At 47.1% G+C, this 66,038-nt stretch overlaps 7 protein-coding genes across 7 annotated transcripts; 6 read left to right on the top strand and 1 right to left on the bottom strand.

The window, feature by feature from the left end:
- Nucleotides 1-14,559: 14,559 nt before the first annotated feature.
- LOC149861073 (feather keratin 4-like) lies at nt 14,560-14,955 on the top strand. Its single transcript, XM_090053049.1, has one exon. It carries the CDS (start codon nt 14,560-14,562, stop codon nt 14,953-14,955), a length of 396 nt encoding a protein of 131 aa, XP_089909175.1.
- A 6,079-nt stretch (nt 14,956-21,034) lies between these two features.
- Nucleotides 21,035-21,484, top strand: LOC149861072 (feather keratin 4-like). The gene has a single exon (XM_090052968.1). It carries the CDS (start codon nt 21,035-21,037, stop codon nt 21,428-21,430), a length of 396 nt encoding a protein of 131 aa, XP_089909094.1. The 3' UTR covers nt 21,431-21,484.
- A 7,309-nt stretch (nt 21,485-28,793) lies between these two features.
- LOC149861071 (feather keratin 4-like) lies at nt 28,794-29,189 on the top strand. The gene has a single exon (XM_090051423.1). The coding sequence runs from the start codon at nt 28,794-28,796 to the stop codon at nt 29,187-29,189; it is 396 nt and encodes a 131-aa protein (XP_089907549.1).
- A 6,063-nt stretch (nt 29,190-35,252) lies between these two features.
- LOC149861070 (feather keratin 4-like) lies at nt 35,253-35,648 on the top strand. Its single transcript, XM_090053043.1, has one exon. It carries the CDS (start codon nt 35,253-35,255, stop codon nt 35,646-35,648), a length of 396 nt encoding a protein of 131 aa, XP_089909169.1.
- Nucleotides 35,649-43,022: 7,374 nt separating this feature from the next.
- On the top strand, nt 43,023-43,483 carry LOC149861069 (feather keratin 4-like). Its single transcript, XM_090053009.1, has one exon. The coding sequence runs from the start codon at nt 43,023-43,025 to the stop codon at nt 43,416-43,418; it is 396 nt and encodes a 131-aa protein (XP_089909135.1). The 3' UTR covers nt 43,419-43,483.
- Nucleotides 43,484-48,240: 4,757 nt separating this feature from the next.
- Nucleotides 48,241-48,636, top strand: LOC149861068 (feather keratin 4-like). Its single transcript, XM_090051422.1, has one exon. The coding sequence runs from the start codon at nt 48,241-48,243 to the stop codon at nt 48,634-48,636; it is 396 nt and encodes a 131-aa protein (XP_089907548.1).
- Nucleotides 48,637-62,369: 13,733 nt separating this feature from the next.
- Nucleotides 62,370-64,854, bottom strand: LOC149861067 (uncharacterized). The gene is made up of 2 exons (XM_090051417.1): nt 64,829-64,854; nt 62,370-63,477 (listed from the first exon to the last, which is right to left on the bottom strand). Exon 2 carries the CDS (start codon nt 63,454-63,456, stop codon nt 62,821-62,823), a length of 636 nt encoding a protein of 211 aa, XP_089907543.1. The 5' UTR covers nt 63,457-63,477; nt 64,829-64,854; the 3' UTR covers nt 62,370-62,820.
- Nucleotides 64,855-66,038: the final 1,184 nt, after the last annotated feature.

Here is a 66,038-nt window from a genome sequence, read left to right as displayed (position 1 = left end):
GGTTGCAAAGAGGATGGAGGTAGACTGATCTCAGTGGTGGCAGATGACAGAACAAGGAGCAAAGGGCTCAAGCTGTAGCAAGACAGATTAAGTTAGCAAAATTATTATTATTAGCAACATTTTTCTCACTAGGAGGGTGGTGAAGCAGTTGAATAGGTTACTTAGAGGGGTGGTGGAGTCTCCATCCTTACAGGTGTTTAAGACCCAGCTAGACAAAGCCTTGGCTGGCAGTGGCGATGTGTAGCGGGTGCACAGGGGTGCAAGCGCACCCCCTGAGAGGGTCAGTACACCCCCAATGGCCACGTTCACCACTTAGATGATGGGAGTGGGGGCAGGCAGGAATGATGGTGCCCCCCTGCAAGTGCTGGCCGATTGCTGCACTTGCTGCAGTCCACTTCTGGGAGCAACTGCAGTGATCAGACGGTGCTTTGCCCCAGAAGTGGCCACAGCGAGTGCAGCTATCGGCCGCAGCAATTGGCTGTCATGGGATCACCCACGGGGACTCTCCCCTGGGCTTCAGGATTGCCCAGATGGGATGCCCTCGGTAGGTGGGATTTCTCCCCCAGACTGCAGGATTACCCATGGGGAAACCACATCCCTGGATTGCAGGATTGGCCACAGGGGACCACCCGCTCTGGGATTGGTCACAGGGGGTGGCACGTGCCTCCCTGACTAAGGTGACACCAGTCACCCATCTTGGCTGGGAGAATTTTTTTGGGGCTAGTCCTGCTTTGACCAGGGGGTTGGACCAAATGTGACCTCCTGAGGTCCCTTCAACCCTCATGTTCGATGATTCTGTAATGGGGCGTCCAGCAAATCTCTCTATGTTCACTCACCTGCTACCTCCTGCCTCCTCTCCCACCAGGCAAGACCCTGGCAAGTGCATGCGGAAACTGGAGAGGTTAGAAGAGCAGTCGAGGGAAAGACCCCTGTAATCCACCTCTCCACAGGAGGCTGCGGTGTATGAGAAAGGGTCCCTTTGCCTCCTGTGTTCTGTAACAAGCTATTTTGGTAGTAATTTAGCCAATACACTAAGATATTATTTTGTGGGTCACTTCGGTCAATATTCTAGGTCCCCTTTTAAGTTGTTTTGTTCTCTTCTTTCTCATTTGGCTCTTGCCACTCTCCGAAGTTATTCTGTACTTTTACTGTAAACGCCCTGAGTTTCTGTTGGGAAAGCTGGCATCTAAATCACATAAATAAATACGATTAACTTGTGCTATAACCCTTTCATGTCTATGAGTGTTCACAATGGAGTGAGATGACAGGATCAAGTCCACCCTGACACAGTGGCTCTAATGAGATGAATGCAGCAGGTATAGCTTATCAGGTGTGGTCTGTCTCCACCTGTCCTGACTTGTGCATCCAAATTACCCAGGACCTGGCTCATGCATTCTTGATGCTGATCTCATTCTTTCTGCAAAGTTTCATTGCTCTGCCTTTTTTTCTGTCACAAGAAATATTGCTTGAATGGGGCTAAGCCTAAGAACCTGCATGTATGACATCTCAACAAGCGTGAAGTCAAATCAAGTGCCCTCACCCCACAGAGGAGAACAGAAGCACTTAAAAGAGAGCTGAGGGGCTAACACTTTCAAATACTCTTTGAGACAACCACAAGGCTATTGAGACACCATTAAAGCCTAAAGGCATTACTAACCCAAACGTGCTGCATGTGTGCTTCATCCAGGTGTTGTAACGTAATTGCTTTTCCAGCTAATCCATATTAGCATTAAGTTATCATCTTTCTAACACCATGACAAGCTCATTACGCCCTCCAGATTTTCTTTGATCTTAAAAACTTGATGGTCTAAACTGCTTCCTCGAATCATGCTTCATTGGTTTTGAGTGGGTAGGAATCAAGGAGCATTTTCTTACAGTCTTTAACAATTTCAGCATATGAAGGAGGAACAGAGGTCTATGGCCTAGTCTGCATCATGCATAGCATGGCATTTTAATTCTTATATCCAGGCAAATATAACGTTGGGAGGATTGTGGAATTCACCTCAGCAGTTTCCAAGCATTGCATCTTTACTAAGTCTACGTGGATTAGTGAAGTCCAGAGGCAACTTTCCAGAATCCAAGGGTGTTTCTAACAGAGAACCATAGAAAATGAGGGCTGAAAGGACCTCAGGAGGTTGCATCTAGTCCAACCCCCTGCACAAAGCAGGACCAGCCCCAACTACATCATCCCAGCCAAGTCTTTGTCTACCCAGGTCTGAAAAACCCCCAAGGATGGAAACTCTACCACCTCTCTAGGTAACCTGTTCCAGTGCTTCACCACCCTCCAGTGTGATAGTTTTTCCTAATGTCCAACTTCAACTTCCCTTGCTGCAACTTAAGCCCATTGCTCCTTGGTCTGTCATCTGCCCCTTGGAGAACAGCCCAGCCCCATCCTCTTTGCAACCCCATTTCAGGGAGTTAAAAGTTCTATTAAATCTTTTCTTGGTCTTCTCTTCTCCAGACTACGTAAGTCTAGTTCCCTCAGCCTCTCCTCACAAGTCCTGTCTCCCAGCCCCATAACCATTTTCATTGCCCTCCACTGGACTGTCTGCAACTTGTCCACATCCTTTCTATAGTGGGGGCCTTCTCCCATGCTGAATAGAGGGGAATGAGCATTTCCCTTGACCTGCTGGCAACGCTCCTACCAATGCAGCCCAGTATGCTGCAGGTGGAGATGGACCACACCTGATAAGCTATACCTGCTGCATTCATCTCGTTAGAGCCACTGTGTGAGGGTGGACTTGATCCTGTCATCTCACTCCAATGTGAACACTCACAGACATGAAAGGGTTGTAGCTTTCTGTAGCTCCCTAGATCTTCCTTCCTCCCTTTTTTAAAGGATGGACACTATATTTGACCTTTTCCAATTATCTGGGACCTTTCCTGACTGCCAGGACTTTTAAAAAATAATTGCTATTGGCTCTGCAATCACATTGGCCAACCCCCTCAGCACCCTTGGGTGCATCGCATCCAGCCCCATTGACTTGAACATATCCATCCTTTCTAAATAGTCCCTAACCTGTTCCTTTGCTACTGTTGACTGTTTCCCTTCTCCCCAAACGGTGCTGCCCGGTGCAATATTCTGGGAGATGAACCAGCCAGTGAAGACTAAAGTAAAAAAAGGCACTGATTTCTGCAACCTTTCCACATCCTCTGTCACTAGGTTGGTCCCCCATTCAGTAACGGGCCCACATTTTCCCTGATCCTTTTCTTGTTGCTGCTGCACGCAGTCAAGCTTTGGGGGTTACAGTTTACTTCTCACGGCACTGGCAGCTGAAGGCCCATGTTCAATTTTATCCCTTCTTCAGGCTTCTTGCGAGACTTATAGGATTAGACATCAGCAGGGAAACTGGTTTTCCCTGGTTAAAAAAATCCCCAATTTTCAGATTTAAAAAAGTAATGCAAAATCTACATATTTTCCACGATTAAAATGGGACTCCACTAATATATAGATATTTATATATATATTGTGGTGTTTCATTTTAATCATGGAAAAATGTGGATTTTGTTTTTTTTTAATATCTGAAAATTGGGGAATTATTTTTTACCAGAGAAAACGCAGATCCTTGGACAGCAGAATGATGCATGAAATGTGTTGGGCCCAAAAACTTTTAGGAAGGAAGAAGCTGGAGGGTGTGGAATGAAACCGAGAATTGCTTCACATTTGCAAAGAGCAAGTAAAATAATTTCCTGAATTTTAGGAGTGACCCACGCAATAAATTGTGTTTCATAACTAGTCAAGACGTCATGAGAAAATGGTGTCTCAGAGCCTCCAGGCCATCAGACAGATGGTATTAAAGCACTCACAATTCAGTTCTCTTTCTAACCTCTCCTCTTGACTTCTTGGTGAACTGAGTAAGTCTATTTATTCAATTCATGGTCTCTGTGCCTGTTGAAATGCTGTTTTAATGACTCCTTGAATGGAATCTAGTAGAAATACTATGATTCTTAGTGCTGCTGGGGGTTTCTCTCTTGAGTGTGTTTTGCTAGGGATCAGGCCCATAGTTTGTAGCCGTGTTGCTTTAAGGGCATAGGCAGAAAAGTTTCTTTAAGTAAATCATGATGAAGACTGTTTGTGCCCAAAACCTTGCTAAGAAGAATTTGTCCAGCTATTACAGCTGGTCTAATAAAAGATATCAGATTTACCCAAATAACCTTGTCTGCCTTTTGCTAGGGATTACACTGTTTTTGCGACTTGAGCTAGAGAGCTTGCCTAGAAGAGCCAAAGTCATAGCTGGAGCATAGTGTAGACTTCCTAGTAAGGCTGGGATCTTCAGTGCACTGCCAGGGACCATCAGTTTAGCAAAGAATTCTGGCAATGTATTAAACAATCAGAATCTGTTAAAAACTACTAGCTTTTTACTGAAAAGTCACCATTTAGTTGAATTGGAGTGAATCAAGCAAGAGGGCCACAAGGAAAAAGTAGGGAGCAGGGGTAAAATGGAGGATTAAAAAACAAAGTTACAGGTGTCCCCATGAGCCAGACACATTTTTGTATTATCTGCATACTGGCCTCTTGCTCTATTGCATTATATTTAACCGCTTCTGTGTTTCAGGTTCGTGTCCACCGGAAAAAAAAGAAGCATGTCTTTGTATAGGCAGCTGCTCAGCTCCCGCTGCTCTAACCCCTGCGAGGTGACGTGCCCTCAACCGTACGCCGATGCCTGGAACCAGCCCTGTGTCACATCCTGCGGTGACTCCAGGGCCGTGGTCTACCCCCCTCCAGTTGTCATCACCTTCCCAGGACCCATCCTTAGCTCCTGCCCCCAGGAGAGCTATGTGGGCAGCTCCGCACCCATCAGCATTGGCAGCTCCTTTGGTTATGGGGGCTCTTTCACTTATGGAGGCTCCCTGAGCTATGGGGGATCCTTCAGCACTGGAAGCACATATCCTTGCTATTCCCAGCGAGTCAAGAGATACCGCTATAGAAGCTGTGGGCCATGTCAAACCCAGAAGGAGTTTACCTGCACGAGAAACACCCAAGAAACCGAGTGCAAGATACAGGCTCAGGGATTAGCTGATGATTGTGAGAAATGCTAAAAAAAATCATATTACACTATGCTTTAAATTTATGGTGCTTTTTGCTCATGCTTTTGCAACTGCATGCTTACTGCCATGGAGCACATTCTCTAGTACACCTAAGTCCTCTTTGCATTCCCAAGATGATTTAAAGAGAGCTTGGTGTATGGGGGAATGTGACTCTATATGTTTTCATCTTTCAAGAAATATGTACCAGTGACATATGTCTTCTTAAAACACGCTATGCCAAAGCTGAAGTGGAAAACCTGCTTTACTCTTTCATCACACTCTGATTAGCTTATCTCACACTATGTTAACCAAGACAAGCTTTATTTTGGGGAAAAAGGATGGAGAGAAAGAGAGATTTGGATGCCAGATGTTACAGCAGCAGAGATAGAAGGAAGGTCACCTGTGAAATGCCTCATGATGGACAGAGCATTTAGTTCAGTTCTCCTTGAAACCCTAGAAAAAAACTCTGTGTTCATTGTATTGTAATGTCCTGCCATTGCAAACTCCACTTCTCATGCCCATTAAAGTTGGTTCTGCATCATCATTTCAGCCTCCTTGTTTTCCTTTCTTCTCAATTAGGTTGCATGCCAGTCCAAATGAAGCAGGTCTCCTCTGCAGAAGCCAAGTGTCAGGCCTCTGTATTACCTTATTTATTCATATAAATAAGTTCATGAATGACCTAGCTGTGGGGAATAGTAGATACACTGGAGGGTAGGGCTAAGATTTGACCAGCTGCAGGATTAGGCCACAAGAAATCTCATGAGGTTCAACAGGGACACATGCAAAGTCCTGCACTTAAGAGGGAACAATCCCATGCACCAGTACAGGCTAAGGGCTGAATAGCTGGGCAGCAGCTCTGCAAAAAAGAACCTGGGGGTTACAGTGGACAATAAGCTGAATCTGAGCCAGCACTGTGCCCTTGTTGCCAAAAAAGCTAACGGCATCCTGGGCTGCATTGGTACGAGCATTGCTAGCAGATAGAGGGAAACACTTGTTCCCTTCTATTAGCACTGGTGAGGTCACATATGGAGTACTGTGTCTAGTTTTAGGTCCTCCACTATAAAAAAGATGTGGACAAGTTGGAGAAAGTCCAGCAGAGGGCAATGAAAATGGTTCAGGGGCTCCTCACAGGACATGTGAGGAGAAGCTGAGGGAACTGGGCTGATTTAGTCTACAGAAGAGAAAACTGAGGGCAGATTTAATAGCAGCCTTCACCTCCCTGCAGCGTGGTTGCAAAGAGGATAGAGTTGGACTGTTCTCAGTAGTGGCAGATGACAGAACAAGGAGTGATGGGCTCAAGTTGCAACACAGAAAGTTGAGGTTGAATATTAGGAAAAACTTGCTCACTAGGAGGGTGGTGAAGCACTGAAGCAGGCTACCCAGAGAGGTGGTGGAATCTCCATCCTGGGAGGTGATTAAGACCCAGCTCAACAAAGCCTTGGTTGGGATGATGTAGCTGGGGCTGGTCTTGCTTGGAGCAGGGAGTTGGACTAGATGTGACCTCCTGAGGTCCCTTCAACCCTCCTTTTCTATGATTCTATATGCCACACTCATCTCCCCCCTCTAAAATTAGCTATTGAAAACTGGGTGCACATCTTCAGTGAGGAAGGTGATTCTGAACAGTTTGGCTTAAAGAGAAAATCTTCTGTTCTCCATTCTGACTTCCCAAAGCAAGGCATATGTCTTATTTGAGGGAATACACTACACAGGTACATACAATACTGAAGTCCTAGTCAAGCCCGTTAGGGAGCAGCAAGGCTCCTTTCACAACCAATAGCATTAGTTGCCTCTCAGCAGGCAGATGAATATCACATATCTCATGTTTCAGGAGTGATGCTATTGAGGAGTGTGCTGTAGCATGGATAAGCAGAGTAGGACTTGTAAGTAGGTAAATAATACAGGTTTCACAACTGCAGAATCATAGTGCAGCAGGGCACCAGGGTGCCTGCTGCTAGCAGTAGGAATAGGGCTGCTGAAGCTCCCTGAAGCAGCACAGATGTGGGTTGCTGGGGCAACCAGGATGGTCACATGACCAAAAAGGGGCGGGGCCAGGCCCTTATAAACAGCTAGGCCAAAGCCTAGCTAGCAGTTCCTTGCTGGCAGCCACAGGGGGAGGGGGGCTCTGTGGGGGAACTGAGCAGGCTGGGTGGAGGGTTGCTGCCTGACCATGCAGACGGGCTGCAATGATGCGGGGTGGGGGGAACGCTAGAAGAGGCCATGACTAAAGAGCCTAGTGAGTGCAAGCTTTGGGTTATAAGTCAGTAGGCTTCTTGTTCATGTTGCAGCCGCTTGGCTCATGGTTTTTGTTATGGTTATACCGGAGGGGCGTGAGGAGGCCTCACCGGAGCTCCCCAATAATCTGGGGGTTCCTGGTGCCCAGCAGGGCACAGCTAGTGGTGCTGGGCGGGCACACCTGTTTGCACCAGTGGCGCACGTATCGAGGGGTGTGGACCCCACCCTGTGGGGCGAGACTAGAGAGAAGCCCTATCAGGGCAAAGGACCGAGACGGTGGTCCTGGGGGCCAGGCACGGCTGCGGCCACCTGAGCCCCAACCGGGGTAGGACCAGGAGAGAGTCCCGGAGGGCTCCACAGTGCTGGGGACTCTAGTGCCACAGCGCGCACGGCGAGCGAGCGCCGTAGAGGCGCTCGGTGTATAGGGGTTGAGACCCCAGCCCGTGAGGCTGGTATTTTGCCCAGTGGGGCAGGCGACCCAGGAAAGGGTCAGGGGGCCAGGCACGGCTGCGGCTACCTGAGCCCCAAGTACGGGAAACGCGTGGCAGAGGCCCCAGAGGGGGCCAGGTAAGGCTCAGGCCACCTGAGCCTGAGTGGAAGAGTATTGCTAGCGGGCCTGGGAGGGCCAGCAAGTGCAGGGGCGCCAGGTGTGAGACAAGCCCAGGGGTGCCGAAGGACAAGGACCCAAGAACGTCTGGGAACAGCTGCGAGGCTTGGGGCGTGCTGAAGGGGAGGCAGGAGGCACGCATTGACCATAAGGCTGGGGGTGTTGGAGCACCCCACTTGACACAGTGCTGGTATTACCTCCGTTCCAAGGTGGAAGTAGGCAGCCTCCCTTACTGAACTTCATAAGATCAAAGACCTGGCAGGCGAGAAGAGGGTGCTGGATCACCTTAACTGACATGGCAGGGGGCACTAGCAAGCTCACAGGCCCCACCCTGTGACCCATAGAAAATAAGGTTGGAAGGGACCCAAGGAGGTCATATTTAATCCAACCTCCTGCTCAAAGCAGGACCAGCCCTGACTACATCACCCCGCCAAAGGATTGATCACATCCAAGGACTGACAGCTCACAAGCCTTGGGAATTAAAAAGCTGATGTCAGAGCACTTCAGGCTGCCCTACAAACCCAGGGGTATTCCCAGTATCATCATCTATGGCCTTGGACTCAGTTGCTTCCCCCTCTTATGGGCCATTTGTTTGCTCCAGGGAGTTCTCAGGAAGCAAACTGTCCTGGGACATTTCATGGGGCCTTGTTGTGGCAAGGGGTTGTGGCTGAGGTGACGTGCCAGACTGCTGGGTTAGATGGCACTTCAGTTCCATATCTCCTGGTTGCTTCTAATACCACTTCGGGCCTCAATTACATGGAAGGTGTCAAGGTTTGCCGATTGGACAGTATCTTGTAGAGGGACACATAGCTGGGCTTTCTGAGAATACCTCCCTCGCACAAGCATTGGCTCCCTCTTTCCCCTGTGCTCCAGGCAAGGCTGGAGAAATGATGTGGTGAGGGAAGCTGGTGAGATTAAAATATTATGGATATCTGCTGCTCCTGGAAGCAGCAAAGGAGCAGGGAAGAAAAAAGCCCCATAATTTCTCTTTTCCACTGCCCCCTACTGCTTATGGGGAAGGATATTTGTCTTTGTGTTACAAGTTCACATAGCCATGAATGGACCGCAATACATGAAAAAGATCCTCTCATCTGAATGAGCTTATAACATCAAGTACATCCTGACACAATAGCATACACCTTCAAAGGAATCCTGCAACAGGCACTTTGGAAGCAGGTATAAGAGCCCTGAAGTGATGAGTTTTAGAATAAAGAAACTTTAATGTGAGGTTTCTTCCTAACACACCTTAGAGCATAGAAGCATTTAAATAGAAACCCTCCTCCTGCAAGCCAGTGCCAAAATGGGCGTTTCAGCCATATGAATAAGCTAAACATAAAACTGCTCTTAAGCTGCACTTCAGTCACTCCAAATAAAAGCTCATTCCTGTAGTTGCAGGGGAGTATTATGTTCAAATCCCTAACTGGTTTAAATATACATGGCTCTGTGAAGAAACCTCTGTCTGTCCCTGACATTTTGGGCTGGGGGGAGAATGCAACACCCACACACCCTTGGGGCTGTATGTGGTCCGGTGTTTCTGGATATATTTTGTGGTGTATCTTGCTGGTGCTGTATACTTTGCTTCCTATGAGTCTAGGGAGAGAAACCTTCCATCCCCCTTTATTGGGACCCATAGGTAACTGGTAGGGGGTGTTCATGCCCCTCTGACGGAGCCAGTGCCCCCCCGATGGCTGACACTGATGCTGTCAGCAGGGCTTGTGCCCCGCCCGACAGGGGCACCACTGTTGGCGGCTTCTGCGGGTGCCCGCCCCCCAGATTCAGTAGGCACCAGTCACTCATATTGGGACCAGACCCTTTATCTTAAGTTCCCACCAAGGAACCTGGGAAACCAGGGCCAATGTGGTTCCCATCTTCAAAAAAGGGAGGAAGGAGGATCAAGGAAACTATAAGCCATTTAGTCTTACCTCGATCCTGGGGGACTATGGTGTCGACACCTACACAGTCAAATGGGTCGCCAACTGGCTGGAGGGCCGCACCCAGACAGTGGTGGTAGACGGGTCATTTTTGACCTGGAGGGATGTGGGCAGTGGGGTCCCCCAGGGCTCGGTCATCGGGCCCGCGCTGTTCAACATCTTCATCAGTGACTTGGATGAGGGGGTATTAAGCACCCTGTTCAAATTTACTGATGACACTAAGATGTGGGGGGATGTGGGCACACTAGGAATATGCTGCAATTAGACCTAGACAGGTTACAGGGGTGCGCGGATGAAAACAGGATGGGATTCAACACTGCCAAGTGCAAGGTGCTGCACCTGGGGAGGAAGAACCAGCAGCATACCTATAGGCTGGGGAAGTCCTTTCTCGTCAGTGCAGAGGCAGAAAAGGATCTTGGAGTCATCATTGATGCCAAGATGAACATGGGCCGGCAGTGTGGGGATGCAGTCAGGAAGGCCACAGTCAGGAAGGCCAACCGCACCTTGTCGTGCATCCACAGGTGCATCTCGAGCAGGTCCAAGGAGGTGATCCTCCCCCTCTATGCGGCACTGGTCAGGCCGCAGCTGGAGTACTGTGTCCAGCTATGAAACTATGAAGCTCTGGTTATTCCACCAGGGATTTGATGACCACTTTTTAAATGTTTGCATCAGCAGGGTTCAAATAATGCCTGTTTCTGGTTGGAACCAAGTGATGAGATCAGAAAAATGATTTAAGGATCAGGCCACCCGGTCAATGGTGAAACTCCTCCTGGGGCACTCCTTTTTGGAAACACACACAGAAGCACAGGCCTCCAGAGCTCTTTCATTCTGGAGTACTGTAGCTGGAGTCCTGCATCCAGTTCTGGGCACCACACTTTAAGAGGGATGTGGACAACGTGGAGAGGGTCCAGAGAGGCCATTCGCATGATCCGGGGACAGCAGGGCAGGCCCGACGAGGAGAGGCTACGGGACCTGAACCTGTTCAGCCTCCAGAAGAGAAGGCTGAGGGGGGATCTTGTGGCCTGTTATAAACTAGTCAGGGGGACCAGCAGGCACTGGGGAAGTCCCTGTTCCCCCGAGCACTGCCAGGAGCAACTAGGAATAACGGTCACAAGCTGGCAGAGGGTAGATTCAGACTAGACATCAGGAGGCGCTACTTCAGTGTCAGGGCAGCTAGGATCTGGAACCAACTTCCAAGAGAAGTGGTGCTGGCTCCTACCCTGGGGGTCTTTAAGAGGAGGTTAGATGAACACCTTGCTGGGGTCGTTTAACCCCAGTAATCTTTCCTGCCATGGCAGGGGGTCGGACTAGATGATCTACTCAGGTCCCTTCCGACCCTAGAAACTATGAAACTATTCTTTGGATGTATATGTGAGTAGCTTACCTTAAATTTAACCAGTAAATTAGTGTTATGTAAATTTAGCCATGTGTTAAAAGGGCCAGCAAGCCCAATCTGTTTTGTATAAGGCATTTTCTTTTAATATTCCTCCACTCTGTACCCCCTCCTCAGTCTCTTCCTCTCTGATCAATAAATGCTATTTGTTACAGCATGCCTAGTTGTAGATTCTTGGGGGAAGAGGGAAGGGACCAGCCTTTTAGCATCCTTTGCTCAGCTAGCTAAAGTGGGCTTGGCTTTTTACTTTCCTCCAGCACAGGAGACTAATTTGAATGCTTCAGGCTAAAAAAAGGACCCCAAAATCCCACAGTGGGCTGAGTACCCCCAAGATCTTCAGGGTCTGTGTATCCCAGGTTGCACAGAGACCAGAGCCCGAGTGGTGCCAGCAATTACCCCAGGCTTGTGGGTGTGCTCCATAAAGGGAGTCAGCCAGATGGAGGCACCTCAGGGGAAACATCCAAAGTGGGGTTAAGGGTCAGGCACAGTAAAGTGGGTGGCTCAGTGTAGGAGCATCCCCCATTGTCATGCCACTCCAGTGAAGTCAGCCAAAAAGTCTGCCTGTGTTCCCTCTCAATACTTATTTTGAATTTGCAAAGTAAGTGATGTTTGGTGTCAAAGTAATCTCAGGGTCAAAGTCATGTAATGAATTGATATGATTACCATTCCCTTATGCACCTGCTAAAATCATGGAGTAATTATTGTGAACTTCACATCCACCAATCACAACAATTAGGAAGACTTTTTTAGAAACTACCCCAGAAAACGTTTACAAGAATTGCAAACTGTAGTGCAAGATGTTGACTTAAGGCAAATATCAACTTAATGATGGTTTGAAGAGGATATAGAGAATGGCTAAGGTTGAACAGATGTGGTACCCATATCCTCAGGTTCGCTGACAGTACAGAAAACAGACATGAAGTTGACAAAAGAGAAACCTAAGTGTTCTGACTGCACGGTTGCTACGGAGCTGCCAAAACAGGGGAACGTGGTTTCACAAAATTGTCAAAGCAATAAAACACCTGTGCTGGCAAACCACAAAATGGCATCAATGAATGCAAATAAATTTGGGATGAAATTTGAGCAAAGTGTGCAGATCTTCAGGTTCCCATAGAAGTGTACTGCTGGGGGAACAGATGACTTAAGAAGCTTTGCGGGTACTGCAGGACAAATGGCTTAGCTGATCTGCTCCAGGCATCATCTGTAAGGGTGTCTTTAAAAATTGCACATAAGAGGTAACTTGTGAGTATACTCTAGTTATTCTTTCTCTCTTAAATAAAGCAGAGCTGGCCTCAGAGATCTGCGTATCTACTTTAAATAACTCATCCACTCAACCCATTACGAGTACGACAACAGACACAAAGTTATGAAAAAGGACAAGGCACAAGAGGTGATTATAAAGTCCAAAATTGAGAATATTTCAAATGTTCTTTTAGACACCCAGGAGGAGATGAAAAAAGCATTTATGCATGAGTACCTAATGCATCAACAAACACGCTCTGTTGCCCAATCAGTTTTTAAAGTAATTGTTTTTTCTGACTGGTCCTCATCACTATTATATTCTTAGCTTCATAACATGATGACACACGGGTCACACCCTAAGGAGAGGCTGCAGTCTTAAATCTTTATTGACCCCATCCATTGACTTCTTGTCTTTCAATAGGACTGAAGCAAGGTATAATGCTTTAACTACTTCAGGAAATGGGGCAGAGCCAGAGGGTGATGGAGGTAAAGAGTTCTGTCATTTTAAGCAAGCAAAAGAAAACAAAAGAAATCAGACAAACTCCAATTCCCACGTAATGAATTCATGACTTCATTGGCAAGATACCACAACTACATGCAAGTAGTACCTCACTTAAGACTGGGGCACCTTTTTCTGCTTTCTAGTCAAGAGCTCTGTGCAAGACTCACACAGGAACGTCTCTGTGAAGCAAACATTTCCCAAGGGACCTGCACCAAAGTACTTTACATTGTGGGTAAGGTATTTACCCTGGAACCCACTGCAATAAACTATATCATCTATGAATGAAGGAGCAAAAGAGCATAGGGTTTTGCAGTAAATGTGAAGGAAGCACGTCCCCAGAGACCACGTGCCAACTCTTTACTGTAAGTGTAAGATGCCAAGGCAAAGCTGGGCATAAACAGCCTGATAGCTCCGTCATGGCATGAATAGAGTGTAAAGGCTTTAGTTGGATTTACCCATGGGTATGATGATGGCCTTCCATTGTATGGTGATCTTGGGTCCTTAACAATGAACCAGAACTCATTAAGTTTACTGGAAGCTTTCCCGTAAATGTCAGGAGGTCATGTACCAGAGAGATCCTGAATAGCTGGAGTGTCTAAATCCAGCAGATTGAAATCTTAACACCATCCTTGGAGGTGTCAAAAGAAATCTGCAAAATCCCAACTAGATACCAGCATGGTTTTACAGCACAAGAAAGGAAAACTCCACATAAAAGCAGATCCTCATCTGGAGACATGCAATTTTGAGCATGAAAACACATGAAAGTTGCGTTAAATGTTTTGTGTGTCTTCCAGGCAAGTCAAAAAGGAAATGAATTGAGCACAAAATGTCTGAGGAAGAAGCTTTGGGTGTAGAGTGAAACTGCAATTATCAGGCAACACACAGGCCATGAGTAAAAAAAGCATTTGCATGTATTTCAGTGTCATGTGCAAACAGTTTCCTTCTGTTACTAATCAACACCTCTCCCATCAAGGGCATCTCCCATCCTCCAGGGAACTGGCAAATGGTATAAAAGCAGGTCACTACTCAGGGCTCCTCTATCTACATCTCTTCACCTCGCCACTCCAGCAAACAGAGTAAGTTTGACATCTCTCAATATCTCCTTCTGCTTGTAAATATATTGCCTTAGCAACCGCTTTAGATTAATTTTGCCAAAATACTCTGAGGATTAATTCTATTCGGGCCTTATTCTGCTTATTGGGTTGGAGGGGTTGGTGGATTAGGCTCTGTGTACACTTCTCGAGGTGTAGCTGTCTCTGCCCTCACTCACAGCTGGGCTGGTTTTAAATTGCTGCTTCCGGGATTCATGGTCGTACACCTGAGCAGTGCAGCGCTCAGCTCAGGCCAGCTGCCCAAGTGTGTCCCTGGGCTTGCAGGTGCGCTGTACAGCCTGGGCTTCTGCATCTGTCTGCAAGATGGGCTGTTAATGCAAGTAGAAGGGAGGTAGCGCACAAAGGCTTCAGAGGCATCGCTTAGGGGGGAGGGAAGAGGGTTTCTAGACTAAAAGATGAGGAAGACAGCAAGCTGGAAGCAAACAATGAAGTCACCTTTTCCCTGGAGACTGCAGGCTCCTAGAGCAGAGCCCATGACTGCAGGAGCTGTACTCTGATTCCTCACGTGCGTTATGTTCCCCTCTTTCCCTCCTGTGTTTCAGGCCAACCTCCACTGCAGGAACATGTCTTCCTACGGACAGCTGATCAGCTCCCGCTGCTACGACCCCTGTGAGGTGACCTGCCCGCGCCCATATGCCGATGCCTGGAACGAGCCCTGCGTGACATCCTGCGGTGACTCCAGGGCCGTGGTCTACCCACCCCCCGTGGCCATCACCTTCCCCGGACCCATCCTCAGCTCCTGCCCCCAGGAGAGCTACGTGGGCACCTCCGAGCCCCTTTGCATTGGCGGCCTGTACCCTGCTGGCGGCTACCTCGGGTACAGAGGCTCAGTGGGCACCGGGTACTCGTACCCCTCCTATTCCCGTCAGCTCAACAGATACCGCTATGGAGGCTGCGGGCCATGCTAAAGCAGCAGGAATATCGGTGGCAGAAAGGAATAGCCAAGTAATGGGTAATAAGATTCTGATTCAGGAATGAGAGGAGGGACATTGTTTTCAGAGGCACAAAACCCCCACTGCGTGCTTTTGCTGTGGGAGCCGAGGGTGCTCAGCAGCTCTGAAAATCTTTCCAGTGCATGATGTTCCTTTTCTGTAATAGTCCATCTCTTTCTGAATGATGTCGCTGTGCCCTTATTCATGTAGCAGAGCAGGTATGCAATCATCCAATACGCACTTGCCATGACCAGAGTAAATAGAAGGGATTTAGCACCCACCACAATGTGACTGTATGCTAGGGTCTGTCATCAGTTTGTGGCCTTTAGCTTAAAAAAAATGACTGTCAACATGTAAAGTGTAGAATAAGAAAGGCTACTCCGGGTTTTCCTCATAAAGCTCTTTTTCCTGACTCAAAGGATTTATTCTTCGGAAAAGCGGGAGTGTTGATATCTAGCCCTATGAGAAGAGAAGAAGAGCTCCTTGTGCACATGCCGCTTCTTGGAGCGGAGGATTGGTTGTAGACCTGTTTCAATCTCTGGAAATATGTTCTTTCTCATTCTCATTTTTTGACTTTGAAAATGTATATTTCCCTTCTCATTCCCATTAAAAGAAATCAGATTGCATCGTATTATCAGATTTCTGGTTCATTTGCCTCTTTACTTGTTGTTTTATAACCTTTTAATTGAAGTGCACGTCTGTCAGGAGAAGTACGGGTAGCGCTGTGCACTGCCTATTACCCACTGAGCCATTCCAGGGATATAAGAACCAAGTCCTTGAAAAACTGAACGGCATTGCAAGCAACCAGTACAAATAAGTTTCCCCCGTCATAACTGACACCCAAGGGATGCAGCAGGAATGCACTGGTTACTGACTGGACAAGAACTCCAGATGTCGAGCATAGTCCAATGCTGATATTTCATGATCATTGTGTCCCGTAATGCTGAACAGTCCACATCTGGACTATTGCAAATGACTAGAAAAGAGCTATCAGCTCAGACAGTTTACATCCACTATTGGCTGGTATTAATACCTGGATATATGTGTGCAAAACTATTCCTTTTTGGGGGGGAATATATCAACAGTTCAAAATTTTGATGCAGATTTCTTTTTTACATATATGTAAGTTCCCTCCCAAAAGGCAAGCTCTGGGAGAAGACCTGTATCAGAAGATACTGTGTTTAGAAATTTGGCCTATTTGTTTAGAGCAGCTAAAAGTTGTGGACCTAAGATGTGGACCTCCAGCTGTAGCAACTGTTTGCATCAAGGATGCATGGCACATGAATATTTTGTGCGTGGGGGCTCAGACACATCATTCAAGACCTAGGAGAGAATTCCTGCACCAGATATGTTAGAGGACAAATTGTGCGGGCCTTTATTTGTTGAAGGCACAAAGGGGCTATAGGTGCCTTTGTTTTGTTTTTATACACGTAATAAATGTCCATGTCCTTTACCTGCCTACATGCATCTCAGCCTCTCCATGTTGCCAGGAGCATGTTCCAAGGTTGTTATACACTTCTTTCAAATATCTATAGGATGCTGTCAGAGATGCATGGGAGAGTGGTGGGACCCAACACGGCAACTCTAGACTCGTTGTTATAAACTGAATGCTTTCCATCCGGCTCAACTTCTCACATGAGCTCTGTAGCTCCTTCAAAGTAAAGGGGACAGTTACAAGGGGCATTATATGAGGAACTGGCCAAAGGCTAGTTTTTAACTCATTAGCACACAATGCTGATACAATCTTAAGAAACCAGTGCCACACGCTGAAGCTCCACAGAATGGCTCAGCATGCTGAGATTGAAGCTGGAAAAGGAAACTAGGACATTGCCCCACCCTGCTCCATGCTGCAGTTATCCAAGGTCCTCTGAGCACACCTGAAGCATATAACTGACTCCTCTAGGCAATACCCTTAGGTGGGACGGGACAGATGTAAAATGCTATCTACATAAATAGCTGCCGTTCTCTTAGGCGCTTAATTGAAGACATAACGCTCAAAACCGACTAATGATGCCATCAAGCATAGTGAGCCAACTGAAGGAGGGGCATCTGGTAGAAAGTGAACAATATGCTAGGTAAGGCCCTACAATGGGACATAGAGGGTACTGGAGGCAGGAACATTTCCTTAATGTTCCTTAAACCTGCAGAAGTCAGATTTCTGAGAGAACTCGGCTTTCAAAATCCTTGGACATATTCCTAGTGACCGCGTGGCCGTAGCTCCCCATCTGAATCTCGGAAGTCACAATCCTTCCCCCAGGACTTGGGCAGCCTCAGAGGATAAAACCGCCCTTTCAGGGGCACCGACCTCATAGCCCCAGAGCTGCCAGGGAGCACTGCTCTCAAGCCCTGCCTTCCCACCTGGCTAGAAACTTGGCAGTGAACTGCTCGGGGGCCCTTCCTGCCCCCAGTCACAAGCCCACCAGAGACACAGCTGACGGGTGGCCCCAGATGGCTCCGCAAGACAAACGTTGTCATGCTGTCTCCTGCTTGAGCACATGCAATCAAAAGAGGCCAGGAAAACAAAACTATGATCTTGTGTGTGGCTATGAGAGACAGGAATGCCACTAAAGAGTGCCTGGGCTCTTCTCCCTGCCCTTCCCCTGACTCACCATAAGATTTCGGCATAATTCGTTCCTACACCCTAATTCTCACCTCTCCTGCAGCAGATTTAAGAGCTTCCTGCATTGCATGGCTGTGTTACGACAGTCCCGTGGAGGAAGCAGTGAAAAGGGAAGGCAGTGCTGCAGTGCAAGACAGCGCCTTCATGGTGCCTGGAGCTGAAGAAGGCCTTAGAGCTGTCGCAGCAGACGTGTGAACAGGGGAGGTGGACACATAGGGCCTAGGCAGTTCAGAGGTCTGGAGCATCATTGGACAAGTTCCTCTAAGGCCTCCCAGAGGGGACACATTACCCAGGCAGGAAAGGATTGAATAAGGGACATTCCTGGCTGCCTCCTGGGGGAGGGAGGGAGAAGCCTTGGCTGCATTACATTCCTGCATGGGGTGAAATGACCTTTCCAAGGCTTCACCCCAGAGCAAGAGTCGCCTTACGTTGGCAGTCAAGAGCTCACCCCACCAAAGGGGTGGCAGAAAATTTACTCCCACCCCTAGGAGGCATGCCCAGGCCTTGGCTATGGGCTGGGGTTTATTGGACTCTTACCTGCAGGGCTGTCTTGTCCCTTCCTGCCCAGGGAGGGGACACAGTGACGCCTGACTCTGCAGCTCCTCTAGCTGAAGACCAGAATGCTGCATTACACACTTAAGGGTTGGATTTCATGTCCTCACCACGCTTTCCAAACCTGCTTCCTACCTGGGTTATCCGCCTCCCTCTAGTATCCTTCCTCTGATAGCCTCTTTCACACCAGGCACACAGCCTTCACTTGGTGCCTGCGAATGTCTTGGTTGTGGCCCCTGTCACCCCTGCCACCCCTATCAGGAAGGAGCTCTCTTTCTAGCCCGAGTTAACTCTGGAGCAAAATACTTCCTCTCATCTGAAAGGGAACAACATCTTATAGCATCAAGTGAACCCATCTCATATGTCTTCGAAGAGATGCAGCATGAGGCACTTTCAAAGCAGGTGTAAAAGCCCAGAAGTGGTGACAGGTTAGCATAAGGGACCTTTAATGTGAGGTTTCTTCTTATCACACGCTAGAACACAGAAGCACCAAACAGAAACCCTCCTCCTGCAAGCCAGAGCCAATAGGGTGCTTCAGCCGTATGTATAAACTAAATAAAATACTGCTATAGCTACCTCTCCATCACTACAACTAAAAGCCCATTTCTGGAGTTGCAGGAAGTATTATGTTAAGATCCCCAACTGGTTTAAATATACATGGCTCCAGCAAAGCCAGCTAAGGGCCTTGTCTGCGTTCTCTCTACCTGTCTGTTTTAAAGTTGCAAAGTAAGCCATGTTTGCAATTACAAAGCAATTTTAGGCTCAAAGCGACCTAAGGAATTGATGTGTTTGATTACCCATCCTTTCTGTAAGTGCCAACATCATGGACTAATGATTGGAAGTTCACACCCACCAATCACCATAACTGGGAAGACTTCTCTGGAAGCTACCCCACCAGACAGTAACAGGAATCGCAAACTGTGGTGCAAGACGGAAGAGAAGGAAATAACATTTATACATGAGTCTCTGCAAACAAACTGTGTTGCCTTTTCAAGTGTTCCTCATCACTATTATATTCTGAGCTTCCTAACCTGATGACACACTGGTCACACCCTAAAGAGATCCTGGCCTCTTAAAACTTTATCACCCCATCTATGGACTTCCTCTCTTTCAGTAGGACTGAAGCAAGGTATAATGCTTTAACCACTTCAGGAAATGGGGCAAAGCCAGAGGGGGAGGGACATAACGAGATCTTTCATTTTCAAGTGAAGGAAAAGAAAAGAAAAGAAATACACAAACCCCAAGTCCCAGGTACTGAATTCATGACTTCATTACCAAGACCCCACAAGTACATGTAGGATACGTCACTTCAAAAAGGGGCACCTTTTTCATCTTTCTAGTCAAGGGCTTTATGCAAGAGTCACAGGAGAACAGTAAAACTCTGTCATTCACCCTTCACCTCTATGTAGCCTCAGCAAACATGACCTATGTTACCTGCACCAAGGTACTTTACATTGTGGGTAAGGTATTTACTGTGGATCCCACAACAGTAAACTATATTATATAAGAAGAAAGGGAGGAAATGAGCAGAGGTTTCTGCAGTAACTGTGAAGGAAGCACCTCCCTAGAGGCCACTTGCCAACTCTTTGCTGTAAGTGTAAGTTGCCAAGATGGGCATAAACAGCCTGATAGGGCCATCATGGCGGGAATAGGGTTTAAATAATTCAGTTGGATTTACCCGTAGGTATAATGATGGCCTTCCACTGTACAGTGAACTTGGCTCTTTAACAACGAAGCAGAACTCCTTAAGTTCATTGGCAGCTTGCCCATGCATTTGAGTAGGTCATGTACCACACAGATCCTGAATAGCTGGCACATCTCAATCCAACAGATTAACGGCTAAACACCATCCCTTGCAGGTGTGAAAACAAAAAAATCTACAATGTCCCAAGTAAATGCCAGCATGGCTTTGAAGCACAAAAGTGGAAAACTGCACATAAAAGCAGATCCTCATATGGAGACATGAAATTTTGAGGATGAAAACACATGAAAGTTGCATTAAATGTTTTGTGTGTCTTCCAGTCAAGTCAAACAGAAAATGAATTGAGCACAAATTGAGCACAAATGGAGCACAAATTGAGCTTCTTGAGGAAGAAGCTTTGGGTGTAGAGTGAAACTGCAATTATCAGGCAACACACAGGCCATGAGTAAAAAAAGCATTTGCATGTATCTCAGTGTTGTGTGCAAACAGTTTCCTTCTGTTACTAATCAAGACCTCTCCCATCAAGGGCATCTCCCATCCTCCGGGCAAGATGGGAAATGGTATAAAAGCAGTCGCTACTCAGGGCACCTCTATCCACATCTCTTAACCTCTCCACTTCAGCGAACCGAGTAAGTTTGACAGCTCTCAAGATCTCCTTCTGCTTGTGAATATTTTGCCTTAGCAACTGCTTTAGATTAATTCTGCCAAAATACTCTGTGGATTAATCCTCCTGGGGCCTTTTTCTGCTTATTGGGTTGGAGGATTAGCCTATGTGTACACTTCTTGAGGTGTCCCTGTCTCTGTCCTCACTCACAGTTGGGCTGATTTTCAATTGCTGGTCAGGGATTCATGCTCAGAGATTCATGGTCGTACACCTGAGCAGTGCAGCACTCAGCTCAGGCCAGCTGCCCAAGTGTTTCCCTGGCCTTGCAGGTGGGCTGTACAGCGTGGCTTCTGCATCTGTCTGCAAGATGTACTGTTGGATATGGGGAGAAGGGAGGTAGCGCACAAAGGCTTCAGAGGCATCGCTTAGGGGGGAGGGAAGAGGGTTTCTAGACTAAAAGATGAGGAAGACAGCAAGCTGGAAGCAAACAATGAAGTCACCTGCTCCCTGGAGACTGCAGGCTCCTAGAGCAGAGCCCATGACTGCAGGAGCTGTACTCTGATTCCTCACGTGCGTTATGTTCCCCTCTTTCCCTCCTGTGTTTCAGGCCAACCTCCACTGCAGGAACATGTCTTCCTACAGACAGCTGATCAGCTCCCGCTGCTACGACCCCTGTGAGGTGACCTGCCCGCGCCCATATGCCGATGCCTGGAACGAGCCCTGCGTGACATCCTGCGGTGACTCCAGGGCCGTGGTCTACCCACCCCCCGTGGCCATCACCTTCCCCGGACCCATCCTCAGCTCCTGCCCCCAGGAGAGCTACGTGGGCACCTCCGAGCCCCTTTGCATTGGCGGCCTGTACCCTGCTGGCGGCTACCTGGGGTACAGAGGCTCTGTGGGCACCGGGTACTCGTACCCCTCCTATTCCCGTCAGCTCAACAGATACCGCTATGGAGGCTGCGGGCCATGCTAAAGCAGCAGGAATATCGGTGGCAGAAAAAAATAACGAAGAAATGGGGAACAAGGTTCAGATTCAGGAATGAGAGGAGGGACATTGTTTTCAGAGGCAGAAAACCCCCACTGCTTGCATTTGCTGTATGAGCCGAGGGTGCTCAGGGGCTCTGAAAATCTTTCCAGTGCATGACGTTCCTTTTCTGTAATAGTCCATCTCTTTCTGAATGATGTCAATATGTCCTTATCCATGTAGGAGAGCAGGTATGCAATCATCCAATACTCACTTTCCATGACTAAAGCGATATAGAAGGGAATTAACCACCAATCCCAATGTGTGTCAAGGTGTATAAACTGTTTGTGGCCTTTACCTTTTAAGAAAATGCATGTCAACGTGTGAAGCATAGAATAGGAAAAGCTGCTGAAACTGTTTCAATCTCTGGAAATATGTTCTTTGTACTCTTATTTTTTTTTGCTTTGAAAATGTATGTTTCTCTTCTCATTGCCATGAAAAGAAATCAGATTGCATCCTTATATCAGACTTTGGTTTTCTTTGCCTCTTTACTTGTTGTTTTATGAACCCCTCATTGAAATGCACCTCTGTCATGAGAAGTGTTGATAGGTCTTAGCACTGCTTATTAGGGTTGTGCGAAACGGCAGTGTTTCGTTACGACTGGCATTTTGACGTTTTGACGGAACAGCGTTTCATTTCCAATTTTGTTTTGATTCGAAACTGTTCTTCGTTTCATTTTGTCGAAACGCTGTTGCTGTTTCAAAGCTGTTTTGACGTTTCGCCCATAGGTTATAATGCAGAAGCTCAAAACAGCCTCTAACTTTGTAATATCTGGCCTGATTTGGATGAAACGTGCAGGAATGGTAGCCCCTTCTGAGGGCATGAAGCCCTCCAAGTGTCAAGGTAATAGGTGCGGGGGCTTCAGGGAAACTGTAACTCAACATCCTGAAAGCAAGAAACTCCTGTCACATGTATGTGTTAAGCCACAGCGGGATCAGACCTGCAGGCATACTAGACCCTGCTGGGCTATGAAGTCTGCCAGCTGTCAAGGAGATCGGTGCAGGGCAGTTGTGGGGCCCTGAACATCTAGCTGCTGACAGGCAAAACTCATGTCATGGCGGGGTGACACCCTGTGTGTGTTAAGATGCACCCTCACTCAACTGACACCAAGGCAGAAAGCAGGGCAGGTCAAACAATGCTGCCTTTTATGCAGTTTTTTCCACCCGCCCCCAGAGCACTGGATTGGAAGGGACCTCAGGGAAGGATGACAGTCATTGGCCAACTACACAGTCAAAAACGAGAGCCCTCCTTCCCTCCCTCCCCCCCTTCCCCCTCCCTCTCCTTGCTTCAGGTCTGTTTCCCTGCAGGCAAGCCCAGCTTGAGCTTCGAACCTCAAAACTGTTCAACTGCCCTATTTTTGTTTCGAGCCTGTTTTAAAGCTCTCTGTTCCATTTCTATTTTGCTGTTTCAAGCTCGAAATGAGTTGAAACAGCATCGAAATGAAATTGCCGGTGAAATTTCACACCACCCTATTGTGTATAACCCACTGACCCATGGCAGTGACGTAAGAACCAAGTCCTTGAACTGATCAATGCCATTGCAGACAACCAGTACAAATAATCTTCCCCCATCATCACTTACACCCATGGTATGCAGCAGGTATGCACCGGTTACTGATTGGACGAAAACCAGCAGATGTTGACCAGAGGTTCGTGTGCATAGCCCGATGCTGATGTTTCATGATCAGTGTGGGCTGTACTGCTGAACAGCCTACATCTGGGCTACTGCAAACCACTAGAAAGAAGTTATCACTTCATACAGTCTACATCCACGATTCACTGGTATAAATCCCTGGATAAATGGGTGGTCAAATCTTTTCCTGTTTTGGGGGAAAATATCAACATTTCAATTTTTTCCCCCAGATTTTTTAAATGTACTTATATATAAGTTTCCTCATCAAATGCAAGCTCTGGGAAAAGACTTGTATAAGAAGAAATTGTGTTTACTAATTTGGCCTTTCTTTTTTAGAGCACCTAAAAACCATTGACCTAAGTGCTGAAATAGCAAGATAGCTGATCCTTTTGGGAGTAAGAATGTTTCTGGTATGTGCTTCAAGCCAGTTTCACTGAAGTGTCTATCAGACTGAGTGTTGCACTGGAACACCTTCACCTAAGTGCCCATCTCCCTCATTGCAACAGGAGGTAGTGGAAAAAGAATATTTTTTTTTTATCAATCGTGCCAAGTAGCAACTGCCCTAAATGATTTTCATATTACAGTGAGAGATGAGACAATAGGTGGTTATTACCTTAGGTCCATGTTGTGAGCCAACTGCACCCAGAGTTTTGTCCGATCAGAATCCCAGCTTGCTTCGGTGCTCACTGGGGCAATCATGATTTCATTTCACAAATGCTTCCAGAAACTCTGTACCTGAAATAAAAGGCCCTACCAGTTGACTTTCACATCTGATGGCCCAGTTCCAGCATGGATCCATTGCAATCTGAGCTTGCCTCCCCACACCCACCATATTGGCTTTCAATTAACTATTTACTTCCCCTCTGTCTTCCACTCCACATTAGTCTAGGAGAGGTCAGACCATGGGCGACTGGTGCCGCCTTAGTCAGGGGGGACATGTGCTCCCCTCGTGACCAGTCCCACCAAGTGGGGGGCGGGGGGTTCCCCGATCGCAGATTTCGCAGCCCAGGAGGACCCATGCAGTCAGTCCTGTGAGGCCCGATCACTGTGGCTGATCGTTGTAGCCACTTTTGGGACTGACTGTGGATGCTTCTGGGAGCAGCTGCAGTAATCGCCCGGCACTTGCGGGGGGGGGGCACCGGCACTCCCGCCTGCCCCCTTTATCCATCGCCTGTGAGGCTGGTCAGGGGTTACAGCCCACCAGAGACACAGCTGACGGGTGGCCCCAGATGGCTCCGCACGACAAGCTTTGCCATGGTGTGTCCTGCTTGAGCACATGCAGACAAAAGACCCGAGGAAAACAAAACTATGATCTTGTGTGTGGCTATGAGAGACAGAAATGCCAATAAAGAGTGCCTGGCTCTTGTCCCTGCCCTTCCCCTGAGTCACTCCATGATTTTGGCACAGTGAATTAGTTCCTACACCATAATTCTCACCTCTCCTACTGCACAGTTAAGAGCCTCCTGCATTGTATGGCTGTGCTGAGAAGTTTCCATGAAGAACACAATATAAAATAAGCATTGCTGCAGTGCAAGGCAGCACTTTCCTGGTGCCTGGAGCTGAAGAAGGCCTTAGAGCTGTCGCAGCAGACGTGTGAACGGGGGAGGTGGACACATAGGGCCTAGGCAGTTCAGAGGTCTGGAGCATCATTGGACAAGTTCCTCTAAGGCCTCCCAGAGGGGACACATTACCCAGGCAGGAAAGGATTGAATAAGGGACATTCCTGGCTGCCTCCTGGGGGAGGGAGGGAGAAGCCTTGGCTGCATTACATTCCTGCATGGGGTGAAATGACCTTTCCAAGGCTTCACCCCAGAGCACGAGTCTCCTTACGTTGGCAGTCAAGAGCTCACCCCACCAAAGGGGTGGCAGAAAATTTACTCCCACCCCTAGGAGGCATGCCCAGGCCTTGGCTATGGGCTGGGGTTTATTGGACACTCTTGTCCTTTCCTGCCCAGGGAGGGGACACAGTGAAGCCTGACTCTGCAGCTCCTCTAGCTGAAGACCAGAATGCTGCATTACACACTTAAGGGTTGGATTTCATGTCCTCACCACGCTTTCCAAACCTGCTTCCTACCTGCCCATGGGTTATCCACCTCCCTGTAGTATCCTTCCTCTGATAGCCTCTTTCACACCAGGCACACAGCCTTCACTTGGTGCCTGCGAATGTCTTGGTTGTGGCCCCTGTCACCCCTGCCACCCCTATCAGGAAGGAGCTCTCTTTCTAGCCATAGTTAACTCTGGAGCAAAATACTTCCTCTCATCTGAAAGGGAACAACATCTTATAGCATCAAGTGAACCCATCTCATATGTCTTCGAAGAGATCCAGCATGAGGCACTTTCAAAGCAGGTGTAAAAGCCCAGAAGTGGTGACAGGTTAGCATAAGGGACCTTTAATGTGAGGTTTCTTCTTATCACACGCTAGAGCACAGAAGCACCAAATAGAAACCCTCCTCCTGCAAGCCAGAGCCAATAGCGTGCTTCAGCCGTATGTATAAACTAAATAAAAAACTGCTATAGCTACTTCTCCATCACTGCAACTAAAAGCCCATTTCATAGTTTCATAGTTTCTAGGGTTGGAAGGGACCTGAGCAGATCACCTAGTCTGACCCCCTGCCATGGCAGGAAAGAGTCCTGGGGTCAAATGACCCCAGGAAGATGTTCATCTAACCTCCTCTTAAACACCCCCAGGGTAGGAGCCTGCAACACTTCTCTTGGAAGCTGGTTCCAGACCCCAGCTGCCCTGACTGCAAAGTCGCACCTCCTGATGTCTAGTCTGAATCTACTCTCTGCCAGCTTGTGACCGTTATTCCTGGTCACTCCTGGTAGTGCTCGGGGGAACAGTGACTCCCCCAGTGCCTGCTGATCCCCCCTGACTAGTTTGTAACAGGCCACTAGATCCCCCCTCAGCCTTCTCTTTTGGAGGCTGAACAGGTTCAGGTCCTAGCCTCTCCTCACAGGGCCTGCCCTGCTGTCCCCTGATCATGTGAGTGGCCTCCTCTGGACCCTCTCCATGTTGTCCACATCCCTCTTGAAGTGCAGCGCCCAGAACTGGACGCAGTACTCCAGCTGCGACCTGACCAGTGCCGCATAGAGGGGGGGGGATCACCTCCTTGGACCTGCTCGAGACGCATGTGTGGATGTATGACAGGGTGCGGCTGGCCTTCCTCACTGCCTCCCCGCACTGCCGGCCCATGTTCATCTTGGAGTCAATGATGACCCCCAGATCCCTTTCCGCCTCCGTGCTGACAAGAGGGGAGTTCACCAACCTGTAGGTATGGTGCCAGTTGTTCCTCCCGAGGTGCATCACCTTGCCGAATTCATGGCTTCATTACCAAGACCCCACAAGTACATGTAGGATACGTCACTTCAAACAGGGGCACCTTTTTCATCTTTCTAGTCAAGGGCTTTATGCAAGAGTCACAGGAGAACAGTAAAACTCTGTCATTCATCCTTCACCTCTATGTAGCCTCAGCAAACATGACCTATGTTACCTGCACCAAGGTACTTTACAGTGTGGGTAAGGTATTTATGCAACATGTTGCATGTTGTTAATCCATGTGCAACAGTAAATACATGTCGCAAAGTAAGCCATGTTTGCAATGGCGACGCAATGTTAGCCTCAAAGCGACCTAAGGAATTAACGTGTTTGATTACCCATCCCTTCTGTAGGTGCCAACTTCATGGACTAATGACTAGGAAGTTCACACCCAGCAGTCATCATAACTGATACTTTCCATACTTTTCTGGAAGCTACCTCACCAGACATTAACAGGATCACAAACTGTGGTGCAAGATGGAAGAGAAGGAAAAACATTTATGCATGAGCCCCTACAAACAATTGTGTTGCCCATTCAGGTGTTCCTCATCACTATTATATTCTTAGCTTCATAACATGAGGACACACGGGTCACACCCTAAGGAGAGGCTGCAGTCTTAAATCTTTATCACCCCATCCATTGACTTCTTCGTTCTTTCAATAGGACTGAAGCAAGGTATAATGCTTTAACTACTTCAGGAAATGGGGCAGAGCCAGAGGGTGATGGAGGTAAAGAGTTCTGTCATTTTTAAGCGAAGGAAAAGAAAACAAAAGAAATCAGACAAACTCCAATTCCCACGTAATGAATTCATGACTTCATTGGCAAGATACCACAACTACATGCAAGTAACCTCACTTCAGACTGGGGCACCTTTTTCTGCTTTCTAGTCAAGAGCTCTGTGCAAGACTCACACAGGAACGATGAAGCAAACATTTCCCAAGGGACCTGCACCAAAGTACTTTACATTGTGGGTAAGGTATTTACTATGGAACCCACTGCAATAAACTATATCATCTATGAACGGAAGGAGCAAAAGAGCATAGGGTTTTGCAGTAAATGTGAAGGAAGCACGTCCCCAGAGACCACGTGCCAACTCTTTGTCGTAGGTGTAAGATGCCAATGCAAAGCTGGGCATAAACAGCCTGATAGCTCCGTCATGGCATGAATAGAGTGTAAAGGCTTTAGTTGGATTTACCCATGGGTATGAAGATGGCCTTCCATTGTATGGTGATCTTGGGTCCTTAACAATGACCCAGAACTCATTAAGTTTACTGGAAGCTTTCCCGTAAATGTCAGGAGGTCATGTACCAGAGAGATCCTGAATAGCTGGAGTGTCTAAATCCAGCAGATTGATTTCTTAACACCGTCCTTGGAGGTGTCAAAAGAAATCTGCAAAATCCCAACTAGATACCAGCATGGTTTTACAGCACAAGAAAGGAAAACTCCACATAAAAGCAGATCCTCATCTGGAGACATGCAATTTTGAGCATGAAAACACATGAAAGTTGCGTTAAATGTTTTGTGTGTCTTCCAGGCAAGTCAAAAAGGAAATGAATTGAGCACAAAATGTCTGAGGAAGAAGCTTTGGGTGTAGAGTGAAACTGCAATTATCAGGCAACACACAGGCCATGAGTAAAAAAAGCATTTGCATGTATCTCAGCGTTGTGTGCAAACAGTTTCCTTCTGTTACTAATCAACACCTCTCCCATCGAGGGCATCTCCCATCCTCCAGGGAACTGGCAAATGGTATAAAAGTGGTCACTACTCAGGGCTCCTCTATCTACATCTCTTCACCTTGCCACTCCAGCAAACAGAGTAAGTTTGACATCTCTCAATATCTCCTTCTGCTTGTAAATATATTGCCTTAGCAACCGCTTTAGATTAATTTTGCCAAAATACTCTGAGGATGAATTCTATTCGGGCCTTATTCTGCTTATTGGGTTGGAGGGGTTGGTGGATTAGGCTCTGTGTACACTTCTCGAGGTGTAGCTGTCTCTGCCCTCACTCACAGCTGGGCTGGTTTTAAATTGCTCTTCCGGGATTCATGGTCGTACACCTGAGCAGTGCAGCGCTCAGCTCAGGCCAGCTGCCCAAGTGTGTCCCTGGGCTTGCAGGTGCGCTGTACAGCCTGGGCTTCTGCCTCTGTCTGCAAGATGTCCTGTTGGATATGGGGAGAAGGGAGGTAGCGCACAAAGGCTTCAGAGGCATCGCTTAGGGGGGAGGGAAGAGGGTTTCTAGACTAAAAGATGAGGAAGACAGCAAGCTGGAAGCAAACAATGAAGTCACCTGCTCCCTGGAGACTGCAGGCTCCTAGAGCAGAGCCCATGACTGCAGGAGCTGTACTCTGATTCCTCACGTGCGTTATGTTCCCCTCTTTCCCTCCTGTGTTTCAGGCCAACCTCCACTGCAGGAACATGTCTTCCTACGGACAGCTGATCAGCTCCCGCTGCTACGACCCCTGTGAGGTGACCTGCCCGCGCCCATATGCCGATGCCTGGAACGAGCCCTGCGTGACATCCTGCGGTGACTCCAGGGCCGTGGTCTACCCACCCCCCGTGGCCATCACCTTCCCCGGACCCATCCTCAGCTCCTGCCCCCAGGAGAGCTACGTGGGCACCTCCGAGCCCCTTTGTATTGGCGGCCTGTACCCTGCTGGCGGCTACCTCGGGTACAGAGGCTCAGTGGGCACCGGGTACTCGTACCCCTCCTATTCCCGTCAGCTCAACAGATACCGCTATGGAGGCTGCGGGCCATGCTAAAGCAGCAGGAATATCGGTGGCAGAAAGGAATAGCCAAGTAATGGGTAATAAGATTCTGATTCAGGAATGAGAGGAGGGACATTGTTTTCAGAGGCACAAAACCCCCACTGCGTGCTTTTGCTGTGGGAGCCGAGGGTGCTCAGCAGCTCTGAAAATCTTTCCAGTGCATGATGTTCCTTTTCTGTAATAGTCCATCTCTTTCTGAATGATGTCGCTGTGCCCTTATTCATGTAGCAGAGCAGGTATGCAATCATCCAATACGCACTTGCCATGACCAGAGTAAATAGAAGGGATTTAGCACCCACCACAATGTGACTGTATGCTAGGGTCTGTCATCAGTTTGTGGCCTTTAGCTTAAAAAAAATGACTGTCAACATGTAAAGTGTAGAATAAGAAAGGCTACTCCGGGTTTTCCTCATAAAGCTCTTTTTCCTGACTCAAAGGATTTATTCTTCGGAAAAGCGGGAGTGTTGATATCTAGCCCTATGAGAAGAGAAGAAGAGCTCCTTGTGCACATGCCGCTTCTTGGAGCGGAGGATTGGTTGTAGACCTGTTTCAATCTCTGGAAATATGTTCTTTCTCATTCTCATTTTTGACTTTGAAAATGTATATTTCCCTTCTCATTCCCATTAAAAGAAATCAGATTGCATCGTATTATCAGATTTCTGGTTCATTTGCCTCTTTACTTGTTGTTTTATAACCTTTTAATTGAAGTGCACGTCTGTCAGGAGAAGTACGGGTAGCGCTGTGCACTGCCTATTACCCACTGAGCCATTCCAGGGATATAAGAACCAAGTCCTTGAAAAACTGAACGGCATTGCAAGCAACCAGTACAAATAAGTTTCCCCCGTCATAACTGACACCCAAGGGATGCAGCAGGAATGCACTGGTTACTGACTGGACAAGAACTCCAGATGTCGAGCATAGTCCAATGCTGATATTTCATGATCATTGTGTCCCGTAATGCTGAACAGTCCACATCTGGACTATTGCAAATGACTAGAAAAGAGCTATCAGCTCAGACAGTTTACATCCACTATTGGCTGGTATTAATACCTGGATATATGTGTGCAAAACTATTCCTTTTTGGGGGGGAATATATCAACAGTTCAAAATTTTGATGCAGATTTCTTTTTTACATATATGTAAGTTCCCTCCCAAAAGGCAAGCTCTGGGAAAAGACCTGTATCAGAAGATACTGTGTTTAGAAATTTGGCCTATTTGTTTAGAGCAGCTAAAAGTTGTGGACCTAAGATGTGGACCTCCAGCTGTAGCAACTGTTTGCATCAAGGATGCATGGCACATGAATATTTTGTGCGTGGGGGCTCAGACACATCATTCAAGACCTAGGAGAGAATTCCTGCACCAGATATGTTAGAGGACAAATTGTGCGGGCCTTTATTTGTTGAAGGCACAAAGGGGCTATAGGTGCCTTTGTTTTGTTTTTATACACGTAATAAATGTCCATGTCCTTTACCTGCCTACATGCATCTCAGCCCCTCCATGTTGCCAGGAGCATGTTCCAAGGTTGTTATACACTTCTTTCAAATATCTATAGGATGCTGTCAGAGATGCATGGGAGAGTGGTGGGACCCAACACGGCAACTCTAGACTCGTTGTTATAAACTGAATGCTTTCCATCCGGCTCAACTTCTCACATGAGCTCTGTAGCTCCTTCAAAGTAAAGGGGACAGTTACAAGGGGCATTATATGAGGAACTGGCCAAAGGCTAGTTTTTAACTCATTAGCACACAATGCTGATACAATCTTAAGAAACCAGTGCCACACGCTGAAGCTCCACAGAATGGCTCAGCATGCTGAGATTGAAGCTGGAAAAGGAAACTAGGACATTGCCCCACCCTGCTCCATGCTGCAGTTATCCAAGGTCCTCTGAGCACACCTGAAGCATATAACTGACTCCTCTAGGCAATACCCTTAGGTGGGACGGGACAGATGTAAAATGCTATCTACATAAATAGCTGCCGTTCTCTTAGGCGCTTAATTGAAGACATAACGCTCAAAACCGACTAATGATGCCATCAAGCATAGTGAGCCAACTGAAGGAGGGGCATCTGGTAGAAAGTGAACAATATGCTAGGTAAGGCCCTACAATGGGACATAGAGGGTACTGGAGGCAGGAACATTTCCTTAATGTTCCTTAAACCTGCAGAAGTCAGATTTCTGAGAGAACTCGGCTTTCAAAATCCTTGGACATATTCCTAGTGACCGCGTGGCCGTAGCTCCCCATCTGAATCTCGGAAGTCACAATCCTTCCCCCAGGACTTGGGCAGCCTCAGAGGATAAAACCGCCCTTTCAGGGGCACCGACCTCATAGCCCCAGAGCTGCCAGGGAGCACTGCTCTCAAGCCCTGCCTTCCCACCTGGCTAGAAACTTGGCAGTGAACTGCTCGGGGGCCCTTCCTGCCCCCAGTCACAAGCCCACCAGAGACACAGCTGACGGGTGGCCCCAGATGGCTCCGCAAGACAAACGTTGTCATGCTGTCTCCTGCTTGAGCACATGCAATCAAAAGAGGCCAGGAAAACAAAACTATGATCTTGTGTGTGGCTATGAGAGACAGGAATGCCACTAAAGAGTGCCTGGGCTCTTCTCCCTGCCCTTCCCCTGACTCACCATAAGATTTCGGCATAATTCGTTCCTACACCCTAATTCTCACCTCTCCTGCAGCAGATTTAAGAGCTTCCTGCATTGCATGGCTGTGTTACGACAGTCCCGTGGAGGAAGCAGTGAAAAGGGAAGGCAGTGCTGCAGTGCAAGACAGCGCCTTCATGGTGCCTGGAGCTGAAGAAGGCCTTAGAGCTGTCGCAGCAGACGTGTGAACAGGGGAGGTGGACACATAGGGCCTAGGCAGTTCAGAGGTCTGGAGCATCATTGGACAAGTTCCTCTAAGGCCTCCCAGAGGGGACACATTACCCAGGCAGGAAAGGATTGAATAAGGGACATTCCTGGCTGCCTCCTGGGGGAGGGAGGGAGAAGCCTTGGCTGCATTACATTCCTGCATGGGGTGAAATGACCTTTCCAAGGCTTCACCCCAGAGCAAGAGTCGCCTTACGTTGGCAGTCAAGAGCTCACCCCACCAAAGGGGTGGCAGAAAATTTACTCCCACCCCTAGGAGGCATGCCCAGGCCTTGGCTATGGGCTGGGGTTTATTGGACTCTTACCTGCAGGGCTGTCTTGTCCCTTCCTGCCCAGGGAGGGGACACAGTGACGCCTGACTCTGCAGCTCCTCTAGCTGAAGACCAGAATGCTGCATTACACACTTAAGGGTTGGATTTCATGTCCTCACCACGCTTTCCAAACCTGCTTCCTACCTGGGTTATCCGCCTCCCTCTAGTATCCTTCCTCTGATAGCCTCTTTCACACCAGGCACACAGCCTTCACTTGGTGCCTGCGAATGTCTTGGTTGTGGCCCCTGTCACCCCTGCCACCCCTATCAGGAAGGAGCTCTCTTTCTAGCCCGAGTTAACTCTGGAGCAAAATACTTCCTCTCATCTGAAAGGGAACAACATCTTATAGCATCAAGTGAACCCATCTCATATGTCTTCGAAGAGATGCAGCATGAGGCACTTTCAAAGCAGGTGTAAAAGCCCAGAAGTGGTGACAGGTTAGCATAAGGGACCTTTAATGTGAGGTTTCTTCTTATCACACGCTAGAACACAGAAGCACCAAACAGAAACCCTCCTCCTGCAAGCCAGAGCCAATAGGGTGCTTCAGCCGTATGTATAAACTAAATAAAATACTGCTATAGCTACCTCTCCATCACTACAACTAAAAGCCCATTTCTGGAGTTGCAGGAAGTATTATGTTAAGATCCCCAACTGGTTTAAATATACATGGCTCCAGCAAAGCCAGCTAAGGGCCTTGTCTGCGTTCTCTCTACCTGTCTGTTTTAAAGTTGCAAAGTAAGCCATGTTTGCAATTACAAAGCAATTTTAGGCTCAAAGCGACCTAAGGAATTGATGTGTTTGATTACCCATCCTTTCTGTAAGTGCCAACATCATGGACTAATGATTGGGAAGTTCACACCCACCAATCACCATAACTGGGAAGACTTCTCTGGAAGCTACCCCACCAGACAGTAACAGGAATCGCAAACTGTGGTGCAAGACGGAAGAGAAGGAAATAACATTTATACATGAGTCTCTGCAAACAAACTGTGTTGCCTTTTCAAGTGTTCCTCATCACTATTATATTCTTAGCTTCCTAACCTGATGACACACTGGTCACACCCTAAAGAGATCCTGGCCTCTTAAAACTTTATCACCCCATCTATGGACTTCCTCTCTTTCAGTAGGACTGAAGCAAGGTATAATGCTTTAACCACTTCAGGAAATGGGGCAAAGCCAGAGGGGGAGGGACATAACGAGATCTTTCATTTTCAAGTGAAGGAAAAGAAAAGAAAAGAAATACACAAACCCCAAGTCCCAGGTACTGAATTCATGACTTCATTACCAAGACCCCACAAGTACATGTAGGATACATCACTTCAAACAGGGGCACCTTTTTCATCTTTCTAGTCAAGGGCTTTATGCAAGAGTCACAGGAGAACAGTAAAACTCTGTCATTCACCCTTCACCTCTATGTAGCCTCAGCAAACATGACCTATGTTACCTGCACCAAGGTACTTTACATTGTGGGTAAGGTATTTACTGTGGATCCCACAACAGTAAACTATATTATATAAGAAGAAAGGGAGGAAATGAGCAGAGGTTTCTGCAGTAAATGTGAAGGAAGCACCTCCCTAGAGGCCACGTGCCAACTCTTTGCTGTAAGTGTAAGTTGCCAAGATGGGCATAAACAGCCTGATAGGGCCATCATGGCGGGAATAGGGTTTAAATAATTCAGTTGGATTTACCCGTAGGTATAATGATGGCCTTCCACTGTACAGTGAACTTGGCTCCTTAACAACGAAGCAGAACTCATTAAGTTCATTGGCAGCTTGCCCATGCATTTCAGTAGGTCATGTACCACACAGATCCTGAATAGCTGGCACATCTCAATCCAACAGATTAACGGCTAAACACCATCCCTTGCAGGTGTGAAAACAAAAAAATCTACAATGTCCCAAGTAAATGCCAGCATGGCTTTGAAGCACAAAAGTGGAAAACTGCACATAAAAGCAGATCCTCATATGGAGACATGAAATTTTGAGGATGAAAACACATGAAAGTTGCATTAAATGTTTTGTGTGTCTTCCAGTCAAGTCAAACAGAAAATGAATTGAGCACAGCAAATGGAGCACAAATTCTGAGGAAGAAGCTTTGGGTGTAGAGTGAAACTGCAATTATCAGGCAACACACAGGCCATGAGTAAAAAAAGCATTTGCATGTATCTCAGTGTTGTGTGCAAACAGTTTCCTTCTGTTACTAATCAAGACCTCTCCCATCAAGGGCATCTCCCATCCTCCGGGCAAGATGGGAAATGGTATAAAAGCAGTCGCTACTCAGGGCACCTCTATCCACATCTCTTAACCTCTCCACTTCAGTGAACCGAGTAAGTTTGACAGCTCTCAAGATCTCCTTCTGCTTGTGAATATTTTGCCTTAGCAACTGCTTTAGATTAATTCTGCCAAAATACTCTGTGGATTAATCCTCCTGGGGCCTTTTTCTGCTTATTGGGTTGGAGGATTGCCTATGTGTACACTTCTTGAGGTGTCCCTGTCTCTGTCCTCACTCACAGTTGGGCTGATTTTAAATTGCTGTCAGGGATTCATGCTCAGAGATTCATGGTCGTACACCTGAGCAGTGCAGCGCTCAGCTCAGGCCAGCTGCCCAAGTGTTTCCCTGGCCTTGCAGGTGGGCTGTACAGCCTGGGCTTCTGCATCTGTCTGCAAGATGTACTGTTGGATGTGGGGAGAAGGGAGGTAGCGCACAAAGGCTTCAGAGGCATCGCTTAGGGGGGAGGGAAGAGGGTTTCTAGACTAAAAGATGAGGAAGACAGCAAGCTGGAAGCAAACAATGAAGTCACCTGATCCCTGGAGACTGCAGGCTCCTAGAGCAGAGCCCATGACTGCAGGAGCTGTACTCTGATTCCTGACGTGCGTTATGTTCCCCTCTTTCCCTCCTGTGTTTCAGGCCAACCTCCACTGCAGGAACATGTCTTCCTACAGACAGCTGATCAGCTCCCGCTGCTACGACCCCTGTGAGGTGACCTGCCCGCGCCCATATGCCGATGCCTGGAACGAGCCCTGCGTGACATCCTGCGGTGACTCCAGGGCCGTGGTCTACCCACCCCCCGTGGCCATCACCTTCCCCGGACCCATCCTCAGCTCCTGCCCCCAGGAGAGCTACGTGGGCACCTCCGAGCCCCTTTGCATTGGCGGCCTGTACCCTGCTGGCGGCTACCTGGGGTACAGAGGCTCTGTGGGCACCGGGTACTCGTACCCCTCCTATTCCCGTCAGCTCAACAGATACCGCTATGGAGGCTGCGGGCCATGCTAAAGCAGCAGGAATATCGGTGGCAGAAAGGAATAACGAAGAAATGGGGAACAAGGTTCAGATTCAGGAATGAGAGGAGGGACATTGTTTTCAGAGGCAGAAAACCCCCACTGCTTGCATTTGCTGTATGAGCCGAGGGTGCTCAGCAGCTCTGAAAATCTTTCCAGTGCATGACGTTCCTTTTCTGTAATAGTCCATCTCTTTCTGAATGATGTCAATGTGTCCTTATCCATGTAGGAGAGCAGGTATGCAATCATCCAATACTCACTTTCCATGACCAGAGTATGTAAGGGATTTATAGCCACCACAGTGTGAATTACACCACCTTTAGCTTTTGAGAAAATCACATCAAATGTAAAGTGTGAATAGGAAAAGCTACTCTGTGCTTTATAAAATCTGACTCAAAGTTTGAAAAGTGGGCCTGTTGAAATCTTGCACTTAGAGAAAAAGCTCCTTGTGCACATGTCTTTGTGTGGAGGATTGGTTGTTGACCTGTTTGTCTCTGATTATGTTCTTCCTCCTTCTGGTTTTTTGCTTTGAAAATGTAGCTCTTTTCATTCCCATTAAAACAAATCAGGATATCAGACTTGGCTTCTTTACTTGTTGTTTTATAACACACTCATTGTAATACATCTCTCTCAGAAGTATTGGTAGCACTGTGCACTGCCTATAACCCACTGACCCATGCCAAGGATATAAGAACCAAGTCCTTGAAATGATACATGGCATTGCAAACAACCAGTTCAAATAACCTTCCCCTGTCATAACTTACACCCATGGTATGCAGCAAAAATGCACCGATTACAGACTGGACAAGAACCAGCAAATGTTGACCAGAGGTTTGTTTGCAGTGCTGATGTTTGATGATCAGTGTGGGCTGTACTGCTGAACGGTCCACATCTGGGCTATTGCAAACCAGTAGAAAGAAGCTCAGACAGTCTACATCCACTATTCACTGGTATTAATACCTGGATATATAGGTGTGCAAAACTATTCCTTTTTGCGGGGATTATATCAACATTTCAAAGTTTTTACACGGCTTATTTTTTTTTTTACATATATGTATTTTTTTTTTTTACATATATGTAAGTTTCCTCCCAAAATGCAAGCTCTGGGAAAAGACCTGTATCAGAAGAGATTGTGTTTGGAAATTTGGCCTTTCTTTTTTAGAGCAGATAAAAGATGTGTACCTAAGTGTTGAAGGGTCTCTCCAGCTGTGGCAACTGACTTGCATCAAGAATGCATGGCACATTTATATTTTGTGCATGGGTGCTCAGACACACCATTCAAGGCCTTAGAGAGAATTCCTTTACCAGGTATATTTGACGACAATTTGTGCGGGCCTTTATTTGTTGAAGGCACAAAGGGGCTATAGGTGCCTTTGTTTTGTTTTTATACACGTAATAAATGTCCATGTCCTTTACCTGCCTACATGCATCTCAGCCTCTCCATGTTGCCAGGAGCATGTTCCAAGGTTGTTATACACTTCTTTCAAATATCTATAGGATGCTGTCAGAGATACATGGGAGAGTGGTGGGACCCAACACAGCAACCCGTAGGCGTGCTGTTATAAACTGAGTGCTTTCCATGCAGCTCTTCTTCTGACTTAAGCTCTGTAGCTCCTTCAAAGTAAAGGGGACAGTTACAAGGGGCATTATATGAGGAACTGGCCAAAGGCTAGTTTTTAACTCATTAGCACACAATGCTGATACAATCTTAAGAAACCAGTGCCACATGCTGAAGCTCCACAGAATGGCTCAGCATGCTGAGATTGAAGCTGGAAAAGGAAACTAGGACATTGCCCCACCCTGCTCCATGCTGCAGTTATCCAAGGTCCTCTGAGCACACCTGAAGCATATAACAGACTCCTCTAGGCAACACCCATAGGTGGGATGGGACAGATGTAAATGCTATCTACATAAATAGCTGCCATTCTCCTAGGCGCTTAATTGAAGACGTAACACTCAAAACCGACTAAAGATGTCGTCAAGCATAGTGAGCCAACTGAAGGACGGATATCTGGTAGAAAGTGAACAATACGCTAGGTAAGGCCCTACAATGCGAGAAAGAGGGTGCTGGAGGCAGGAACATTTCCTTAATAAACCTGCAGAAGTCAGATTGATGAGAGAGCTCGGCTTCCAAAATCTTTGGGTATATTTCCAGTGACTGCTGGTTCATAGCTCCCCATCTGAATCTAGGAAGTCATAATCCTTCCTGCGGGACTTGGGTAGATTCTGAACATAAACCCGCCCTTTTGGGGGCACCGACCTCATAGCCCCAGTGGTGCCAGGGAGCGCTGCTCTCAAGCCCAGCCCTTCCACCCCTAATTATCACCGTATCTTCTGGTTGATCACATACAATCACAAAAGGCCAGGAAAACAAAGCTATGATCCTTGCCATGAGAGACAGTAATGCCAATGAATAGTTTCTGGGCGCTTGTCCCCGCCCTTCCCCTGACTCACCATATGATTTCGGCAGAGTGAATTAGTTTCTACACCCCAATTATCACCTCTCCTCCAGCACAGTTAAGAGCTTCCTGCATTGCATGGTTGTGTTAAGAAATTCCCATAGAGAAACAGTAAAAAGAGAAGACATTGCTGCAGTGCAAGACAGCGCCTTCATGGTGCCTTTAGTTGAAGAAGGCCTTAGACCTGCTGAAGCAGACGTGTGAACAGGGGAGGTAGACACATAGGGCCTAGGCAGTTCAGAGCTCTGGAGCATCATTTGACAAGTTTCTCTGAGGCCTCCCAGAGGGGAAACATTACCCAGGAAAGAAAGGATTGAATAAGTGACATTCCTGGATGCCTTCTCGGGGAGGGAGGGAGAAGCCTTGGCCACTTCCCATAGATTTCATAGACGTAAGGGCTGGAAGGGACCTTGGAAGATCATCGAGTCCAGCTCCCACCAAAGGGCAGGAAGTCAGCTGGAGTCATAGGATCCCAGAAAAATAAGCATCCAATTTACACTTGAAAGTCTTCAATGTAGGTGCTTGAACCACCTCCGACGGCAGGCTATTCCAAACCTTGGGGGCTCGAACAGTAAAGTAATTCTTCCTTATGTCCGGCCTGAAATGGTCTTGCAGGAGTTTATAACTGTTCGACCTTGTCATCCCTTGGGGTGCTCTGGTGAACAAACGTTCCCCCAGATACTGGTGGTCACCCCTGATAAGCTTATATGTAGCCATCAGATCACCCCTGAGCCTGCGCTTTTACAGGCTAAAGAGCCCCATGGTTCTCAGCCTGTCGTCATAAGGTCTGTTTTCCTGACCTCTGATAATGTACGTGGCTCTCCTCTGGACTCTCTCAAGCTTCTCCACATCCTTTTTGAATTGTGAAGCCCAAAACTGGACGCAGTACTCCAGCTGCGGCCTCACCAAGGCCGAGTACAGGGGGAGAATGACGCCCGGGTTTTGCTTGAGAAGCATCTATGGATGCAAGCCAGAGTTTTGGTTGCTTTAATAGCCACAGCATCACACTGCAAGCTCATGTTCATCATGTGGTCAATGATGACCCCCAAGTCTCTTTCTTCCATAGTGCTAGCCAGCGTAGCACTGCCGAGCCTATAAGGATGCTGCAGGTTTTTCTTCCCAAGGTGGAGAACCTTGCATTTTTCAGTGTTAAACACCATCAGATTCTCGTCCGCCCATTTGCTGAGCCTGTCCAGGTCAGCCTGGATCACCTGCCTGTCTTCTGATGTGGATGCTTTGCCCCAAAGTTTGGTGTCATCGGCAATCTTGGCCAGTCTGCTTCTGATTCCAATGTCCACATAATTAATGAAGATGTTGAGCAATATGGGTCCAAGGACAGAGCCTTGGGGAACCCCAGTGGTCACAGGGCACCACGATGAGTGACTGCTTTTTTGAAGTCAAGATATATGACATCAATCTCTTCTCCCTTGTCCAGGTGATAGGTCACGTGGTTGTAGAAGGTAATGAGATTGGTCAAGCAAGACCTACCCACAACAAACCCTTGCTGGCTATCCCTCAGGATGTTGGCGTCGGCCAGTCCATTCCCACCTCTTCCCAGCAGCTCGCTGCCTCTCTTGCCAAAGAGCGGGCTGTGGTCATGGAAGCCAAAGCCTTCCTGATGACACCAGCACCACAGTCTTTGGTTGACTACCTGGATCCTCCTCTACCTCTTCAGCCCATAGCCCAAGACTGGGAGGATCGACGAGAATACCACCTGTGCCCCCAGACCCTCTGGCCGCGCTCCCAAATCCCTGTGGCGCCTCATGACCGGCTGGGAGCGCTCTGAGTCATGTCATTGGTGCCCACATGAATAAGGAGCATGAGATAGCAGTCTGTGGGCTGGAGGAGTTTAGGGATCCTCTCTGTGATGTCTCAGATGCATGTCAGAAGCAGTAGACTTCCCGGGCTAAGGGGTTGGGGCGGCAAATTGCCCCATCAGTCCCTCTCAGGATGGAGTATCTCACAACAACACTTTGTTTTGTCTCGGGGAGAGTGGGGGCAATAGCTGCAGTTAGGCCTGTGTTGCCTGCAAGAGCTGGCAACTCAGCAGGCTCTGCTGGGGCTGCAAGAGGTTCATGCCTGTTGCTAAGCTCCGGTGGGGCAGGGGCCTTGGTGTGGCAGGCCTTAGGGCCCTTGACCACTTTCGTCCATCTCCCTGACTGGACAGAACGGGAGGTCCCAGAGTCCTCCCTTGTCCTGGAGGGAGACCGTGGTTTACCCTCTGGTTCCTGGGGGAAAAGGGCCTGGCAGTAGGAGTCAATCTCCCGCTCACAGTCCATCATGGCACGTAGTCTCTGGACTATGGCCTGGAGCTCCTCCAGCTGGCGCTCCAAAGACCCCAAAAGGGAGCAGACCCCACCAGGGGAGGTGGCCATGCTCCCGGGGGCCAGAGCCTGAATGGGGTCAAAGGACTTGCTATTCCTGTATGGGGTGAAAGGACCTCTCCCAGGCTTTAGCCCACAGTAAGAGTAGCCCTACCTACTCAGTCAAGAGCTCATCCCACCAAAAGGGTGGCAGAAAAGTCACTCCCACCCCTCGGATGAATGCCCAGGCCTTGGCTACAGGCTGGGGTTTATTGGACCCTTACCTGCAAGGCTGTCTCTTCCCTTCCTGCCCAGGGACGGGCCACAGGGCAGCCCAAATTGCATCTCCTCTAGCAGCAGCCCAGGACACTGCATTATGCAGTGAAGGATTGAGCCTCACGTCCTCTCACCACTTCCCCAGTATGCTTCCTACCTGCCCATGGATTATCAGCCTCTCTGTAGCTTCCTTCCTCCTATAGCCTCTTTCACACCAGCTGCACAGCATTCACTTGGTGCCTGGGAAAATCTCGCTTGCAGCCCCTGCCACACCCCAGCCCACACCATGGGTTACGATCTACCACCCTCTTCTCCTGGTGCCAGAGGGGCTCAGCCTGCCCCAGTCCATTGGCTTTTGGGGCTCCCTCGGCATGAGGAGTGCCCAAGAGCCTCAGCCCACTGTATCCTCACCTCAGATATCTCAGGAAGGAGCTCACTTTCTCTCCCTAGTTAACTCTGGAGCAAGATATTTCCTCTCATCTGAAAGGGAACAACATCTTATAGCATCAACTGAACTCATTGCATACGTCTTTGAAGAGATCCAGCACCAGGCACTTCGGAAGCAGGTGTAAAAACCCAGAAATGCTGAAGGTTAGCATAAAGGACCTTTAATATGAGGTTTCTTCTTAACACACTTTTGAGTGTAGAAGCATTAAACAGAAACCCTCCTCCTGCAAGCCAGAGCCAATTGGGTGCTTCATCCATATGTATAAACTAAATAAAAAACTGCTATAGCTAATTCTCCATCACTACAAATAAAAGCCTGTTTCTGGAGTTGCAGGAAGTATTATGTTCAGATCCCTAACTGGTATAAATAGACATGGCTCCATCAAAGCCAGCTAAGGACTTTGTCTGTGTTCGCTATACATATCTGTTTTAAAGTTGCAAAGTAAGCAATGTTTGGCATCCACGCAATTTTAGGCTCAAAGTCACCTAAGCAATGGATGTGATTACCATTCTCTTATGCAGCTGGATTAATGACTGGGAGGTTCACACCCACCAATCACCACAACTAGGAAGACTTTTTTGGAAACTACCCCACCAGACATTAAAAAGAATCACGAACTGTGGTGCAAGATGGAAGAGAAGGAAAAACATTCATGCATGAGTCCTCACAAACATGTTCTGTTGCCCTTTCAAGTGTTCCTCATCACTATTATTCTCTTAGCTGCATAACAGGGGTGATGGGGGGGGGCTCAGCCCACCCCATGGCTTTTGGGGATCCCTCAGTATCAGCTGTGCCCACATGCCGCAGCCCATCCCATCCTCACATGAGATACCTTGGGAGGGAGCTCTCTCTCTCCCCAGACATCTCCAGAGAAGAACACTTCTCATTTGAAAGGAAACAACATCTTATAGCATTAACTGGAGCCATACCATAGATCTTTGAAGGGATCCAACGAGCCCCAAAGTGATGAAAATTAGAATAAAGAACCTTTGATGTGTGGTTTCTTTCTAACACACCTTAGAGCTGAGTAGCATCAAATGTTTTGTGTCTCTTCCGGTCAAGTCAAACAGGAAATGAATTGGGTGCAAAATGTCTGAGGGAGAAAATTTGGGTGTAGAGTGAAACTGCAATTATCAGGCAACACACAGGCAATGAGTAAAAAAAGCATCTACATGAATTTCAGTGTCATATGCAAACAGTTTCCTTCTGTTACTAATCAAGACCTCTCCCAACAACGGCATCTCCCATTCTCCAGGCCAGCTCAGAACTGATATAAAAGCAGTCACAACTCAGGACTCCTCTATCCACATCTCCTCACCTCTCCACTCCAGCAAAACAAGTAAGTTTGACATCTCTCAATAACTTCTGCTTGTGAATATATTGTGTTAGCAACTGCTTTAGATGCTTTCTGCAAAAATAATCAGTGGTTTAATTCTGCAGGGATGGTTTTCTGCTTGTTGGGGTGGAGGAGTTGGTGATCAGGTTATGTCTGCATGGGTTGAGGTGTCCCTGTCTCTGCCCTCACTCACAGCTGGGCTAGTTTTAAATTGCTGCTCAGGGATTCATGGTCGTACACCTGAGTAGTGCAGCACTCAGCTCAGGCCAGCTGCCCAAGTGTGTCCCTGGGCTTGCAGGTGGGCTGTACAGCCTGGGCTTCTGCCTCTGTCTGCAAGATGTACTGTTGGATGTGGGGAGAAGGGAGTTAGCGTACAAAGGCTTCAAAGGCATTGCTTAGGAGGGAGGGAAGAGGTTTTCCAGACTAGAAGATGAGGAAGACAGCAAGCTGGAAGCAAACAATGAAGTCCTCTAATCCCTGGAGACTGCAGGCTCCTGGAGCAGAGCCCATGACTGCAGGAGCTGTACTCTGATTCCTGACGTGCGTTATGTTCCCCTCTTTCCCTCCTGTGTTTCAGGCCAACCTCCACTGCAGGAACATGTCTTCCTACGGACAGCTGATCAGCTCCCGCTGCTACAACCCCTGTGAGGTGACCTGCCCGCGCCCATATGCCGATGCCTGGAACGAGCCCTGCGTGACATCCTGCGGTGACTCCAGGGCCGTGGTCTACCCACCCCCCGTGGCCATCACCTTCCCCGGACCCATCCTCAGCTCCTGCCCCCAGGAGAGCTACGTGGGCACCTCCGAGCCCCTGTGCATTGGCGGCCTGTACCCTGCTGGCGGCTACCTGGGGTACAGAGGCTCAGTGGGCACTGGGTACTCGTACCCCTCCTATTCCCGTCAGCTCAACAGATACCGCTATGGAGGCTGCGGGCCATGCTAAAGCAGCAGGAATATCTGTGGCAGAAAAGAATAACCAAGAAATGGGGAACAAGGTTCAGATTTAGGAATGAGAGGGGGGACATTGTTTTCAAAGGCACAAAAACCGCACTGCTTGCATTTGCTGTGGGAGCTGAGGGTGCTCAGGGGCTCTGAAAATCTTTCCAGTGCATGAAGCTCCTTTTCTGTAATACTCCATCTCTTTCTGAATGATGTTGCTATGCCCTTATTCATATAGGAGAGCAGGTATGCAATCATTCAGTACTCACCTTCCATGATTAAAGCAATGTAGGAGGGAATTAACAGCCAATCCCAATGTGACTATGTGTACCAAGGTCCATCATCTGTTTGTGGCTTTTAGCTTTTAAGAAAATGCATGTCAACATGTGAAGTGTAGAACAGGAAAAGCTACTCAAACTGCTTCAATCTCTGGAAATATGTTCTTTGTACTCTTCATTTTTTTTTCTTTGCATATTTAAGTTTCTCTTCTCATTGCCATTAAAAGAAATCAGATTGCATCCTAATATCAGACTTTGGGGTTTTTTTGCCTCTTGCTGTTTTATGAACCACGTATTGAAATTCACCTCTGTCATGAGAAGTATTGGTAGGTCTTAGTACTGCTGACTAGGGTGTTGCGAAACGGCTCTGTTCCGTTACGACTGGTGTTTTGAGAGAACAACACTTCATTTCAAAATTTGTTTTGATTGTGGTGGGACCCAACGCAGAAACCCTAGAGTTGTTGTTATAAACTGAATATTTTCCATCCAGCTCTTCCCCGTGATATGAGCTCTGTAGCTCCTTCGAAGTAAAGGGAATGGTGACAATGGTCATTATATGGGGCACAGTTCAAAGGCTAGTTTTTAACTCATTAGCACACATTGCTGATACAATCTTAAGAAACCAGTGCCACACGCTGAAGCTCCACAGAATGGCTCAGCATGCTGAGATTGAAGCTGGAAAAGGAAACTAGGACATTGCCCCACCCTGCTCCATGCTGCAGTTATCCAAGGTCCTCCGAGCACACCTGAAGCATATAACAGACTTCTCTAGGCAATACCCTTAGGTGGGATGGGACAGATGCAAAATGCTATTTACATAAATAGCTGTTGTTCTCCTAGGGGCTTAACTGAAGACATTCAAAACCGACATCAAAATAGTGAGGCAACCAAAAGAGGGGCACCTACCTCATAGCCCCAGAGCTGCCAGGGAGCACTGCTCTCAAGCCCAGCCTTCCCACCTGGCCTAGAAACATGGCAGTGAACTGCTCAGGGGCCCTTCCTGCTCCCAGTCACAAGCCCACCAGAGACACAGCTGACGGGTGGCCCCAGACAGTTCTGCAGGACAAGCTTTGTCATGGTGTCTCCTGCTTGGGCACATACAATCAAAAGAGCCCAGGAAAACAAAACGATGATCTTGTGTGTGGCTATGAGAGAGGGGAATGCCAATGAAGAGTCCCTGGGCTCTTGTCCCTGCACTTCCCTCTGACTCACCAGATGATTTTGGTAGAGTTAATTACTTCCTGCTCACTAAATATCACCTCTCTTACAGCAGACTTAAGAGCTTCCTGCATTGTATGGCTATGTTGAGAAGGTCCCATGGAGGAAGCAGTGAAAAGAGAAGGCATCGCTGCAGTGCAAGGCAGCGCCTTCATGGTGCCTGGAGCTGAAGAAGGCCCTAGAGCTGTCGCAGCAGACATGTGAACAGGGGAGGTGGACACATAGGGCCTAGGCAGTTCAGAGGTCTGGAGCATCATTGGACAAGTTCCTCTAAGGCCTCCCAGAGGGGACACATTACCCAGGCAGGAAAGGATTGAATAAGGGACATTCCTGGCTGCCTCCTGGGGGAGGGAGGGAGAAGCCTTGGCTGCATTACATTCCTGCATGGGGTGAAATGACCTTTCCAAGGCTTCACCCCAGAGCAAGAGTCGCCTTATGTTGGCAGTCAAGGGCTCACCCCACCAAAGGGGTGGCAGTAAATTTACTCCCACCCAAGGATGCATGCCCAGGCCTTGGCTATGGGCTGGGGTTTATTGGACCCTTACTTACAGGGCTCTCTCTTCCTTTCCTGCCCAGGGAGGGGACACAGTGAAGCCTGACTCTGCAGCTCCTCTAGCTGAAACCCAGGATGCTGCATTTCACAGTTAAGGATTGAACTTCATGTCCTCACCACGTTTCCCAGACCTGCTTCCTACCTGCCCATGGGTTATCTGCCTCTTTCTAGCATATTTCCTCCTATAGCCTCTTTCACAAGGGGAACACAGTCATTACTTCATTCCTGGGATTGTCTTTGTTGTGACCCCTGCCCCCCCTGAGCAACACCGTGGCCTGAGACCTACTACCCTGTGCCCCTGGTGCCAGGGGGGCTCAGCATGTCCATTGGCTTTTGGGGCTCCCTTGGCATGAGCTGTGCCCAAGAGCCTCAGCCCACTCCATCCTCACCTGAGATATCTTGGGAAGGAACTCGCTTTCTCGCCCTAATTAACTGTGGAGCAAAATACTTCCTCTCATCTGAAAGGGAACAACATCTTATAGCATCAACTGGACCCATCGCATACATCTTTGACGAGATCCAGCATCAGGCACTTTGGAAGCAGGTATAAAAATCCAGAACTGATTAAGGTTAGCATAAAGGGTCTTTAATGTGAGGTTTCTTGTTACCACACCTTAGAGCATAGAAGAACTAAATAGAAACCCTCCTCCTGCAAGCCAGAGCCAACAGGGTGCTTCAGCCAGATGTATAAAAATAAATTAAAAACTGCTATAACTGACTCTTCATCACTACAACTTAAAGCCCATTTCTGGAGTTGCAGGAAGTATTATGTTCAGATCCCTAACTGGTATAAATAGACATGGCTCCATCAAAGCCAGCTAAGGACTTTGTCTGTGTTCTCTATACATATCTGTTTTAAAGTTGCAAAGTAAGCAATGTTTGGCATCCAAGCAATTTTAGACTCAAAGCCACCTAAGGAATTGATGTGACTACCAATCCATTCTGTAGGTGCCAACATCATGGACTAATGACTGGGAAGTTCAAACCCACCAATCACCACAACTAGGAAGACCTTTTTGGGAATTACCACACCAGACATTAACAGGAATCACAGACTGTGGTGCAAGACGGAAGAGAAGGAAAAACTTTTATGCATGAGTCCCTACAAACAACTGTGTTTCCCATTCAGGTGTTCCTCATCACTACTATATTCTTAGCTTCATAACGTGATGACACACTGGTCACACCCACAGGAGAGGCTGGACTACATGCAAGTAATCTCACTTCAAACTGGGGCACTTTTTTCTACTGTCTAGTCAAGAGCTCTGTGCAAGACTCACACAGGAATGGTGAAACTCCTTTATTCTTCCGACAGTTCTATGAAGCCCCAGCAAACATTTCCCAAGGGACCTGCACCAAAGTACTTTACATTGTGGGTAAGGTATTTACTATGGAACCCACTGCAATAAACTATATCATCTATGAACGGAAGGAGCAAAAGAGCATAGGTTTTTGCAGTAAATGTGAAGGAAGCACGTCCCCAGAGACCACGTGCCAGCTCTTTGTCGTAAGTGTAAGATGCCAATGCAAAGCTGGGCATAAAAATCCTGATAGCTCTGTCATGGCATGAATAGAGTGTAAAGGCTTTAGTTGGATTTACCCATGGGTATGATGATGGCCTTCCATTCTATGGTGATCTTGGGTCCTTAACAATGACCCAGAACTCATTAAGTTCATTGGAAGTCTGCCCATGCATTTCAGTAGGTCACGTACCAGAGAGATCCTGAATAGCTGGAGTGTCTAAATCCAGCACATTAAAGTCTTAACACCTTCCTTTGGAGGTGTGAAAAAAATTCTGCAATGTCCCAACTAAACACCAGCATTGTTTTAAAGCACAAAAATGGAAAACTCCACATAAAAGAAGTTCCTCACATGAAGACATGCATTTCTGAGCATGAAAGTACATGGAAGTTGCATTAAATGTTTTGTGTGTCTTCCAGTCCAGTCAAACAGGAAATGAATTGAGCCCAAAATGTCTGAGGAAGAAGCTTTGGGTGTAGGGTGAAACTGCAATTATCAGGCAACACACAGGCAATGAGTAAAAAAGGCATCTGCATGTATCTCAGTGTTGTGTGCAATCAGTTTCTTTCTGTTACTAATCAAGACCTCTCCCATCAAGGGCATCTCCCATCCTCCGGGCAAGATGGGAAATGGTATAAAAGCAGGACCTCTTCAGCATTTCTCTATCTACATCTCTTCACCTCTCCACTCCAGCAAACAAAGTGAGTTTGACAGCTCTCAAGATCTCCTTCTGCTTGTGAATATATTGCTTTAGCAACTGCTTTTGATTAATTCTGCAAAACTACTCAGAGGTTTAATCCTGCTGGGGCCTTTTTCTGCTTACTGGGTTGGAGGGGTTGGTGGTATGTCTACACTTCTTGAAGGTGTAGGTGTCTCTGTCCTCACTCACAGTTGGTCTGGTTTTATATTGCTGGTCAGGGATTTGTGGTCAGGGATTCATGGTCATACACCTGAGTAGTGCAGCACTCAGCTCAGGCCAGCTGCCCAAGTGTTTCCCTGGGCTTGCAGGTGGGCTGTACAGCGTGGCTTATACATCTGTCTGCAAGATGTGCTGTTGGATATGGGGAGAAGGGAGGTAGCGTACAAAGGCTTCAGAGGCATCGCTTAGCGGGGAGGGAAGAGGGTTTCCAGACTAGAAGATGAGGAAGACAGCAAGCTGGAAGCAAACAATGAAGTCATCTGGTCCCTGGAGACTGCAGGCTCCTAGAGCAGAGCCCATGACTGCAGGAGCTGTACTCTGATTCCTCATGTGCGTTATGTTCCCCTCTTTCCCTCCTGTGTTTCAGGCCAACCTCCACTGCAGGAACATGTCTTCCTACGGACAGCTGATCAGCTCCCGCTGCTACAACCCCTGTGAGGTGACCTGCCCGCGCCCATACGCCGATGCCTGGAACGAGCCCTGCGTGACATCCTGCGGTGACTCCAGGGCCGTGGTCTACCCACCCCCCGTGGCCATCACCTTCCCCGGACCCATCCTCAGCTCCTGCCCCCAGGAGAGCTACGTGGGCACCTCCGAGCCCCTTTGCATTGGCGGCCCGTACACTGCTGGCGGCTACCTGGGGTACAGAGGCTCAGTGGGCACCGGGTGCTCATACCCCTCCTATTCCCGTCAGCTCAACAGATACCGCTATGGAGGCTGCGGGCCATGCTAATGCAGCAGGAATATCGGTGGCAGAAAGGAATCGCCAGGAAATGGGGATCAAGATTCAGATTCAGGGATGAGAGGAGGGACATTGTTTTCAGAGGCATAAAACGCCCACTGCTTGCATTTGCTGTGGGAGCCGAGGGTGCTCAGGAGCTCTGAAAATCTTTCCAGTGCATGAAGTTGCTTTTCTGTAATAGTCCATCTCTTTCTGAATGATGTCACTGTGCCCTTATTCATGTAGCAGAACAGGTATGCAATCATCCAATACGCACTTTCCATGACTAAAGTGACGTAGAAGGCAGTTAGTGTCCACCACAATGTGACTGTGTATGCTAAGCCGTACCATCTGTTTGTGGCCTTTAACTTTGAACAAAAAGCAGGTCAACATGTAAAGCGTAAAATGAGAAAAGCTACTTGGCGACTTCCTCGTATAGCTCTTTTTCCTGACTCAAAGGACTTATGTTCCTGAAAAGTGGGATTTTTGAAATCTAGCCCTATGAGAAGAGAAGAAGAGCTCCTTGTGCACATCCCGCTTCTTGGAGCGGAGGATTGGTTGTAGACCTGTTTCAATCTCTGGAAATATGTTGTTTCTCTTTCTCACTTTTTGGCTTTGAAAATGTATGTTTCTCCTCTCATCCCTATTAAAAGAAATCAGATTACATCCTAATATGAGACTTCTGGTTCATTTGCCTCTTTACTTGTTGTTTTATAAACCACTCATTGAAATGCACTTCTGTCAGGACAACTATTGATAGTGCTGTGCACTGCCTATAACCCACTGACCCATGCCAATGTTTTAAGAACCAAGTCCTTGAAATTATAAATAGCATTGCAAATAACCTCCCCCATCATAACTTACACCCATGGTATGCAGCAGGAATGCACCAGTTACTTCCTGGACGAGAACCTGCAGATGTTGACCACAGGCCCGTGTCCATGGTCCAATGCTGATGTTTCATGATCATTGTGGGCTGTAATACTGAACAGTCCACATCTGGGCTATTACAAACCACTAGAAAGAAGTTATCAGTTCATACAGTCTACATCCACTGTTCACTGGTATTAATATCTGGATAAATAGGTGGCCAAAACTATTCCTATTTGGGGGGAAAATATCAACATTTCTTTTTTTTCCCCCAAATTATTTTATTTACATAAGTATAAGTTGTCTCACAAAATGTAAGCTCAGAAAAAAGACTGGTATGACAAAAAATTGTGTTTAAAAATTCTGGCCTTTATGTTTTAGAGCAGCTAAAAACGTGGACGTAGGTCTTGAAAATGCAAAATATCCAATCGTTTTAACTTAATAAAGTTTCTCCTGGTGTGTGCTACAAGCCAGAGACTAATGGATCTCTCCAGCTCTAGCAAACATCTTGCATCAAGGATGCATGGCACATTAAGATTTGGTGTAAATCAAGGACTAGGAGACAATTCCTGCCTGAGATACATTTGTGGACAAATTGTGTGGGCCTTTATTTGTTGAGGGGACAAAGGGGCTACAGATGATGTTGTTTTGTTTTTATACATATAAAAATGTACATGTCCTTTACATGCCTACATTCATCTCATCCTCTCCATGTTGGCAGGAGCACATGTTCCAAAGCTGTTATACTCTTCTCCCAAATGCCTGTAGGATGCTATCAGAGAATACATGGGAGAGTTGTAGGACCCAACACAGCAACCCTTGACTCGTTGTTATAAAATGAATGTTTTGCATCCAGCTCTTCCTCTGACATGAGCTCTCGATTTTCTTTGAAGTAAAGGGAATGGGGACAATGGGCATTATTTGAGCAACTGGACAAAGTCTAGTTTTTAACTCATTAGCACAGATTTCTGATACAGTCTAAAGAAACCAGTGCCATATGCTGAAGCTGCAGAGAATGGCTCAGCATGCCAAGATTAAAGCTTTAAAAGGAAGATAGTACATTGCCCCACCCTGCTCCATGCTGCAGTTATCCAAGGTTTGGAGGCTCCCTTGGCATGAGCTGTGCCCAAGAGCCTCAGCCCACTCCATCCTCACCTCATGTAGCTCAGGAAGGAGCTCTCTCTCTCCCTAGGTAACTCTGGAGCAACAAACTTCCTCTCATCAGAAAGGAAACAACATCTTATAACATCAACTGAACCCATAGCATACATCTTTGAAGAGATCCAGCACCAGGCACTTCGGAAGCAGGTGTAAAAACCCAGAAGTGATGAAGGTTAGCATAAAGGACATTTAAAGTAAGATTTCTTCTAAATACACCTTAGTGCAAAGAAGCATTTAATAGAAACCCTCCTCCTGCAAGCCAGAGCCGATTGGGTATTTCAGCCATATGTTTAAACTAAATAAAAAACTGTGCTATAGCTACCTCTCTATCACTACAATTAAAAGCTCTTTTCTGGAGTTGCAGGAATTATTTTGTTCCTATCCCTAACTGATTTAAATGTACACATCTCCACCAAAATCAGCTAAGGACCTTGTCTGTGTTCTCTCTACATGTCTATTTTAATGTTGCAAAGTAAGCAATGTTTGGCATCAAAGCAATTATAGGCTCAAAGCCACCTAAGGAATTGATGTGATTAGCATTCCCTTCTGCAGGTGCCAAAAATCATGGACTAATGACTGGGAAGTTCACATCCACCAATCACCACAACTAGGAAGACTTTTTTGGAAACTACCCCACCAGACATTAACAGGAATCACAAACTGTAGTACAGGATGGAAGAGAAGGAAAAACATTTATGCATGAGTCCCTACAAACAAATTGGGTTGCCTATTGAAGTGTTCCTCATTTATTGTATGCTTAACTTTATAACATAATGACACAATGATCACACCCTAAGGAAAGGCTGGACTCTTAAAACTTTATTGCCCAACCATGGACTTTCTTTCTTTCAGTAGGACTGAAGCAAGGTTTAATGCTTTAACTAATTCAAGCCATGGGGGAGAGCCAGAGGGTGACGGAGGTAAAGAGGTTTGTTGTTTTCAAACAAAGAAAAAGAAAACAAAAGAAATCAGGCAAATTCTAAGTTCCAAGTCCCAAATTCATGACTTCATTAACAAGACCCCACAAATACATGCAAGTAACATCAGTTAAGAATCAGCCCCCTTTTTCTACTTCCTAATCTAGGGCTTGTGCAAGAGTAACACAAGAACAGTGAAACTCCTTTATATTTCCTACACCTGTATGCAGCCCCAGTAAACATTACCCAAGTGACCTACACCAAGGTACTTTACATTGTGGGTAAGGTACTTACCATGGAGCCCACAGCAGTAAACTATATCATCTATGAATGAAGGGAGGAAAAGAGCAGAGGTTTTTGCAGTAAATGTGAAGGAAGCGCCTCCCCAGAGACCATGTGCCAACACTTTGCTGTCAATGCCAGGACATGCCTACACAGCCTGATAGCTCTGTCAAGTCATGTCTATAGGTTAGAAGATTTAGTTGGATTTACCCATAAGTGTTATGATGATCTTCCATTCCATAGTGTACTTGGCTCCTTAACAACGAACCAGAACTCATTAAGTTCATTGGAAGTTTGCCTGTGCATTTCAGTAGGTCATGTACCAGACAGAACCTGAATAGCTGGAGTGTCAAATCCATCAGATTAAAGTCTTAACACCATCCCTTGGAGGCATAAAAAAATTCTGCAATGTCCCAACTAGACGCCAGCATGGCTTTAAAGCACAAAAATGGAAAACTCCACATAAAAGCAAATCCTTACGTGGAGACATGCAATTTTGGACAAGAAAACAAATGGAAGTCGTATCAAATGTTTTGTGTGTCTTCCATTCCAGTCAAACAGGAAATGAATTGAGCCCAAAATGTCTGAGGAAGAAGTTTTGGGTGTAGAGTGAAACTGCAATTATCAGGCAACACACAGGCAATGATTTAAAAAGGCATCTGCATGTATCTGTGTCATGTGCAATCAGTTTCCTTCTGCTACTAATCAAGATCTCTCCCATCAAGGGCATCTCCCATCCTCTGGGCAAGATGGGAAATGAGATAAAAGAAGTTGCTACCCAGGGTTTCTCTATACATATCTCTTCAACTCTCCACTTCAGCTAACTAAGTTTGTCATCTCTCAATATCTCCTTCTGCTTGTAAATATATTGCTTTAGCAACTGCTTTAGATTAATTCTGCCAAAATACTCATAGGATTAATCCTGCTGGGGCCGTTTTCTGCTTGTTGGGCTGGAGGAGTTGGTGATCAGGTTATGTCTGCACCGGTTGAGGTGTCTCTGTCTCTGCCCTCACTCACAGCTGGGCTACTTTTAAATTGCTGCTCAGGGATTCATGGTCGTACACCTGAGCAGTGCAGCGCTCAGCTCAGGCCAGCTGCCCAAGTGTGTCCCTGGGCTTGCAGGTGCGCTCTACAGCCTGGGCTTCTGCATCTGTCTGCAAGATGTACTGTTGGATGTGGGGAGAAGGGAGTTAGCGTACAAAGGCTTCAAAGGCATTGCTTAGGAGGGAGGGAAGAGGTTTTCCAGACTAGAAGATGAGGAAGACAGCAAGCTGGAAGCAAACAATGAAGTCCTCTAATCCCTGGAGACTGCAGGCTCCTGGAGCAGAGCCCATGACTGCAGGAGCTGTACTCTGATTCCTGACGTGCGTTATGTTCCCCTCTTTCCCTCCTGTGTTTCAGGCCAACCTCCACTGCAGGAACATGTCTTCCTACGGACAGCTGATCAGCTCCCGCTGCTACGACCCCTGTGAGGTGACCTGCCCGCGCCCATATGCCGATGCCTGGAACGAGCCCTGCGTGACATCCTGCGGTGACTCCAGGGCCGTGGTCTACCCACCCCCCGTGGCCATCACCTTCCCCGGACCCATCCTCAGCTCCTGCCCCCACGAGAGCTACGTGGGCACCTCCGAGCCCCTTTGCATTGGCAGCCCATACCCTGCTGGCGGCTACCTGGGGTACAGAGGCTCTGTGGGCACCGGGTACTCCTACCCCTCCTATTCCCATCAGCTCAACAGATACCACTATGGCAGCTGTGGTCCATGCTAAAGCATCAGGAATATCTGGGCCGAAAGGCATTCCAGGAATGGGGATCAAGATTCTGATTCAGGAATGAGAGGAGGGACATTGTTTTCAGAGGCATAAAACCCCCACTGCTTGCATTTGCTGTGGGAGCCGAGGGTGCTCAGGAGCTCTGAAAATCTTTCCAGTGCATGACGTTCCTTTTCTGTAATATTCCATCTCTTTCAATTTTTCTTCTGTGTGTGTGTGTGATGAAACTTAGATAAATATCTGTATATCTCTATTGATATCAATATGGATGGATGGATCGATCAATCTGGGATAAGATCTGTATCAGAAGAAATTGTTTAGAAATGTGGCCTTTCTTTTTTAGAGAAGCTGTTGCTTATATAGCAAGATACACGATCCTTTTAGCTACTAGAAAGTTTCTCCTGGTCTGTGCTGTAAGCAGGTTTCAGTGAAGTGTCTACCAGAGTGAGTGATAGGGTTGCACTGGAGCACCCTCACCTAAGTGCCCATCTCCCTCACTACAACAGGAGGCAGTGCCAAGTACCAACTGTCTTTAATGATTTTAACCTTACAATGAAAGATGGGACAATGGGTGGTTCTTTTCTGATGTCCTTGTTTTCAGGCAGCTGAACTCACACTGAGCCATACTGTGGAGGTGCCCGGGGTGGTGCCTCAACCAAGCTATCAGCACTCTGCCCCCATCACTGCCCAGCCAGAGCTGCCCCCACCACTCTGGACCTACCATCACTGTGCTCTGGACACTGGGATGCCCCAGCTCTGCCCTTGTAGGGCTCCCTTGGCAGGGGCTGGGCACACTCCATCCTCCCCCCATGCCCAGCTCCCTCCTGCCCTTAAGGCTCCAAGAGGGCACTGGTCAGTTCATCCTCACCCTCTCTGGCATGTGGCAGGAAGACCTAGTGCATCACCAGCTGCTGAAGTGGCTGGACTTTGGCATCCAGCTCCTGGTCCCCTACCTCCTCCTTCTTTTGTATGTCAGGGAGAGGAAAAGGGATTTAGTCTCATGGACCAGGTATCCAAATGTGGCTGATAGGCCTGTGCGAATAGGCAGCTATTCAATCCGGCTTTGGATCTGGCCGCTTCAGATGCCAGGGATCTGATCCGGAGCTCCAGACTGGGTTTCCACTTGGACCTGGCCTAAGCAGCTCCAAAGCTTCAGAGCCACCTCGGAGATCTGGTATAATGGGGAATCAATGAAATATTTATAACGTTGTTGCATCAGTCAGACTGAAATATCAGTCAGTTGCACAATCACCCATGACAAGTGTTTTGCCTGTAAGCAGCTAGGGGTGCAGGGCCCCAGAACCCAGAAGCCCTGCACCAATCTCCTGGACAAATGGCAGGCATCGAGGCCACAGCAGGGGCCACCATCCCTGCAGCTTTCACCTCGCTGCACCTTAACACAGACAGTGTCACCCATGTCACGAGTTTTGCTTATCTGCAGCTTGAGGTCCAGTTTCCCCCAAACCCCTGCACTGATCTTCTTGAAACTTGGCAAGCTTTGTAGCCTCACAAGGGGCCACCATCGCTGAAGTTTTCACCCCCTGTGGTGCAACAAATAGGCGTGACATGAGTTTTGCTTTCAGGAATTTGGGGTGCAGTTCCCCTCAAACCCCTGCACCAATCCTCTTGAAATTTGGTAGGCTTCATGCTCTCAGCAGAGGCTTCAATCCAGACATGCTGCTTCGGATGCCAAAGTGTCTGAAGCTTCTTCGAATCTGAAGTGCTGTCCAAAACCTCGCACAGCCCTAGTGGCTGAATCTTCAATATAACATCCAACCTTCTTTGATGAAGCCAATCTCATTTTTTTTTCTGTTCTTTTGGAAACCTATTGACTTTCCAGTTTTACATGAATTGTGCCACATCTAATACACATGCTAGTTTAGAACTGAAATGGGTTTCCAAGCTGGATTTTACCATGAGCGCTGAAGGGGCCAATCCGTGTTTCATACTAACATTGTCCATAGTATTTGCTTAACTCTAGGGGTTGCTTTTTTTTAAATATATAATTCCATAAATATATTTTCATTGCCCTTGTCAGTGACTGTAACCCAGAAATTCCCGAATGTCACCAGAAGCAGACAAGCGTGTTTCCGGTTCATAACATAATTTGTATTTCAGATTTGGGATTCTCCCAGAATCAGTGAATCAGGATATGTAATCTGATCTTCACTCAATAAAAGAATGGTAATTTGGGAGGGCAGGACATCTCCCGTAATTACATGATTCAAGCTGTACACCTCATCGCCCTCTCTCAGAGACAGCACTAACCATCTCCATGAGGTGTGGCCAGGTGTGGTGTGTGCACAGCATCTCTAAACCTGGGTGGGCCATTTGCAAAGAATAAGTTTGTTTCCTTCCTTCATGTATTTCGGTTCTTGTTGCTTGTTTGTTTAATTAAGATTCTACTACTAAGCCCTAAATTACCCCGTTTAACAGGTATCACAGTCAGAACCCCGAGGCAATAACACGCATTGAGTAATTTCTGAGGAATTTGCAGAGCAAAAGCACTTTCTGGACACTCATGAAAAATGTTCTGTTATGATAATATTAGTCCTGTATTACAGTAGTTGCTCAAATGGTGATGGACAGTCAAACAGAATCCCATATTATAAATCAGTATCAAGTATGGAGAACCACATGGGCACCCTGGATACTCCTTTGATGTTCAGTAAATTAAGCTTTGGAATTTCTTCTCTTCAATCATTTTAAAGTTAATGCCTAAAGTCAGAACGACTTCAGTGCTACCGTTTTACTGTTTTGACTGACACCAACTGCGGATCTGGGCCAATATTTATGTAGGCCAGTCCACCTCAGGCTTGGTTTTCAAAGGGTCGTCTGTCCCTTTAGAGATGCATGTACGTTTGTTGAGCCTCCCACTTTGTCTCCAGGTAGATCATCAGAAACTGTGGGCACTTGTACACATGTTGACAGCTTAAAATATGAAAAATTAAAAGGCAACCTTAAAAAAATAAAAGAAAAGACTAGTGATTTCACATACCATTGATTCAATTCCTTAACAGAGGTTGGTTTCAGGGCTCAGTTTCAACTTTCTGCTGAGTTTGAACTGTAGGGGTCACTATCATGTCTTCACACCCCATTTTCCTGACACTATCGCTGTCTGCTCATCTTAATACAAGCTAATACAACTAATGGGAGCTGACTCAGGCATGTTGTAAACACACCCTAATGTCTTTGTTATCTTCACGTACTCAATTGCAGTTCAAGGCAGAGATCTCGGCGAGTTAAGCACTCCATGTATCATTTAAATATGTTAATTCACTAACTACCAGTTCATGAATAGAGGCTAATGGTTTTTAAACTAGCTGGACTTACATTCATAGCTAACGGGCATCATTTAAATGACTGGAAGGTATGATGAGTCACTGTAACAGAATCTGAACTGTGCAATGCTGAATTCCTGCTCCCATTTGGAATTTGGTCCTCAAGCAGTTATTTGGCTGTGATCGAACAGCCTGTTGAGTCTACTTTCCACTATTGTAAAATGATGAGGCAACATTCAGGGCCTCAGAGAGTAGGAACATTTGTTTTCATCAAGGAAGGCATTTTTGAGCTCCATACCGAGGGGCAGAAGAACTTAGCAGCTTTCCAGATGAACCTGTCCCTTGTGCCGCTTTGCAAACTGTGGTCATACATGCATATAGTGGTCATACAAGAGAGCAATACTTTTGCTGGGATGGTGGGATAGCTTTTTTGAAAGACCAACCTGCATCTTCTAAAGTAAGTGGGAAGGCAGATGAATCTAATACTCCACAGCCATATCCCCTTGATCAAGGCTTTATTGGCATCTCTCATCTGATTCTTCCTTGCATTTGGCAGGTGCATTTTCAAAAAAAAAAAGACATTAGAAGGAGGGAACTGAGGTACAGACTCTCAAAACCTTAATCCCCACAGGGTCAGAGCTTATTCCACCAACAAGGGAGTAAGTGCAATCTACTCCACCCTCTACCTTGTCCTGCCCCTGTTGCAGGGCAAGCACGTGAAATTAAGCTTTATCACAGTTTTAAATGATTCAACAGGCTGACGGAGGAAACCTCAGGAAAGGATAGGTATGTAACTCCTTGTTTGTGTCTCCGCCAGCATTCACTTTGGACATGTATTCCTCAATGTACGTATACACCTCTGAAGCATTTGGTGTTATGTGCTTTAACGGGCTCCGTTACTAATTGCTGGAAACAGCTAGCAATCTCAGAAACCAGATTATCAGCTGGTACAAGCTTACAGAAATGTGATGGATTTACAGCAGCTGACTACCCTACCCTGAGGGGTTTTTTTAAACCAGAGAACTTTCTCTGTTTATTCTTCAAGAGATATCACTTACTCAGATGTTTTGCAATCTCAGCACCGACCAAAATGTACATACCACATTCAAAACTCAGTGCGGCAGCTTGCATTTTGAATATGTTTCCCTGCCCTACTCCATCCTACAGTTTTCTAACTTGGTGTAAAATTATCAGGACAACTGTTCTATTTTAGCCATGCTCCTGCCACAGAGTAGTGTTACCCCACCCATCATCCTTATCCTCCGTTCTCCTTTGGGTCCAGTTAGAAAAACCCTGGGAAACTGCAGAAGACATAGCTGAGGGAATGGTATTCAGGCTGTAGCCATACTGGTCTGGAGGAAAAAGCAACCAGGACCTGTGGTAGAGGTGGTATCTTTTATTAGACCAACTAGATTTTTGCAAAAAAAACCAAACGTTTAATTGCCCAAAATTTCTTTTATGCCCGAAAGCTTGCAATAAAAGATTATTTTTTTTGCAAAAATGTAGTTTATATAATAAAATATATCACCTGTATCATGAGTCCTGATGGCTGAGGGAATGACAGACAACTCAACATAACCTAACGACACAAGCCATGGAAGGACATGTTGGCAAGAATGAAAAATCTGGAAGACACTGGCAGCCATTTTTTGGCTCTGCCCCAGATATCTTTCATGACTTGGGCAAATATAACCCAACATGCCTAGCTGTACACACAACAGAGCCCTTGATCTCTAAGTATCAGATGCTTATCTGAAAAACAGATGACAGCATCTATCCTCCCACACATTATCTGCCATGTGTATTTAGTTTGGAAGCTCTTCCAGGCAGGGCCTGTCTTTTACTCCATGTCTGACTAGTGCTGAGCATATTCATGTACAGCCTCTAGGAACTACTCATATTCAGTGTGGTTACTTATAAGTGAAAAACAAGTAGGGGTGGCCACGTTCCAGTGCACGGCACTTCCACTGATGCTAGGCATGCCTCTGGCACCCCTTGTATAAAACAGAGGCCAATATTGTCCACGTCAGTCTTGCTTAACAGTTGCAAAAAGCAGTGAAAAATTCAATTGCTATGTAAGTACTAGAAGCTTCACCTAACCCTAAATTTCCTGTGTAGGAGAAGAGACTAGTCCTTGCCTGGAAGATTTTGAAACCATCTCGAGGCATTTTTAACTACATTTCCTTACAATTTGTGGATCACGTGTCTGTAAAGACTTGCACAGCAGTTTAACGTTACACATGCAAACAGGCCCGGAGAGTTCAAAGCGACAGCTCAGGTGCTTCGCCATACTTGGAAAATGACCCCAGTAAAATAGAGAAGGAAAGTTTAAAGTTAGTAATGTGTTTTGTCATTACTAGATATGTGTTATTTAGTAGCCAGCAGGGATTGTGAGTACATTGCCCCAAGAAAGAAAATACTTTGGTAGTAGTCTCAAAGAGAGAAGTAGGTAGATAGTCAGTGTTAGTCTGGTAGGAGTTAGAGCAGGGTGGCACCTTATAGTTTCATAGTTAGTAGGGTTGGAAGAGACCTGAGCAGATCATCGAGTCCAACCCCCTGCCATGGCAGGGAAGAGTACTGGGGTCAAATGACCCCAGCAAGGTGTTCATCTAACCTCCTCTTAAAGACCCCCAGGATAGGAGCCTGCACCAAGTATCTTGGAAGTTGGTTCCAGATCCTAGCCACCGTGACTGTGAAGTAGCACCTCCTGATGTCTAATCTGAATCTACCCTCTGCCAGCTTGTGACCATTATTCCTGGTCACTCCTGGTAGTGCTCAGGGGAGCAGGGACTCCCCCAGTGCCTGCTGGTCCCCCCTGACTAGTTTGCAAATGGCCACTAGGTCCCCCCTCAGCCTTCTCTTGTGGAGGCTGAACAGATTCAGGTCCTGTCGCCTCTCCTCGTAGGGCCTGCCCTGCTGCCCCCTGATCACACAAGTGGCCTCCTCTGGACCCTCTCCATGTTGTCCACGTCTCTCCAGAAGTGCAGCGCCCAGAACTGGAGGCAGTACCCCAGCTGCGGCCTGACCAGTGCCACATAGAGAGGGAGGATCACCTCCCTGGACCTGCTCGAGATGCATCTGTGGATGCATGACAAGGTGCGGTTGGCCTTCTTCACCGTGTCCCCGTACTGTCGGCCCGTGTTCATTTTGGCATCAATAATTACTCCAAGATCCTTTTCTGCCTCTGCACTGACGAGAAGGAAGTTCTCCAGCCTGTAGGTATGGTGCTGGTTCCTCCCCCCAAGGTGCATCACCTTGCACTTGTCAGTGTTAAATCCCATCCTGTTTTCATCCGGCCACCCCTGTAACCTGTCTAGGTCCGATTGCAGCCTATTTCTCCCTTCTAGTATGCCCAGACTACCTTATTCAAAGAAGCGTGAGCTTTTCTAGGCTACAGAGTAGGGCTGTGCAAAATTTTGACTGTCCTTTCATTTCAAAGGTGTTTCAATGAGTTTCGAGCTTGAAACTCCAAAACCAAAACGAAATGCAAGGCTTCGAAACGTTTTGAAATGAAACAAGGGCATTGAAACATTAAATAATTTTTGAAGATTTTTGAGTTTTGAAGCTGGTCTTGCAGGGAAATACTAACTAAGGAGTGGCAGGGGGAAGATGGGGAAGGGATGCTCTGATATGGACTGTGTAGCTGGCCAGTGACTGCATGAGTAGCCTTCCAATCCCAATGCTCTGGGGAAGGGACGGAGAAGGAGCGTAAAAGCACTGTTTGAACTGAGCTTTGGCAGCTGTGACTTTGGCAGCTTACTGAGCTGTGTCCTCCAGCAGCATCAGGAAGGCTCTCACTTCCTACTTGCTAGTCTGTTCCTAGCAAGTGAGATCCAGTTCTTTCCTTAATACCTTTTTGTAATCCATTCCTTTCAATTTATTCCTCCTCGCAAATCCTCTTTTTGTTATTCTCTGTAATGCTTTCTCCACATAAAAGAAATCTGTGTTTTCCATGACATTGACTGTGCAGGACAGCACAACATATATTACAGAACATATATTTATATATGCATAAATACATACATTACTTTATAGAAACATACACAAATTTTCCAGCACACCGCGCATGAAGTGTGCTGGAAAGGCAGGTGGCCGCTCTTCTGGCAGGAGCGGAAGATGGGACAGAGAGAGAGCGCTAAGTCCCCCCTGCCTCCTTCAAAAAAACCCCCTTAGACTCAGCCTCTTTCCAACAACTAGCAGCTATGCCGCTTCTGCTGCTAGTGGCACCAAGGAAATGGGAGCAGTGTCTGCATCCCCTCCAATAAGACCTGCCATAATAACAACAATCCATAGCACTACCACCATGACAACAACAAGCAGCACCAGCATGATAATCTCCTCCACCTCAATTTCAATTCTCAGCTTGAGCCTTCCAGTGCCAGAGGAAGAGCTGGAGCTGGAGCTGGAGCTGGAGCTGGAGCTGGAGCTGACTTTGCCCTAGCATGGCAAATTCTGGGAAAGGAGGGGGAATCAGCTGAATTTGTGCTTCACACCCCTTCACTTTCCCCGAGAGCCAGGTCTTCTTCCCTGGAAGGCACTTGGAGCATCTACTTAGAGCAGGTCCCAGCAAGAAGTCCAAGAACCTACAGGGTTTAGTGGGGGTCCATTAGGACCATGACCGAGCTGACGCTTGAGGGAAGCCTCCCTATCTATTATCTTTTCCAACACAACATGGTGGCAAGTGAGAAGAGAAGATGCACACAGGGCAGAGCTGGCACAGCCACAGGGCCCTAGGATATCGTGGCTGTCTCTAAAGACCCTACTCCATGACAAAGTGCAGTTTCCCAGAAACCTCTGCACCTATCTACTTGAAAGACGGCAGGCTTCATGGCCTCAGTAGGGGCTACCATTCCTCCTATTTTCATCCCCCTCCACCTTCATACTCACAAGTCACGAATTTTGCTCTGAAAAGTTTGAGGTGCTGTTTCCCAGAAACCAACCCCTGCAGCTATCTCTTTGAAACTTGACATACTTCATGGCCTCAGAAGGGGCTACCATCCCTGCTTTTTTCTTCCAAATCAGGAAAGAAATGACAACTTTATGGGCATTTTTGTAATTCACCATTCTAGCCTAGGGGTGAAACGTGTTAAAACAGCATTAAAAAGGGAAATTGTTTTGGCAAAATGAAACAGAGCAATGCTTAAAAACTGAAATGAAACACTGTCCCTTCAAAATGGTGAATCTGAAATTAAAATGAAAGGCTGCCATTTTGCACAGCCCTACTATAGAGTACTTCAGCAGATGCTATGAATGTCACCAGACAGGAGAAATTCCCTTAGCACACATTAGTGTCCACTTGTTGTACTGCATTGCCTTGCTGCTCCTGGTAGTCAGGGGACTTTAGACAGAGAAGATATATGCTTCTGATCCAAGGGTAAATTTCATTTGGAGTATTTTGGAAGTAATAACCAAAGAGAAAACAACACCCGAACACTAATGCTATGATGCAGCATAATTTTAATGAGTACAAGACATGGAGAAGGACAAACTAAGACAGTGCACAAAGAATATGCTTGCAAGGCATGCATAAGGCATGCAACCCACCACCTGCTCCAAGGCAATGCTTTTCATATGAGATGTTCTTTTCCTTTCTGTTGCAGCTGTCAAACTGGACATTTAGGTCCCATTTTTGAAAGATGTAAAGCCACACGTTTGTCCCCAGTTCATAACAAATAGGAGCCAGCATCACATTACCAGCAATCAAGGATGAGAGGACAGAGGACTACAAGCCAAAGGTAAGAGGTAGTCTGGGAAACAAATTTAAAAGACATCAAGCACTCACAGCTCCATTGAATTTCACTGGAGCTCTGGGTGCTGACCTTCTCAAGCCCATTGCTCAGTAGCTCAGCCAGGTATCTGAATCATATTCTTCATTTCTCTGTTGATTCCTGCTTCTGTGGAACTTCCTGTTGGGTTTAGCATGGTCCGCAGCTTCCATAGCGGTACCTGCCGTATCGACGGTAGGGATAAGGGCTGCAGTACCCAGAGCTGTAACAGCTCCCAGAACCAGAGCTGAGGCCCCCATAACCACAGAGGCCCCCATAACCAAGAGATCCTCCATAACCACAGAGGCCCCCATAACCAAGAGATCCTCCATAACCACAGAGGCCCCCATAACCAAGAGATCCTCCATAACCACAGAGGCCCCCAGAACCAAGAGATCCTCCATAACCATAGAGGCCCCCAGAACCAAGAGATCCTCCATAATCATAGAGGCCCCCAGAACCAAGAGATCTTCCATAACCATAAAGGCCCCCAGAACCAAGAGATCCCCCAGAACCATAGATGCCCCCAGCACCGCCGGGGCCCCCAGACAGGGCAGTTCCCCCAGCAGCTCCATGGCCCACAGCAGGTACTCCTGCGGATCCCACGACGCTGTCCTGTGGGTAGTTGCTGAGAATGGGGCCTGGGACGGTCACAACAACTGGTGGTGGCTGGATCACTACCCTCGAGTCAGGGCACTGCCTGATACAGGCCTCATTGCAGCTGTCAGCAAAGGGCCTTGGGCAGGCGATCCCACTCGATGGGTAGCACAGGTCAGTGCAGGACATCTTCTTGGGATGGAGGCAAACCTGAAACAGACAGTGGAGAGTACAGCAAACAGCCCACAAGTTCCACCTGAATACAAGGGTCATGAGAGATGTATGGAAAGCTAGACAGACAGACAGGTAGACAGATTACTGTCCCTTTGCTGAAAACACTTTGGTTTTGTCCTCCCTCTTCCATTTTTTACACTTCTTCTCCACCAATGGCTGTGTTCTGCAGCAACGTTCTCCAGCAATGAAACTACAAATGACTATCATCTTTCCATGGACCCAAATCCAGACATAAATGCAGAAGACAACTGTTATGTCCACATAGCCACAGCAGGGAAGGATGTGACCAGGCAGATGCTCTAGTCTTTTTTTACTACAACATGAAAGGAATTCTCAGTGGTACCAAAATATCTGAAGTCTAACTTAATGGATTTGGGGGCCCAAAGGTGAGTTAATGTCAAATAATGGGCACCTCCAATATTTAGAGCTCAGAAAATCCCAACCTTACTTTCTACAGCCTTCTGTCATTTCTGGAGAGAAACCCCCTGATATTGATTAAAGCCTGATGGAGGCAAACCTGAAACAGACAGTGGAGAGTACAGCAAACAGCCCACAAGTTCCACCTGAATACAAGAGTCATGAGAGATGTATGGAAAGCTAGACAGACACACAAGCGACAGACACACAAGAAGGCAGGCAGACCACTGGCTTCGTCCCGTTCTTGAAGAGCCTTCAGTCTTCCTCCCCTATTTTTATGCTTGTTCTCCAGCAACAGCTACCACTTCCTCTACATGAGCAACACCACCACCAATGAGTCTTGGTTGCTCTTTCTGATCACTTATTCTTGTGAAGAAAGCCCCAGTGAAGAAAGTTACTTTATCTGTATTTCAGAGCAGGGAGAGAGTACTGAAGCAGAGAGAGAATCAGAGAGTCGTAACAAATGAGGGTTGGAAAGGACTTCAGAAAGTCATATCTAGTGCAACCTCCTGCTCAAAACAGGACCAGCCCCAACTACATCATCCCAGCCAAGACTTTGTCTAGCTGGGTCTTAAACGCCTCCAAGGATGGAGATGCCACTACCTCTCTGGGTAGCCTGTTCTGGTGCTTTACTAAACTTTATTTTCTTGTTCTCTGAAGTATTGCAGAAAGAAAGAGTCAGGCATAGTTGCTGCCTACCCCCACCAATATTTTCATTGCTCTGAAAATCCCAACCTTACTGTCAACAGCTTGCATTTAGAGAAGCATACAACCAAGTAAGAACAACAAAAAATCATTTCTGGAGAGAAACCCCCTGATATTGGTTCATCTCAGAGGGTCACAGAAGACTCCATCATAAGCTGCATCTGACAGCAAAGAGACATTTTCAGTTAGAAACAGACAGAGTTACCTTGTTCACCAAAGAGAATAAGTCCGGAGAAGTGTTTGGAAAAGCCTGGATTGGGGAGAGCTTATATACAATTCCTCACATTGCCTGGAGGGTCCAAGACAAACTTACACATGCAATCATAATTATTTACCAGCCCAAATTTGTAGAGTAGGTAAGTCTTCAAAGGGATGAAAACATTTTGCTCAATGTGTGCATTAATTAGTTGTGTTAAAGCCCCATGCAGCGTGGTTTGCACATTCCACTCTAGATGCTTCTTTCATCTTAAAACTTAAGTACTATATTAGTTCCTGGTCTCATTCTACTTACCACACTGATTTTGCAACAGGAGTTAGCTGTCTCTACTAATTTAGCAAGTCTTTAATACTTCCCATTAAGGTTCAGTTTTATCACAGCATTGTTTCACATATGCTTGCATTTGAGTGCATTAGTCCAGACAATTATAGGAAAAAGGGAACTGTGTCAATCTAGTTCCTAAGGACGTGAAAGGTATTTTCACCATGTATTGCATCTGCACCTATGACTATTCAATACAAGGCTGATAACATACCCTTCTGCACCACTGGCTTCTGCACCACTGAAGTCTTGCTTTCATAGTATCATAGTGCTTAGGGCTGGAAGGGACCTAAACAGATCATCAGGTACAACCCCCTGCCCGGGGCAGGAATGGGTGCTGGGGTCATATCACCTCAGCCAAATATCTGTCCAGCCTCCTCTTGAAGACCCCCAAGGTAGGAGAGAGCACCACCTCACTTGGGAGCGCCTTCCAGAGCCTGTAAAGAAATGTCTCCTGATGTCCAGCCTCTCTAATGATTTGTGGCTGTTATTCCTCGTAACCCTGGTTGATGCCCAGGGGAACAGATTTTACCTTACTCTAGATAAGTTGGGAAAGGAGTGACAGTCAAGGGCACTGAATCTCCATCTCCTTCCACCCTCCAAAAATACAGATGTGATCCTAAGGGAAACTGCACAGGAAAGAGCCCAGGAAGGATCATATGAGAGATGGACATCCAATTTTTCTGTCCAAGGGAAGAGGAAGAGGTGGGCTCATTGTGAAATGAATCCCCCAAAATACTTAGTCTACTTGGCAGGCTGGCCACCTAGCTAATTTCGAGAGGCGGGCAAAATGTGCAGTTGTGTTTCAGATTCTGCTCTTCTGCTTTGAAACAGGTAGCCGGAGACTATCTAGGGGTAAACTCCAGCCTTTTGGGTT

Source organism: Crocodylus siamensis, chromosome 6, assembly GCF_052110815.1.
Source record: "Crocodylus siamensis isolate JL-2025a chromosome 6, ASM5211081v1, whole genome shotgun sequence".
Lineage (NCBI taxonomy): Eukaryota > Metazoa > Chordata > Crocodylia > Crocodylidae > Crocodylus > Crocodylus siamensis.
This window is presented reverse-complemented; position numbering and strand designations above follow the sequence as displayed.

Excerpts from the sequence above, each read along its gene's own strand:
- LOC149861067 (XM_090051417.1), bottom strand. The coding sequence starts at position 63,456 with ATGTCCTGCACTGACCTGTGCTACCCATCGAGTGGGATCGCCTGCCCA.
- LOC149861072 (XM_090052968.1), top strand. The coding sequence starts at position 21,035 with ATGTTCCCCTCTTTCCCTCCTGTGTTTCAGGCCAACCTCCACTGCAGG.
- LOC149861069 (XM_090053009.1), top strand. The coding sequence starts at position 43,023 with ATGTTCCCCTCTTTCCCTCCTGTGTTTCAGGCCAACCTCCACTGCAGG.
- LOC149861071 (XM_090051423.1), top strand. The coding sequence starts at position 28,794 with ATGTTCCCCTCTTTCCCTCCTGTGTTTCAGGCCAACCTCCACTGCAGG.
- LOC149861070 (XM_090053043.1), top strand. The coding sequence starts at position 35,253 with ATGTTCCCCTCTTTCCCTCCTGTGTTTCAGGCCAACCTCCACTGCAGG.
- LOC149861068 (XM_090051422.1), top strand. The coding sequence starts at position 48,241 with ATGTTCCCCTCTTTCCCTCCTGTGTTTCAGGCCAACCTCCACTGCAGG.
- LOC149861073 (XM_090053049.1), top strand. The coding sequence starts at position 14,560 with ATGTTCCCCTCTTTCCCTCCTGTGTTTCAGGCCAACCTCCACTGCAGG.